Raw genomic sequence first — 69,843 nt, forward strand, 5'->3', positions numbered from 1 at the left:
CGCGCCCAACACCCCCAGTCCCAGAGGTGCCTGGGGCTGCCAGTTCCCAACCCTTTGACGAGTCTCTGCTCTCGATCTGCTGTTGATCACCTTTTCCCACTGCTGGTCTAGGTGGCTAAACCAGTCTGTCCCCTCATTCCACCTTCCACTATCTCTTGTCTTCTCCATACTTTCTGTTCTAGAATTACATGTCTTTTTTATTGAAATTCCTTTTCTGAAATTCTAGTGGAATTTTGGATAGAAGGGATGTTAGATACAGTACTTGCAACTAATCATGTCAACCTGGAAATGAATACTGTCTGTTCATTTGCCTGTTAAGCATCTTCCCCAACAGACTGTAGGTTCCCTGATGGCAGGGATTCATTTTGTTCATTTCACACTTTCAACATCTGGACAGTGACTGGAGCGGAATAAATGACTGACCTTGAATGAAGGACCTAAGTAGGATATATGATTGCATACGTAACAGGTACTTGAGAAACAACTATGTAGCACATTCAGAAACACACATGGTCTGATATTTGCTTATTTAATTTTTTTAAATTGAAGTATAGTTGATTTACAATGTTGTGTTAGTTTCAGGTGTACAGCAAAGTGATTCAGATACACACACACACACACACATTCTTTTTCAGATTCTTTTTATTTAGTTTTAATTTTTAACTTTTTTGGACCATTCGTTGCCATGTGGAACATTGTAAATGGCCACTCAAGGCCAAACTTGGAGAAGTTTTAAATTAAGTTTTAAACTAACTCAGTTTTCATTTAAAGCTGATTTTCATATGTGGTGTGTACATTAACTTTATTATTTTATATATATTATTATTTTATATTCCTGGTCAAACTTCTCATACAATGGAATTACACTTTATCAATCTAGAGAAATAATGATCTCAATGTGGTCAAGTCACATGTTTGCTCAAAAACTCCTGTCTTATCAGAATAAAGTCCACACCCAGTCTGTAACTCAGCCTGCAGTTACCTCCAGGATTCTAGACCTGGAGCAGCCCAAGTGCCTCTGCGTCAGGACTGAAGACGGCCCTGGGCCTCTAAAGTCCTGGACTTTGTTCTTTCCGTGGAAAACTCTTTTCTTCTTCTTTTTTGTTTTTAATTTTTCAAATTTATTTATTTATTTATTTTTGGCTGCTTTGGGTCTTCGTTGCTGCGCGCGGGCTTTCTCTAGTTGCGGCGAGCAGGGGCTCCTCTTCGTTGTGGTGCGCGGGCTTCTCGCTGCGGTGGCTTCTCTTGTTGCAGAGCATGAGCTCGAGGCGCGCAGACTTCAGTAGTTGCAGCACGTGGGCTCACCTGTTGTGGCTCGTGGGCTCTAGAGTGCAGTCTCGGTAGTTGCGGCTCACGGGCTTAGTTGCTCCGCGGCATGTGGGATCTTCCTGCACCAGGGCTAGAATCCATGTCCCCTGCATTGGCAGGCAGATTCTTAACCACTGAGCCACCAGGGAAGTCCAACTCTTTTCTTCTTATTCCATCAAGACCCATTCTACCCAGACCATCTTTCAACTCTCATCTCTTTGAGGAAAGCCTTTTTATTAGCATAACTATAGTTTTTTGCCTCCTGATAAGCACCATATTGTCCCCCACTTCTGTAACCGAGCAGAACCCTATGAGGCTTTCCCATAATAGATCCCCCACGCATGTCCTCCGCCACCTTTTGTCTGTAGAAAAACTTTAGTCAAAGAATAAATTTAATCAGAGAAGCAAGAAAATGCAGAAAGAAAGGAAAACAGTCGAACAATACAAAATAATAATACTTTAGCCATTAAACAAAGTCAAGGACCTTTAGTTCCTCCTCAAGGGCTGTAGATACTGCTCTGAGCCATGTCCTTTGAGCTGTTTTGCACAGACTGAAACTCCCACCAGGTGGAAGAAGTAAGTTAACTGCATGCTGCCCACAAGCACGTAGACCCCTGACCAGCTGGAACCAGAAGGCTGATGATGTTGAGTCCCCATTACCTCACCACCGGCCAATCAGAAGAATGTCCATGAGCTGACCACGCCCTCCTCCTTGAACACTGTAAGACTCCTCACTACTCCCTCCAGGGAAGGACACACAGTCTTGAGGGCATTATCCTGCTGTGGGCCTGGCAAAGCAATAAGAGCTACTCTTTTCCACTTCACCTATGACTGTGTCTCCATGTTTCTATTAGGCTGAGTTTCGGCAACACTTCCAGCACTGAGCTCAGAAGGACTGAAATCCTGGCAACTGTGTCCTTGTCTGGTTCATTTCCTATCAGTCCATTATGCAACAACAGCACTGAAATATTTGTTCAGTTAAATTGTTGACTGGAGGCCCCACCCTTTTACTTGCTCCTGGTCTAAAGATAGGAAGGTAATTACACTTAGTAGTTGAGGTTTTTCATAGATTCGCTGGACATTTCTATCAGCAAAGGGACCACAGTTGCTCTACAGTCCTTGAAATCTCAACTCCTCTTTAAGGAGGATCTTTTCTTCTTGAACAACAGAAATTTATTTTCTCAAAAGTCTAGAGAAACTATGACTAGAAGTCTAGGATCAAGGTGTCCACGAGTTTGGCTTCTGAGGCCTCCCTCCTTGGGTTGCAGATGGCCACCACCTCACTGTGATCTCACGTGGTCTCCCCTCAGTCTATGTGTTGTCTGTGTCCTAATCTCCTCTTCTTAAAAGGACACCAGTCATGTTAGATTAGGGCCCACCCATAGGACCTCATTTTACCTTAATTATATCTTTAAAAATCCTATCTTGAAATACTCACATGCTGAGGCATTGAGGGTTAGAAATTCAACATATGAATCTGGGAGAGACACAGTTCAGCCCGTAACACCCCTCTTCCTTGGACTAGTATTATGTCCTCCTAACCAGCCTCTCCACACCTCCAATACCTTCTAGGGGGATCTTTTTTTTTTTTTTTTTTTGAGCAGAGAAAGGTTTATTGCAGGGTCAAGCAAAGAGAACGGGGGGTGGCTCGTGCTCACAAACCCCGAACTCCCTGATGGTTTTGGGGGAAAAGTTTTTTTTCTTTTTTCTCCTTTTTTGCGGTATGCGAGCCTCTCACTGTTGTGGCCTCTCCCGTTGCGGAGCACAGGCTCCGGACGCGCAGGCTCAGCGGCCATGGCTCACGGGCCCAGCCGCTCTGCGGCATGTGGAATCTTCGCGGACCAGGGTACGAACCCGCGTCCCCTGCATCAATAGGCAGACTCTCAACCACTGCGCCAACAGGGAAGCCCAAGGGGGAGAAGTTTTTATAGGCAAAATTTGGGGTGAGGGCTGCAGGCGGCGTGGCCTTCCTCTGATTGGTTGGCTGTGAGGTAACAGGGCAGTGTTCCGGGAATCTTGGGCTCAGCCTGAAGTTGCCATCCTCCACCTGGCTGGGGGCCTTAGTTCCCAGCCAAGTTGTCAATGACTTGCCGCGCGCAGTCTTAATTTGGATATCCGGTGGTCGTCTGGGTCAATCTTCTCGAGTCCAAAGAGATAGAGCGATAGGATAATGAGAAAGATTGAGAGGAGAAAAGCCTTGGCCTGTGGGCTCCTTCACAGCCAGAGAACTTGTCTCTGCCAGATCTTGCAGGCAGTGTCAGTCACCACCTAAGGGCCTCCTGGAATCTACACAGCTCAGGAGAAGTCCCAGCCACCCTTCAGAGGGGAAGCCGAAGCCCAACAGGCAGATCGAGATTCTGCCCTTTGAGTTCCCACGTTGGGCACCAGAAAAGATGCTGCAGGAAAGAGAGTGCGGGGCGAGAGGATGGTCACGTCCCAGGTCTCAGGTGAGTCCCTGGGGCGGCTGCCAAGGGTGGGTTCTTGGCTTTGTGCAGGAAAGAATTCAAGAGCGAGCCACAGTAAAGTGAAGGAAGGTTTATTCAGGGAGATACACACTCCACACACAGTGTGTGGGCCCTCTCCGAAGGTGAGAGAGGCCTTCAAGGGGGATCTTAATGAACAAAGAAGAGATGCCCTTTGCTCTGGAAACGTTTATTTTGAAATAATTGCAAGACAAAAATGTTAAAAAAAATTGTATAGAAAAGGTCTGATTTCAGAAAAATTGTTATAGTACTGAACAACTGAATGAGTTACAGGAAGAGAAGACCTACAAGATGAAAATATTATTGGAAATAACTCCTCCGGAAGATCAGCTCTTAAACAGGGTAAGGGGAGTGTGAACTGGTTATCACCTTGCAGAAGGGCATTGCAGCAACATGTATCAAAACTTTAAACAACTATTCACCTCTTTTTTTCTTTTTTTTTTTAACATTCACCTCTTTTAACCCAGTAACTCCATTTTGGGGGAATGCAGTCTAAAGAAATAAAGCTACAAAGATTCTTGTACATACATGTTCATCCCATCATTCTTTCTCAAATAGGGAAATATCGGCTGTCTGATAATAGAGAAATTGGTTAAATTAAGGCACATGCGCATAATGGAATGAAAAGTAAGCAGTCATGAAAAATGTTCTAACAATGATTCAGCATGATTTCCCACTTTTGTTTAAAAACATGTTCATTATATATATACAGATGTAACTAGGAGGAGATATACCAAAATATTCTCACGTTAATGGTCTGCTAAGAGGACATTATCTCCAGAACTTGGTGCAAATCAGTAGGACATAGTAAACGCTCAACGCATTAAAAATAATTAAGGGACTTCCCTGGCGGCGCAGTGGTTGAGAATCTGACTGCCAATGCAGGGGACACGGGTTCCAGCCCTGGTCCGGGAAGATCCCACATGCCGCAGAGCAACTAGGCCCGTGCGCCAGAACTACTGAGCCTGTGCTCTACAGCCCACGAGCCACAACTACTGAGCCTGCACTCTAGAGTTGGTAAGCCACAACTGCTGAAGCCTGCGTGCCTAGAGCCCGTGCTCCGCAACAAGAGAAGCCACCGCAATGAGAAGCCAGCGCACCACAACGAAGAGTAGCCCCCGCTCGCCGCAACATGCAGCTCGCTCGCTGCATGCATCAACGAAGACCCAACGCAGCCAAAAATAAATAATTAAAAAAATAAAAATAATTAAGAATAACTAGAAAATGCATATGCAAAGGAGGAAAGTTCAACCTATTTTTGGCTGAATGAACTTTAGTTATCTGATTAATGGTACCATGTATGGTCTTTTCTTTATAGTTCTAGGTTGCGAATTTTCTAGAAGGGCCTTGTCATCACCTAAATTATGGGGATCACAAAGAACAGATGTTCACCCCTTGGGCGGCCTCCGACAGCAGTTGGTCGCGGGCTTGGGGAGCCGGCTCCTGGAAGCCGGGGCCTCCCTCGAGGCCCACCTGGGCGGGCGGGGCGGGGCCAGGACCGCGGCCGAAGCGCACAAAGATGGCTGGCGGCCCGCCCCGCTCCCGGCTCCCGGAGTCCGGAGCCGAGCGTTCCCGAGCGTTCCCGAGCGCTCCCGAGCGCTCCCGAGCGTTCCCGAAGCCTAGAGAAACCCCGGGAGTCGCGCGGGCGGGAGCGGCCCCGCCCCGGAGCCTGGGAGCGGAGGCGCCGGGGCGGGGGAGGGGAGGCCGGATGTGAGTGGAGCGGCCATTTCCTGTTTCTCTGCAGTTTTCCCCAGCTTTGGGTGGTGGCTGCTCCTGGGCTCCGGCTTCCCATCGGCGGAGGGCAAGGCGGCGTGGACAGCGGCCCCGGCACCCCGCGCCCCGCCGCCCGCAGCCGCGCGCCCGCCCGCCCGCCGCGCCCCGAGCTCTCCGCTCTTCGCCTCAGTGCCCGGCCGCCGCCGCCGCGGCCCAGAGAGCGGCCCAGATGCAGGCCATCAAGTGTGTGGTGGTGGGAGACGGGTGAGTGCGCGGGCCGCCCCGGGGGTCGAGGGCCGGGGCTAGGGGCCTGGCGGGCGGGCGGGCGCCGCGGGCTGGCCTGGGGCCTGGCCGGGCCTCTCCCGGGCGGGGGGCGCGGGGCGGGGGGCGTGGGCCGCCACCCTCCCCGGGACCGGACGGCGCGGGCCTGGTTCCGGCTTTTTTATTTTTTGGTGTGTGTGTGGTGGTGGGGGGAGGGAGGGGATCGGCGATCGGCGGCCGGAGGGAAAGTGAACTCCACCCTCCCGCTTTCTCCCCGGCCCGCTGACCGCCCGGCAGAACTCGACCCGGGCCGCCACCCTCCGTCGTTTGCCTGTAGTTTGGGTGGGTTTAGGGAGTTGCCTTTCTTAAAAAAGGACCCCCTCTTGATTTTCCCATTAACCTGGAGTTTCATTGAGACCTTTCGTGGGTCCCAGCGGTCCCAGCTCGGTCGTAGGGGAGGAATATGTGCACGGGCTGGTTGGGGGTGGATCCTAAACTGATTCGCCAGGGGGTGCCTTCCGCTTGTACTTAAGCCACTTTTCGGATTTTTTAAGGGACTCTCTGTTTGCTATTAAGGTGGGGAAACTTTTAGGATTTCTAGCTGCGAGGAGCTGGGTGTGCTTAAGACGGTTCCTTTCTCGGAATGTGGTGTGGTCATACATTTTTAAAAAAGAAGGAAAGAAAGAAAAGAAAATAAGAAAAAGCTGGCCTTCGCCTCATGCGTTAGGTTTGGGATGTAGCAGAACAGCCTCCCTGAGCCGGGCCGCCCTGTGACTCAAAACAGTTCTTTTCACTACTGTCTGTGGTGGTTCCCGGCCCTAAAGGAAGACTTGTCTTAGGCAGTTTTTTCCTCCCCTGGAAACAAGAATCTCAGTGTAATCCGAGCAAAATCGTGCGTCTCAGCATGGTTCGAGTACATGAGCATTAACAAGGAAGCTCCAAGAATTACTACCAGTTGCAGCAAAGTCAGAATGCAACTGGTACCTATTTGGAGTCTTGTAAAGTCGAACGAAGAGTTCTGGCATCCCTGTACCCTAAACTTGTTATAAGGGCTGGTTTGCTTTTATGCCTCGATGAATTTATGAGTTCTCGGTTTCTTTAGATCATTGTAAATTAGACATTTGACTTGTTTCTATAACTAATTCAGATCCATGAAGGACAATCAGACAACTGATTGTTTTAAAAAGATGCCCTCTGTGTGATTTGTCAGGCTCACAAATGTGAAAGATTATTGACACTTCATAGTTCTGTCTATATTATTAAAAATAGTAAGTTTCTATCTAGGAATATGTATAGTAGTTTTGTGTTTTTTAACCCTTTAAAAGAAAGCTTTAATTTGGGGGAAATGTTCAGTTAATTGGTTTAACAGTGAAATCACTAAATTCATTTAAATGAAGTTTTGATCCTTTTGCTACTGAATTAACTGAGCATATGTCACTGTCTTAGGAACATTTTAAATTATCTGAATTTCCTTTAAAAAATAAGAATGCGGAATCAGTAATACATACTAGTTTTTTTAAAGTCATATTGCTGATAATCCATTACCTAATCCTAGAATGTAATATTCTTATTTGAAAAATTTAAAAACATATGCACAGAAGACATATTCAGTTTACTTAATTATACTTACAGACTGTGGACCTCTACTGTTTGCTTGGCTTGTTTATCTAGTTAAATACTTGTTGAATGCCTACTGTGGAATCTGGATCCTTCCTTCATATCCCCACCTCACCACTTACGGGGAAACCCTGAGCATATCACTCATCCCCCAAGAGAGGTGCCTCAAGGGGAAATTGTGAGATTAAACAAGATGCTGGCTATTAAGTGCCTCACAGGTGCCTGGCCCCTACTGAGTGCTTACTGAGTGCCAGCTGCCAGTATTTTTATTACTATTGCTGTTTCTGTTACTCTGAGGCATTGCTAGGCTCTGGGAAGGAGTGTTAGGCATAAAACACGGTGACCTAGAGTTTTCTGTCAGTTTTTTAGTACTGTATTTGACATTGATGTTGACATTAGAAGTGAAATGTACCTTTACAAAAAAAATTGAGCTGTATTACTTTAAATCAGGGCTAACATGTAGCAGACATGGCTTAAGTGAAAAATCTAGATATATACTTTTTCCATCAAAAGTATTTTCCTGCTTTTATCTGAATAAACTATATTCCTGATGGGAATGTTTTATTAAAAAATTGTTACAGCTATAAGTGCGGGTCTAAATTTTGTGGTGTGAAAGTTGCTTAATGTTATGGGATTTCAGGCAGTTAGGGGCAGTTTAAGCAGGGAAGGCAAACTGGTTGAGGTTCCACAAATTGGAGGCTTCCTTATTTTAAAAATATTCTGGTTAAAGGCTCTGTCGTAACTGTATTATAATTAGCAACAATTAGCCTATATTCTTCTTCTTTTTTTAGAACTTAGCTTCTGCCTCTGACATTGTTTTTTTTTTTTAATTAATTAATTTTTGGCTGCACTGGATCTTCATTGCCATGCACGGGCTTTCTCTAGTTGCAGTGCACGGGGGCTACTCTTCGTTGCGGTGCGCGGGCTTCTCATTGCGGTGGCTTCTCTTGTTGCGGAGCACGGGCTCTAGGCGCACGGCCTTCGGTAGTTGCAGCACGTGGGCTCAGTAGTTGTGGCTCGTGGGCTCTAGAGTGTGGGCTCAGTAGTTGTGGCACACGGGCTTAGCTGCTCCGAGGCATGCGGGATCTTCCTGGACCAGGGATGGAACCCATGTTCCCTGCATTGGCAGGTGGATTCTTAACCACTGCGCCACCAGGGAAGTCCCCAAGCCTATATTCTTCTAATGGATTATTTTCTATACACCAATTCAGTTGGCATTGAGTATCAAATGTGAGGTAAATTTTGATACTTTTTAATTGTGTTAATCCTTCTGTTGATCCTGATTCTGTTAGTCCTTCCTGAACATGGGGTTTGTCACTTTAATTTGGGGAACTTCTGCCCCACGATTTTCTCTCAGCTTTACTTAGGTAAGACAGCATCTCACATTTATGATCAGCCACATTTTAAATTTTTGGCTGCACTGTGTGGCACGTGGAACTTCCCCAACCAGGGATCGAACCCGTGCCCTCTGGGTGGAAGCGCAGAGTCCTAACCACTGGACTGCCAGGGAGGTCCTGAACAGCCACTTTTAATTGTGTGTTGTTTCGGCTTTGCTTGACTGGGAGGCTGGGGGTGAGTGACTTGAGCCCCCGTTCCCCATTTCACTCCAGGTGGCGTTAGTGGTCTCTCCAGCCCAGTGTCTGATTTAGACATTGCTGTCCAGGAATTTTTTTAGTTGAGCATGATAAATGCCTTCCATGATGTCATCTTGATAGGAATGTACACCAGTTCCTGCCTACTTCCATTGAACAAGCAGTAATGGTGTGATCCATGAGTTTAAGTTTCTGCATTGCCTTCCAAATTTATGTTTAGTGTTTGAATCTGATTTTGGTTGGTAAAATTCTGTGTAATGTGTTTTTTGCTGTTGTTTTAATTTCAGGTGATAATTCCAATTAAAAGTTTGGGGTTGGGTTCAGTGAAGGAATATCAGGAGTCCATTTTTAGAAACCTTAAAGCCACCCTTTTATAATCTGTCTTTTGCATTAGTCAGTTAATGTCTTTGTACTTCCTACTTTTTCACCTTTGCATCATCAGGTAGCTCTAACTTAGAATTGTAGTCTTCCTAGAAAGGAGATGTTTTACCAGGGATCCTGCTACCAGGGCAGTTACCACATGTCACCAGACGGGATTTTTTCTTCCACCATCTTAATGTGAAAAATGTCAAACATGGGAAAGTTGGAAGAATTGTGCAGTGAACACTCATATGCCCACCACTTAGATTCTGTAATCAAGAGTTTGCTCTATTTGCTTTATCACATGGTAACGTGTTCCCATTTGGGGGCAGTAGTTTAAGAGGATTTGATACAGAAGCTGATTTTGGAAGGAGAATGGGGGTGACACACAGTTAGATATAAATTCTTGGTTTTGAACTCTGCATCTTTAGCTGACCCATATAATCAGCTACCCCAGGGTTAGGCTTGGTGGTTCTAGAATGACAGTCTGGAGTAACGGCTGCTTCAGATTTGAACTCTATCGTAGGTGGCATCTTCAGCCTTGAGTGTTCTAGTAACCTAAGTGTTGAGAATCTGAACTTTTTGAAGCCTCCAATGGTGATAATGACTGGCTTTCTCTAAGTTGGTTGGAATGTCCCCTGTTGGTGGCAGAACATCAGAATTTCAGTTAGGGTTTTGTGTTTTTGTAGCACTAAATTGCTCTATTAATCCATACATTTTCTGAACTTAACTCTCTGCGTAGTTATACATTTACTGAAGGGCTGGTGTCTTCAGTAAACGTATAACTGAAGTCCCCAAAACCCATTTCTTGGCATAAATTGAGGACTTTCATTCAGGGTCTTTCATTGATGCAATAAGTATAAATGTATATTTGATACTTATAATTAACATTCCACTACATTCTATTAATTTGTTCTTAAGATCCTAGGTACTTTTAGGGGTTAGGGGAGGGGGAATTAGAAGGGAGTCAGAAGGAACAAAATTCCAGTTATAAATAAGTACTAGGTATGTAATGTACAACATGATAAAGATAATTAACACTGCTGTATGTTATAGATGAAAGTTGTTAAGAGAATAAATCCTAAGAGTTCTCATCACAAGGAGAAAAATTTTTTTCTATTTCTTTGATGTTGTACCTTTAAGAGCTGATAGATGTTCACTAAACCTATTGTGGTAATCATTTCATGATGTATATAAGTTGAATCATTGTTAAACGCCTTAAACTTATATAGTGCTGTATGTAAAATATACCGCAATAAAACTGGGGAAAAAAAGATCTAGGTACTTTTAGACAGCAATACAGGCTCCTTAGTTTGGTTTACAATAGTCATTGGAGAAATCTGGTTTTTCTGTCCTACTAAGATCAATTTATCTTTTTTATTTTTTTTAAGGCAATGCAGAATCTTCTTCTTTTTGAGTTGCCTGGATCCCTTACTTTTTTCTTTTCTTTCTTTTTTTTTTTTTTTTTTTTTTTTTGTCTGCTCTGGGTGGTGTGTGGCATCTCATTAGTTCCCCCATCAGGGCTCGAACCCATGCTCCCTGCAGTGGAAGCACAGAGTCTTAACCACTGGACCGCCAGGGAAGTCCATCCCTTACTTTTTAAAAAAAATAAATTTATTTATTTTATTTTTGGCTGCATTGGGTCTTCGTTGCTGTGCGCGTGGTCTTTTCTCTGGTTGCAGCGAGCGGGGGCTACTCTTCATTGCCTTGCGAGGGCTTCTCATTGCAGTGGCTTCTCGTTGCAGAGCAAGGTCTCTGGGTGCATGGGCTTCAGTAGTTGTGGCACGTGGGCTCAGTAGTTGTGGCTCACAGGCTTTGTTGCTCTGCGGCATGTGGGATCTTCCTGCACCGGGGCTCGAACCCGTGTCCCCTGCGTTGGCAGGCACATTCTTAACCACTGCACCACCAGGGAAGCCCCATGCCTTACTTTTTTAATGTGAGGAAATTGCCAGTGTTTACAGATTTATCGATTTTTATGTGCTTTTAAGTTTTGGCTTATAGGTTTCAGGAAGTAACACTGAAGTTTACCAAAAATTTTTTAAGGAAACGTTTTCCTTGAGGTTCTCCTAATGGAAAAATAAAGGACATAGTAGGAACATAATTTACTGGCTTTGGTCTTGATTATTTCTACAGGATAGAGCAGAAGCGTAGGTTAAAAAAATGTGCTCAATTGCCGTTAGATTAAAATGTTGTGTGATGACTCACTGTCACTTAAAACTTAAATAAATATTTTCTATCTACACTGTCAACTTTGTAACCCGTAAAAAAACTAGTAACAGTTGCGATTATTTATCACAAATAAGATACTTCTTAAATTAAAAAAAAATGTGTTTATGTGAATGTTCTTCTAGTAGACTCATTCACTTTCTAGAGTTACAGCATCTTTCAAAGATTAAAAAGAGACCGAACCGAATAGTTAAATATATAAAATTGGAAATTCCAAAGCAAATAGTAACTTCCAGAAATTATGCAGCAGCATCAGTCAAGGCTGACCAAATAACTGCTTCTATTCTTTCTGTGGGGAAAAGCTGTGACTTTGTCTAGAGCCGATGTTGACTTTGGCCTCTAGCATTTATTTGTGGAGTGTGTTTAAAAGCGGTGAATAAATACACTAATGGGAGGTAAATAACCTTTTCTTTTTATCTGTTTTTTAAAATTAAGTAAACATTTAAATCAAAGGTTGGACATGTACTTATTTTAAAAAAGTCAGAATTTTATACTTTACTAATTTTCTTATAGAATACAGCTTTTTAGCAAATGATGATTGGTAATAAAATTTCATTTATTATCAGGTGATGCCAGTACCTTGAATTCCTTTACAGTTAAACCTTTCAAAAGATGAAGGCTCAGCTGAAGGTGGAGTTTCAGGAAAAGAAATTTTGGAGCATTTAAAACACAGTTGGTGGTATTTATAGTGATGGCTTTGTTCCTCATGCATAGAGGAGAGACTTAGGACAGGGTCTCTGAAGTGAAACTGTGATATTTTAACATAACAGTTAAAACTTTTAGCGCTTCTTATCTTTGACATTAAGAGGCAATAACTATTAACATTTTTACACAGCAACATTTGTAATTTTGAAAAGAGATTCACTTATCCTGGCCTCAGAGTCCACTCTCTTCCTCAGCTACCACATCCAGCCCCTGGCCAAGCCACGCTTGTTTTGCCCCACATCTCGGTAGCTCTTGAAGTGGCCCACTTCTCTGCACCCTGAAACCCCCTCCACGGTCCAGGCCACCAGGGCTGGTTCCTGGAACACAGTGGCAGCTGCTTCCTTGTTTTCAGCCTCCAGTTGCAACTTCTTTGGTCCTCTTTCCACACTGTCATCAGAGGCTGCTTCTGAAAATGCAAATCTAATGGTTTCTCGGCAACAAAAATCTTCTGTTACTTCCCAAGTAGCATCAAGTTCCAGGCCCTTAACGAGAAGAGAGGACAACTTCTTCAGATTTCCCTCTGCCACTTGCCCATTCTTTCTTCGTCCTTCAGTTTTACTGGGCTTCTTGTAGTCTGGGTCTCGCCACGTGCTGTTGCATTTGCCTAGAATGTTCCTCCTTGCTGTGTCCCCACTCATCAGTCTCAATGACATTGCTGCCGCCTCTGCCCCCAAGACTAGGTTAGATCCCTTTGCTGTCCATCTCCAGAGCATCTTTAGTAACACTTATCACACCTATAATTTTGTGTAATGACTGCATTTTTCATTTTTTAGTTTAGTAACTGCATAAGTTCCATGAGATCTTGTGTGTTGCAGTGTCTTTAGCACCTAGTGTACTTCTGGCATAGCACCCAGTTTGTTGGTATAGATTGAAATTGCATTAATGCTCACAGTAGTTTGGTGATGGAGTTGGTAGTTTTGTATCCATCTTACAATTGAGAAAACTGAGGCATAAGGAAGTTGAAACTTAAACAATTCCAGCCAGTAAGTGGTAGAGTTGGCTATGGGTCGCACATCTGGGACAGTGACTTCAGATATCTCAGACTCCTACTCATTCAGGTTTTTTTTTTTTTTTAACATTCTAAGCTTTTAACAAAATGTATGGCCAATGAGTCATTTCTGTTTAGAAAGCCTTTAGGAGTTGGACGCTAGCTCCTGATGATGTCATGTTTGACTATGAGGTCTTTGGGGTGAGGGAGTTCCAGCTTTTGTTAAGCCTTGATAATGTTATGAGTGCAACAAGTGTTGGCAAGACTCCCTGGGCCTGTATGTAATCTGCTCTTGTTGAGAGGTTTTTGCTAAGAGTGCAAGGAAAATAGAAAATCACTTAACTTCTTTATTGTGAGTCCTAATTTATAGTAGTAGTTGAGATTGAACAACAAAATCTTACGACTCAGAGCTCCAGTGTATCTCGTGACCTTGGTGAGCCAACAGAGGACAGCAGGGAGATGGGCCCGTGTAAGGAGCATTTATTTGGTGAGCCCTTGGGAGGCCAGGGACTCTGAGAAGCCCCTGAAGCCACCCTGTGAATGTTGTAAAATTTAGAGAATGTGTGTTGGCTACTGGTGCAGTGATCGTCTTAATTTTTAGGTGATACCCCCCTGAAAAATTTTCCAAGTGGTTGGGAGACTTTCATCACCGCCCTGGCACCCTGTATCTGCTTCCAGTTGTGCGGGAGGCCCTCCTGTCTCGGGAGTATTTCTACACTCTTCTCTGTTACTTCTCCTCTTTGCAGCTGTTTGGGAAGTTTACTCCAGCGTCCCTGAGCCATTAATTAATATGTCTGGAATGTAATGTGTTAGCTGCTCTAAAAGTTTATGGTGGGGCTTCCCTGGTGGCTTAGTGGTTGCGAGTCCGCCTGCCGATGCAGGGGACACGGGTTCGTGCCCCAGTCTGGGAAGATCCCACATGCTGCGGAGCGGCTAGGCCCGTGAGCCATGGCCGCTGAGCCTGCGCATCCGGAGCCTGTGCTCTGCAACGGGAGAGGCCACAACAGTGAGAGGCCCGCGTACCAGGAAAAAAAAAAAAGTTTATGGTGGATGTGAGGATGTGGCAAGGTGGCACGTGAATGCAGATGAATTAAAGTGAGAGCAGTTGTGTGTGGTAACTAAGCACTCTCTTTAGAGAACAGCTGTCACTGATGGCCAGAGGGAAGGCTTTAGGAAGGTGGTGGGATTTGAGCTGCCACTCGGAGGCAGCAAAATATATTACTTAGCAACAAAATGGAAGCTGGAGAGGAAAGCTATGTTTGCATATTAGTATTCATCAAAATAATTTGAGGATAGATTTGCAGATTCTTGGATGAAAGCCTTCTAGAGATCTTCACAGAAGAGACTTTCAGTTTAAAAATACTTTTCCCGGGGACATCCCTTGTGGTGCAGTGGTTAAGAATCTGCCTGCCAATGCAGGGGACACGGGTTCGATCCCTGATCTAGGAAGATCCCACATGCTGCGGAGCAGCTAAGCCCGTGTGCCACAACTACTGAAGTCCACGCGCCTGGAGCCCGTGCTCCGCCAAAATGAGAAGTCACCAAAATGCCCATGCACTGCAACGAAGAGTAGCCCCCGCTCGCCGCAACTAGAGAAAGCCCGTGCGCAGCAACGAAGACCCAACACAGCCATCAATCAGTCAATTTAAAATACTGTTCCTGTTCAACCTTGTGTTTATTAACAAGTATTTCCTGACTACTAGTGCTAATACCTAAAGCAAAAGCAGAGTGTGAAGCCTCTGGACTCTGCCTTTCTGAGTAGTTCTAGTTTGTTTACTTTAAATTTCAGGATAAAACTATGTGTAGTGTTAAATAAAAGGTTATAGAAACTCTTTAGGGCTAAGTACTTGATGTATATACTTCTTGATTTTTCTATAAGTTATTTTCACCGAATAATGAAATCTAAGACTGCATTCATGTTGACTAAGTAACTTACACCATTTTTTTCTCTCTTTAGAGCTGTAGGTAAAACTTGCCTCCTGATCAGTTATACGACCAATGCCTTTCCTGGAGAGTATATCCCCACTGTGTAAGTATCCTGAGTTAAACTGGAAATTAACTTGTCTGTCATAGGTTGCTTTGGATTCTATTGACCTTTGTTCTGCTCTTTCTTAATCCTTATGCAAACAGATGTGATTAATTTTCCTTTCAGTCACTGAGGTCTCATTATAAGGTATTTGGACTTTTAAAAAATACTTAATGCAGGGGCTTCCCTGGTGGCGCAGTGGTTGAGAATCTGCCTGCTAATGCAGGGGACACTTGTTCGAGCCCTGATCCAGGAAGATCCCACATGCCGTGGAGCAACTAGGCCCGTGAGCCACAACTACTAAGCCTGCGCATCTGGAGCCTGTGCTCTGCAACAAGAGAGGCCGCGATAGTGAGAGGCCTGCGCACCGAGATGAAGAGTGGCCCCCGCTTGCCACAACTAGAGAAAGCCCTCGCACAGAAACGAAGACCCAACACAGCCAAAAATAAATTTAAAAAAAAAAGTAACAAATGTTCAAGTACAATTGGTGTCTTTAAAAAAAAAAATAATAATCTAACGTAAAGTTTCTGCACAGTGATGAAGCACACAGCTTTCCTAATTGGTTTTTAGATATTCGGGACGTGAAAGTTAAACCAACTGTGAAGTACAGAGACTGGATAATATAAGAGTTTCGGATAAGTTTGGCTTTCTGGGCTCTGTGTGAAGGGTCAAGGAACTGGAACAAAATACTCCATTATGTTTTAATTGGCCTTTTCTGGCGAGTAATTCAACGGTTACATGTCACTGTTGAGTTATTGGGCTTTGGAATTGAAATCAGGGTGTGTGTGCGTGGTGGGGTGTAGAGTGGGGGGACGGATGGGAGGACGGAATCAGCTACTGAGCTGCTTATTCCCTGTTGGCAGCAGAACTGGGCGGGGGTGGAAAAGTGCTTTTCTGATGGTGGAGTTACCAGGGAGCCTGCCCTGCTGCTGGGAGCTCTGTCCTCATGGCTGCGGTGCTGGTGGAGAGGAAACGCCTCACTTCCCACTGTGCTCACCCCCTCAGTCACAACAGGCACATCTCGGTGTCCTGTGTGTGTTTTAACGTAAGTGGGATCACACTGTCCTGAATTTATGGTGGGGACTTTCTTAATCTCCACATGTAGCTAGAGCTAAATCATTAACAGCTGTTACTGACTAAAGTGCTGTAGCGGACTTAACCACTGGTCACTTGGCATTGCAAACAGGGCTGGCTAAATATCATTGCACGTGTCTTTGTGCACATGTGATAGATAATTAGAGGAACTGTGGCAAAGCAAAGGAACGGACACTTTATGCTTTGATAGATGCTACACAGTTGCTGTCCCACAGGCTGTCACTTTGAGCAGCTGTGACTGAAACACCCCCTTCATACATACTGTGGTTAACATGAGTTAAAAAAAGTGACCTCATCATTTGCATTTCTGGTCACCGGTGAGGTTAAAATCGTTTGAATGTTTACTGTCCATATATAATATTCTGTGAATTGCCTTTTGAAATCCCTTGCTTGTTTTTCCACTGAAAATTCTTCTTACTGTTGGAACTGTGTGAATGAGAAATATTTATCCCTCTGTCTCTCATTTGTCTTTGAACTTTGTTATGGTGTCTTCTGCTTTTTTATGTAAACATGCCATCCTACCTTTTCCCTGAGTTTAATGTCTTATTAAAAATGTTCTGTAGGATTTTTGTAGCTGAAGTTTTTATTTTTCATTCATTTAGAGTTTATTTTTTGGTATGGTATGAGGCAGGAACCTGATTCTTCTTCACAGGTTGAAAAGAAAAAAAGTCCCAGTACCGTTTATTGAATAATCTATCATCTTCCCAATGAAGCGGAAATACAGCATATGAGACCTTTTCTTTATGAAAGCTGGTTTGGTCATTAACTTTTATAAATCACAATGGAACTTACTCAGACCATGACTTTGCTGTCACAGTGTAGTAAGATCCTAAGTTTTAGTCTTAAGTATGCAAAAATTAATTCTGGAATTCTATTTTAAAGGCTGATGTGTTGTATTCTGCTTGGCACTTGCCCTGGTTTACCTTGTGAAGCCAGATTTTAATGAGCTACTTCATGGTACTCGCCGTAATTTTTTAATGTCAACCTTATTTTCCCCCTGTCAGCCTGTAGACCTTCTAGGCTTCCTCTTACAGATAAACTAATTTGTGTGTAGCAGCCTCAAATTAATTTAAATACCTGTGTGAACTCACTTTGAAAGCGTTACACCATAGCTTCTCAGATCCAGTTTGCTTTGCGTTACCCTGCACTTTGGTCGCAAGGTGGATGACCAAGGCTCATCTTGGGGGGGTGGTGTTGTTCTGGAAACACTGCCAGCGCAGCTGTCCTGGTGTGCCTCCTAACTGAGAATGACTCACACGTGTACATGGAAAAGTCAACACGTGGGGTTTGAAAGAGGGATTAATTTTATACTTTATTTCTTCCTGGGGAGAAAAACTTTAATGCTCTCTTCATTAAAGGCAAGCAGGTTTTTATTGCTGACAGCGACTTGTTTTGGTTAAATTTAGTAGCTTGTTCCTGTTTCTCGGGTGTTTTTCTCAAGTGCTGCCTTTGTTTCCCTTACACTCCAGTTCCCGTTTTCCCTCTGCTTCTCAGCCCTTGGGAGCCTCGCCTCGCACCTGCAGGCTGGGCTGGGCACCTGCTGGCCTGGCCGCCTCTGGGCCTGCCTCGGCCTCCCCAGCTTTCTGCCCCCGCGACCCCAGCCTGGGCACCACTCAGCTCCCAGGTCTGTGCCTTGTGCTCCACGGCTAGAGACTAACCATTTTCACTCTGTTCCACAGCTTCGACAACTATTCTGCCAATGTTATGGTGGATGGAAAACCGGTGAATCTGGGCTTGTGGGATACAGCTGGACAAGAAGATTATGACCGATTACGTCCCCTATCCTATCCGCAAACGGTAAGGAGCATGACTGATTTTTAGTTTGTCCTTTACAATTCCTGATTATTTAATTAATTCATATCACCTCTGGATTTGCTTATATTGCCATCTTTTGGGTATATCGAGTAATAACAAATAACGTTAAATTAGTTCAATAGTGAATATCCGCCTGGATGCAAACCACGGTTTTGCTTGTTTTTATTTTTTGAGCATTACCAGTTATTAACTACGGCGCTGTGCGTTTTACATTCTTCCGTGTAGTTTTAGGACAGCCGTCTGAAATAGGTATTGATTGTTTTGTTTTGGCTAAATAGTTTTAAGAGCAGTTAGTTTCTAGATGAGTTTGCTTTGTGACAGTTTTGTACCACAGAATCAAATTAAGCAGTGAAGGTTAAGGTTTCTTTAGATCAAGTTAGTAACTAATCTAACAGGTTTAATGCTGTTTTTCTATAAAATACATGTTCATTTTTTGCAGCTTTAGTACCTAAATCTTCTCAATGTAGATTGAGGTTTTAGCTTTATAAAAATGTGTCCACCGTGTCCAGTCAGAAAATTGTTAGATTGGGTTTGCTTGCCTACCAGCTGCCAGCTCGTCTCTACCAGAGCTAATTATATGGAGCCGTAGCTGGTGGACACATGGTCAGAAGCCACTTTTCTCTCAATAAGCAGTTGTCTTACTTGTATCATTTGCTTCTCGTTACATGTCTGTTCTTTGTTTTAAAAGTGCTTTTTAAAACAGCTTTGGAGGGTTAGTGACTAACTGGCCAGGGCAGTTTGCACAGAGGCAGTTGAGCGAATTCCTCGGGTTCAAATTCCGCTCTCCCCTTCCTCGCCCTGTGACTGGGCAGGTTTCTTCACCTCTAGGCCTGCCCCGTTCCTCGCAGGGCTGGATGAGTATAGATGTAGCGCGTAGAGCACAGCACGTAGAACAGCCCCAGGCGTGTCGCTGCTGTTGGGACTCCTCCTTGTGTTTGTGTAGCTGTGCTGGTAGATGTGGGGAGGCCCTCGGTTCCGAGCTGCATCCAGAGGAGAGGAAGATGCAGGACTCGCTCTCAGCGAGCCGGGCAGCCAGAGGGGTTGGGGTCAGGGAAACATCCCGGAGAAGACAGGCCTCCGCCCTTGCACTGATTTAATTATCACTTTGTTCTGGGGGGGAGTGTGAGTGAAAAGAAGTAATTGGTTCTAGTCTACCCAAATCTTGTTTTTTTTGCTTTTGAAATATGGCTTTTTCCAAGCAAAACTTATTGTCTTTTCCAGTTGCTTTCTGCTAGAGGAATTGCCAGGTTTCTTTCTTTCTTTCTTTTTTTGGTCCGTGGCATGTGGGATCTTAGTTCCCGACCAGGGGTTGAACTTGCACCCCCTGCATTGCAAGTGTGGAGTCTTAACCACTGGACTGCCAGGGAAGTCCAGGCACAGTTTCTTTGAGCTGTAGATTTTTGCTGATTGTCCTTTAGCTGAATTCTGGGAAGAGTGCTAAACAAAGACCAAAACCATAAAATGGGAGGTTTGAATTGGCTGGCTTCTCAGTTAATCTCTAGGTAAAAGTTAACTGTGATTATGTATTAAAAATCAGCCCATAGGGCTTCCCTGGTGGCGCAGTGGCTGAGAGTCCGCCTGCCAATGCTGGGGACACGGGTTCGTGCCCTGGTCCGGGAGGATCCCACATGCCGCGGAGCGGCTGCGCCCGTGAACCATGGCCGCTGAGCCTGCGCGTTCGGAGCCTGTGCTCCACACCGGGAGGGGCCACAACAGTGAGAGGCCCGCGTACCACACACACACACACAAAATCAGCCCATAGTCACCAAATGGTTTGAATTCTTCAGTATTTTTCAGTAGAATAGTTTAGGAAACTGTTCCATCCCCAGTGGGTGCTTGCTGAGTCCAGGTTTCAAAGGCATCTGCGTTGAGTGGTAGAGTAGGAGTCCCCAGTCAACTGGATACATCTGGGAGGGTGGCGTGTCACCACTGAGAAATGAGAACCATCTGCTGTGACTCGGGGGGTCCAGGGCAGGGTGCGGCTTCTTCCTTTGAGGCGGTCACTCGCAGTAAGTGCAAGGTGACTTGGCAAGATCCCCACTTTGCATGCTGAAGAACACCTAGATAAGCGACACATTGAATCAGGCTGTAGTGTGTGAGGCCTGAAATCCAAGTGGGTGTTGTCCTTTCGGGGCCAGGACTTGAACTTTTCACATCCCATCTGGGGAAGGCAGTGGACCTGCACCGCAGTGTGTAACCCACCCCTTGCCAGCTTAGGAGCAAAGAGGGGCGGGCACCCCACTAGCAGTTAAAGCTGGGCCTGCCTGGGCTCCTTTGGAGACGAGAGGGTTCTCTTGGCTACTGAGGGCCGCCCCGAGCGCTGAGACGCTGGGGCCTGGAGGGTCTCCTTCCTTGGGCCATGCTGTCCTGCCAGGAGGAGCAGACCCTGGAAGTGGCAGGCTGGCACCTGGATTTCTTCTTGGCAAAGAGAAACCTCTGAACTTTGTATTAAATGAAGCCCGGTCTCTGGTTTGCAGGCTGTTTCTGTGGCTCATCCATGACACTGCCCTGACCCATGCCTGAAGGGCCAGCTGGATGATTTCATACAAAGGTCTCCCCACTCTCTAGGTCTTCGTGACCTACAAAGAGACGTGTATTTCCTGTGGTCATTTAATCCTGGCATCCTCTGTGTGGCTGAGTTAAAACTGTTTAAACCATTAACTTCCACTTGGTTCTCCAAAAGGTGGTGGGCACGGGGTCATCATTCGGAGCGGTGAGGTCCAGCCCCCTCATTCTCCTGGGAGAGGCTGGTCCATTTGCGGACGGCTCTGCCGGCAGGCGGGCGGACGGGCAGGAGCGCCGAGGGCTGCTGTCATTTTGGGGCCTGTGAGGGAGATGGGGCTGCGGCACAGGAGTCAAGGTCGGTGGAGGCCCAGGGGCGTCTGGTGTGGGGAGGACAGGCCGCCACGGAGGGAGAGTAGCCTTCAGACCAAAGGGGAGATGGGCCTGAGACCCAAGACAGCAGCTCAGGAGGAATGACGCCGCTCCAGGACACGAGAGTGACCCTGTGAGGAGGGCTGAGGACAGAAGGACAGCGCGTCAGGTCGGAGAGCAGAGGTGGGAGGGACTGGACGCCTGAAGGTTAGTCGTCAGAAGCGCTAGAGGCGTTTTCTTCAAGCCGAGTTTGGGCTGGGGGCAGAAGGAAGAGGAAGGAACAGGCAGACGGTGTCACGTTAATGTGGGACGGAAAGCATGTTCTTCTCCATCAGAAAGATGTTCTGAAAGATGCAAAAGGGTAGAACAGATGTGGTTAAAGGGTATTTTGAAGCTGAGTTTTTGTGGCCAATCCCCATGAGTCCCTGTATCACAATGAAGCTTTGGCATCACTTCAAGGTCTCTGGAGGACCAGGCTTCAAAAATAGCCCATAGATCAAATCAGGATAGTTAGAGAGACTTTAACATTCGCTTTAAATTGTAAATCGGAGAAGCTTGAGTGAGATGAAATTAAAATAGTTGTCTCGGCTGTCTTTCTCTCGATTCTAGAATTCCAGGTTCTCTGTTGCTGAAGAGCAGGCCTTCAGTTCTTACTGGAACAGAGGAGTGAATTGAAAGCACAGTGGTACACGCTGGAAGTGCGGTCCCTTCTGGGCGGCCCCTCCATGCACACGGGGGGCGGGAGCAGCGCTGTCCTTTCAGTAGAGCGGGTCCCTGCATTTGAGCCGCACTCCCGTGAGGTCACAGCCCTCACACCCGGCCGCCTTGCTGGACGGCGTCTCGGCCGAGAGGCCTGCCGTGCAGACGGCCACGCCTCCTGTTGGCTCCAGCTGGGCTCCTGTCTGAGGACTTGGCCGGAGAGCTTTAAGAGGTGTGTCGTTGCTGATGGACGCCCTCGCTGAGGGTAGGGCACCCCTCTGGCATGTCCTTGCTGAGCAGAAGCCATGGGCTTCATGCTGGGGAGGGAACCTCCCTGTGCCACCACAGGTTGAAGCGCGCCTCGGTCTCCACCGTCTCTGACCTTCACAGAGTGATGGAGCGATTCAGCAGCGCCTGGCGTTATAGACCCGCTAGATCATCATCTGCTTTTAGATCCCTTGGGAGGGTTGAGACAAAATTCAGATGAAGAATAGGTAACTGGTTATATTGATTTTTCTTCTCGCTTTTTACTAAACTCAAACAAAGTTCTCATGCATTACTAGGTTGGAGAAACGTATGGTAAGGATATACCCTCCAGGGGCAAAGACAAGCCGATTGCCGTATGTAAAACTTTCAATCGACTTCAGTTTCAAGCTTTATCTGTTCTCTCGTTTCACTTAGTTTTCCTAGGATTTCCTATTGAGCCTCACGTTCCTTGAGTGTTTTATATTTAACGCACTCAAGGTTGGGGTTTTGCCTGATAGTTTACCTACTGGCTTGAATCAGAGCAGTGTGTGAACTGCTTTCCTCCCCCTCCCAGGGGACAGGAGGGACTGTCGTGCAAGGGCCCCTGTCCAGGCTGGTTGGGGAAGGAGTGCGGAGGCTCTACCTTGCAGCTCACGTGGCCCGAGTGCTTGGCGGGAGCGGGACTAACCACACTGCGGGCCCTCCTTCCTCCCGCTTTGGTGTCCGGTGCAGGGCCTGTCGGGCGAGGCTGCGCGACGCTGGTGAGCTAACCCACCCCTGCTTTGAGATGTTGTGATCAGCCCAGGTGCCGAGATGCTGTGGTGATTCTTGGACGAGCTTGTGCATGTGCTAGCATTTTCAGTGTCGTTTACGAAAAGCTGTTGTGTGGGATGTTTCTTCCCTTTCAGGTACAAGATAGCAGCTGGATGATCGCAAGGAACTTGGGAATTGTGTGCATTTCACAGAGTAGCCTAATTGCCTTTTTCCAGGAAAGTGTTTCATAAATCTAGCATTTTAGAAACTCGTAGGCATTTTTTAACATGGGTAAATATTTAAATTTCACTTTTTCTTTTTTGGCCACGCCTCGTGGCACGCGGGATCTTCGTTCCCTGGACCAGGGATCCGACCTTTCCCCCCCTGCAGTGGAAGCGCAGAGTCGTAACCACTGGACTGCCAGGGAAGTCCCAAATTTCACTTTTTACACAACACGGTGCAAGCTTTCCGGAGGCCCTCCTTGGGTCTGAGAAGCTCTGACAGCTGGCAAGACGCCCCTTACATACCAGATCATCCTCCCTCCCAGAGGGACGTGCCTGTTTAGCGAATTCTTGAGACCCGGCTTTATGCCTGGGACTCTGACGGCAGTTCTTTAAGAAGCAGTTTAATTGGAACCCAGTGACCATCTAAAAATGTTTGTACTTAAGATTCTGATGGGAGCGTAATGAAAAGCATACCATTTGAGGATAACAGTTTTTAATTTGAATCTGCTTTTGACGGACTGAAACCAAGTTTTATAGAAATATTGCCATAGTACCTGCCACTCGTTCTTGTCCCCGTGTAGTAACAGAGCATCAAGTTAGTTCCCAGTGGGAGCTGGGAAGGATGGAAAAGAGGCCTCCCAGGGGTCTGAATTTGATGTCTCTCTGTAGCCTCGAGTAACTTACAGCATATTTCGTACTCCACTCCCCTTCTCACTGGTAACTGGTGCTTCACATGCTGGTTCTGGTCTGGGAGCGTCTGACTACACTGCAGGCGTGTCGGGGAGAAGGCGTATGCCCTGGCCCCATGCTTCCCTCCCAGCAGCACTCAGGAAGCAAAGTGCATTCCTCACTGTAAGACCATTTTCTAAACACCTCCCTGTTTTCTTTTTATAGGATGTATTCTTGATTTGCTTTTCTCTTGTGAGTCCTGCATCATTTGAAAATGTTCGTGCAAAGGTAAGTGGGATTTTTTAGGAAAATATTTTGTTACATAATGTCACTCTCAGGAAGAAACATTAAAAAATAAAATACCATTTACTGATAGAAACTTTCAGTTATTTAAGTTGATTTTAGTAATTCTACTACTTAGGTAATTTTTTACATAAGTCATCAGTTTTTTAGGTACATGACTTGAGTATGCAGAGTTCTAAAGTCTCAAGGTCTGATTCAGAAGTGCCGTGTTCCTGGTTAAAATAATGAAGCACTTCGGAGTCGGTCTAATAAAAATAATGACCATACTTTCTACTCTGGCATCTTTCATGAACGTAGTGAAAATGACGGGTGAGAGGCCCTTCAGTTGGGATCGGGGACGTGTCTGGTGGGGGTAATGGCGGCAGAGCTGAGACCTGGGTCCAGATAGTTTTATTCTCATCCTTGAATGCGTAAGGGATTTTGAGATGACCTAAGAACCTGGCCTGTTTTACCAAAAACAAAGTAGTTGGGTGGGGGGGTGGGGGGGTTGTCCTTCCTCTCTCCTCTCTCACGGACAAGTATAGCTGTCAGCAGGGGCGTGAGTCCTGGGCTCCAGGCTGGCTAGGCACACACCGCAGCCAGTCGGTGGTTCTGGAGGGTGTGAGCTAGGCAAGGGGACGCGGTGACCAAGTGGGTGGTTGATGCAGTTGGGCACCTGTGTGGATACAGTTCAGGCAGGGCGGTTCCGAAGGAGAGGCTGACTGCCTCCTCTGCTGGTGCCTAGTGGTACCCTGAAGTGCGACACCACTGTCCCAACACTCCTATCATCCTGGTGGGGACGAAACTTGATCTGAGGGATGATAAAGACACGATTGAGAAACTGAAGGAGAAGAAGCTGACACCCATCACCTACCCGCAGGGCTTGGCCATGGCCAAGGAGATCGGTATGGAACCCCCCATTGTCATGTCTGCTTTGCCCACGTTTTTATTTTCGTGATGGAGGCTGCAGTCCCGCCTGGGGGAGTGGACTCGGGGTCTGGCTTGCCTTTCGGGACCCCGCAGAGCAGGGCCCTCGGTGCTGTGTCAGGGTGGGGGGCGCCCCCGTTCTGATCTGAGGGTGAGGCTGTGTTTCCCACAGGTGCCGTCAAATACCTGGAGTGCTCGGCGCTCACGCAGCGAGGTCTTAAGACGGTGTTTGATGAAGCTATCCGGGCGGTTCTCTGCCCGCCCCCCGTCAAGAAGAGGAAGAGAAAATGCCTGCTGTTGTGAATGTCCGGGCCCCTCCCGCCTGTCCCCGTCCCCCAGGACCCTTTGTACGCTTTGCTCAAACGGTGGAGCCTTCGCACTCAATGCCAAGTTTTTGTTACAGATTAGTTTTTCCATAAAACCGTTTTGAACCAATCAGTAATTTCTAGGTTTTGTTTGTTTAAGGTGTAAGAGTTCAAACTTTCACATCCTATTAAAGTTTAGCCCTAAGATGACAAGCTTCCTTAAAGCCTTATTTCTCAAAGCCCCTATTCTTGCTCAGATTAAGAGTTGCCAAAATACCTTGTGAACTAAGTTGCATTGTTGGGCTAAGAACACTAAGCACTAAACTGTTCAAAGACCTTTGTCTGGAAGAGACTAGCTTCTGAGGCAGGAGATGCAGACGCTCGCTAATGAGTTTCAGACGCGAAGAGCAGTACAGCCTCCTTCCTGAAACGTTGCCATTTAATGCATCCTGATTTACCAGCCCATGTTCACTACCTAACACTGTACTGTACATCATAATGAACGAGTGTAACAGCTCAGCTCTTTAGATCAATCGTTTTGATTTCGTAGTGAGATTTTTAAAACAAATTAGTGTATTAGCTTTGGTGAGATTTTGAACAGAGCTTCTACTGCCGTGTTCCCTCCGATGAGGCATTCTGCTCTGGCCGTGGGTGCACTGGGTGGAGTGTGTGGAACACTTGTGATCAGAGGATGAAAACAGTATTTTAACAAAATATGGAGATTAATTTACACTACATTGTATACGTAATAAACTATTAAAAGTGTCACGGGTAAACGTTTTAAAAGGTTAATTTCTGTCAAATGCAGTAGATGATGAAGAAAGGCCGGTATTATCAGTAAGTGTTTTCTTAAGCTTTTCCTTAAACGTGCCCATCCCTCCTGAAATTGGGCATTTAATCCATCTTTGACCTCATCATTCTCATAGTTGCTAACTTAGTAAGTGCTTTTCTTATAGAACCCCTTCTTAATGAGCAATATGCCTCCTTGTATTATAAAATCGTTCTGAATATGCATTAGAAAATTTTTTTTGTAGATTAGTAAAAGTGCATTCCTGTTTTCATGTTACCTTATCCAAAGCTAGTAAGTGCTTTCCTTGGTTTTCTAGTAACTAGGTGTAAAAATCCTATGTTGCAGCTTTACAGTTTTTAAAATACTTAGATATTCTTAAACTGTAAACCCTGCCAGATCTCCGACACTGCACCTGGACTAATAACACTGACCGCCTCTTGCCTCACAGCGTGCACACGCTTCCTGTCCTTGCCCTAACGATGTTCCTTGGGGTCTGTGAGGTTCTGTCAACCCCGTGCTCGTGCTAACGAAGTTCTGTACAACTTACCCACTGGCAAGAATACGAGCTTGGACCTTTCAACCACTAGAACAAAATTTTTTAAATTGACAGTTGCAGAATTGTGGAGTGTTTTTACATTGATCTTTTGCTAATGCGATTAGCAGTATGTTTTGCATGTATGACTTAATAAATCCTTGAATCATGATTGGTAATACTGGAGTTCTTGAGAGTTTGGGGAACCACCTGCTGGGGTATGTGTTTGTTTGCCTCCCTGTAAAACCCTGGGTCGTTGGATGTTCATTTCCAATGCATGTTTTCGTGGTGGGGGGACAGGGAGCAGTCTCTCTACGGGGAGAAGACGGAGGAGCCAGCAAACAAAGAGGGGGCGTTGAGTGACGTTCGGTTTGAGACCTGGCGAATGTTGGTGAGACTCATGTGATGTCCACGCGGGGACGTGTGTCAGCATGTCGGACCAGAGCTCTGGGCTGAAGATGCACATGTTGGAACCCGAACTGGCAGCCTGGTAAGGTGGAGACTGACGATATGACTTTAAGATCCTTTCTGGAGCCTAAACTTATACTATCAACAGTTCATGTTAGAAGCAGTTTTTTAAATCCTCTTTTTTATTGCTTGGAAGAGTTTTTTTTTTTTTAAACCAAAGATAAACAATGCAGTTTTAAGACCAAATCTAAAGATTTGCTACAAAAACAGCAGTCTTCCCCCTTCGCACCCTCCCCAGAGGCACCCATTTGAGTTCTCTTAGGTAATTCTTCGTACTTGTCTTCACATGTCTAAAGCATGTGCTTGCTTTTTTCTCTTTTACTTACCAGATGACTGGTTTATCATAAAAGGATATAACTCGGGAACAGCCAGACGGAAGAGATGTAGAGGGCAAGGTATGGAGGAAGGGCTGGGCGCTTCCCTGGGTGCACGGCTCTCCCCACATCTCCATGTGTTCCCCAACCCGGAAGCTGTCCAAACCAGGTCCCTTCGAATTTTCTGGAGGCTTCAGTTCAGTCACTGGCCATTGGTGACCGATTGAGCTGTCAGCCCCTCCCCTCCCCGGGGCTCAGGCTGAGCTGGGTGCTCCGCTGGAGTTTCAGTTCCAGCCACCACTGACGACGTCCCCTCCCCGGTGGGAATGCAGTAGCTCTTAACCAGCCGTGACCCCAGCCTCAACACACCTTTCCCACCCCTTCAGTACAGTCGTTTGGGTTGGCGCTGATATTCAGTGTCTGCATTACCACTGCCACGTAAACGCTCAGGGCTGAGCCATGTAGGAATCTGCCTTTCCTGCACAACTTTGGTTTCTTCTGGAGTACTAGTTTATTTGCTTTGTTTTCTGTGTATTTGATTAACTTAACTGACTTTTCCATCTGTTGTCTGAATCTCTCAGGACATTCGGATGTAGCATGTGTTTCACCAGTTTTCATTTCCCTAAAGGCACAGAGCCCTCTGACCACCACTTCTCTTACGTGTTGATCTTTTATTTTCTACATCTTAACTCCTTGTTTTCTAATTTACTTTCTCACCTTGATGGACAGATTCTCCAAGAGTTTCCTGAGAAGTATGTGGGTCACCTATGTTTTTGAGCACTTGTATCTTTGAAAATAACTTCATTCGAACCTGATACTTTTTGGCTGGGTCTGAAATTCCAGGCTGGAAATAACTTCTCTTCGGCTTCTTGAAGGCAGATCTCCCCGTCGTCTTGGCTGTTTGCACTGCAGGGGGCGGTACGTTTATCTGCACGTCTCACGGGGTCTGCCCTGCGTCTTCGTGTCCTGGGTGGATCTTTGTCTCCCGTACCCTGTGCTTGGTGGGCTTGTTCGTCTGGAAGCTTGTCTCCCATTATTCAGGTATCCCTTTCCCAGCTGCTTTTGATTTCATTTTTTATACTTTTCATGTCCAGGAGTTCTTTTTTCCCTAAATACTATTTTTCAGCCTTGTGGATCAGTTTTGTGGTTGCAGCACTCTTTCTGTTCCTAAGCTGTATGTAGCTTCTCCCGTGTCTGTTTCTTTTGGTCCTTTGTTCCCCAAGTGTCTGGCAATCCCTGGCTCGTGCTTGAACACTGAAAACTAAAAAGCAGACCGGACACTGAGCACGTAGGTGGGTCACGCCAGGGCGGTGTGGTTCAAGGTGCTGGGATCGCTTTGCTTCCTGCCGCTAGGAACGTACAGGAATTATGTTTAGAAACGAAACTTGTAGCAGTTGGATGTTACCGCAGCATTTCAGTCAGACACCTTTGTGGGTTTTCAAAAACTAAGGTGGTATGGCTGTGACAGCTACTAGGCCCTGAGGGGGCGGGTATCCCTAGAGGTCTGATTTCCTTGGAGCACCTTCTTAAAGGTTATGGGGGCCAAGTGGGAGGAGTTGTTCTACTGCGCTGGTGTCCAGCGCCCCCTCTACCCTGAAGCAAGCGAGGAGCCAGATTTCTTCCAGCCGTCACTCCGGCTGGTCCCCCGCTGTCTGCTTCATGCCCGGGTCCGAGGTACCTGGGGCATCTGGTTTGTAGACCGGATTTATTCTTGTCATTCCTTCCCCACTTCACCCAGGAGTCCGCTTACCTCTGGCCATCTCATTGTTCCTGTCTCTTCTTCCCCCCGTCCTTGTGGGTCTATGCTTTCTAAAGGAATCCCATTACTCTCATCTTACAGGGTTTGGATCGGGGGTGGAGTGCAGTCAGACGCCTGGGCAACCTTCAGTCTTTAGCCAGAGCTCCAGGAAAACCTAAGACTCCATTTTGTTGTTTACAGTGGACAGAAAAAAGATGTTTAAAACAGGACTGTTGTAAAACTACCCAGTAAAATAGACCTTCCCAGAGACACCCACTGGAAGAGTTCATGGCTGTGCCGGCACTCATGATACGTAAGTGCTTTTTTTTTTAACTCACTCTGAATCCACTGGCCGACCTCTGCGAATACCCCACGAGAACTGGGCCATCACCCTGAGGCTGGTGAAGCAAGCAGTGTGAGCAGGGCACAGGGCACCCGGAGGCCAGGAGCTGCAATCTCTGCTCGCCTCCCCGACCTGCTTTCGTCCGATTCCCAGTCGGAGCTCAGGGCTGACCCTCACTTAGTGCCACCCATGACAGACCCCAGTCTGCACCCTCGCAACTGATACTGAGTTTGTGCAGGCGGGAAAGTCCGGTTTGCAGAATACACTGCACACCTGTGTGCCAACTCGTAAGGCAGGACCTTGTCACTGAAAAGGTGGCCTGAGGGGCGGGCGCCTACAGATCGTTAGGGCCTTAAACCTGGCTGTGGGACTCCCGGGAATCAGCAGGCCTACAGAAAAGGGCGTGACACCCACTCAGTCTCGGGGGGGGCCGTCACCTCAGTGCTCTCCTGGCTCCTGATAGTGTGAATATTGTAGTCAGAAGTATTTCTCAAAATACTCAGTCATTTAGGAGACCACTGAAATCCGATCATTGGCATCGTAGGAATCACTCAGATGTCCACGGCCCGAGCAGCTCCCAGTTGCCCTGGTTACGCGACCTCCACACTGGAGCCTCCCTGGGTCGGACAGGAAACACAAGCGGCCCTGTCGGACACCACGCTGTCCAGGGCTCTCATCAGGATGTCGGGCATGTGGTCTGTTAGCATCTTTGGGCCGATGAGTATTTTGCTGAATTCCGATTCGTGTGACCATTTCACACTATACCGAGCAGCAGGATAGCAGGAAAACCTGAAAGAGGAAAAGCCGAGCATCTCTTCAAGTCTCACCCCCGTGAGTCTCCCTTCACCGCTGGTGGGTGACTGACCGCGTCAGGCCCGCCGCACTCACCTCCCTGAAGTGCCCACTTCCTCCAGGTGGATGATCCTGCCGGGAGGGTAGAGAGGGGGGTACTTGGTGGGGGACTCGAGCGGGGAGTCGCTGGAGAAGCTGTAGGCCGGGGACCCGTGCGCCAGCAGGCTCCGCTCCCCGAGGAGAGGCTGCGTCAGGTCGCCCCCATCCAGCTCCGTCGGCAGGTCCTCGGGGTGCCCTCCAAACAGCTCGTACCAGCACGCGCGCAGCAGGATCTTGTACTGAGGGCGAGACCGAGAAGACGGCATGCGTGTGACTCCGTGAGGCTTTCACGGTCCCCGGAGACCTCCTGCGACCCGTGAGCTGGTGGCGGCAACCCCACAGCACTTAGAAGCCTGGCTGCTTTGTTTTTCAACATGGGCCTTAGGAGTGTGGAGGTCAGGGGCCCAAACTCAGGTTTCTCTGGGGCAGTGACGCCATCACACTTGAAGCAATATTTAAAAACCAAATTCAGGCAGATTTTGAGGAAAAATTACCCTTAATTCTTTTTAGGCAATTCTGTAAACCAGTTTTACCCTTTACCCTTAAAGACATTAGATACAAATTTTTTTTTTTTTAATTTGGGGGAGTGTAGCTGATAAGGAGGAAGTTTATCTTTAAATTAAAAAATTTTTTCTAATTAGCAACAAAAAACGTCACAAAACAAAGATGTTAAGTGAAAAATCATCTCTAGTCCCGTTATCTAAATAAAACCACATTTTGGTGTATTTTTTTGGTGAAAGCTATATATACCTCGTCACCTACCCCTGCCTTGGATTACATTCTAAGAAGCATTTTTAATCCTTCCGTTTTTAAAAAAACTCTTCAAAACATCATGGATATTTTTCTCTACTGGTAAATAAAAATGCATTTATATTTGTAACAACTATAATATCCCACAGCCCAGCAATACCAGCGCCTTCTAAACTCTGTATCTGGCAGCCTTATTTTCTAAGCTTTGGGACCAAAACCATCAGAACGCTGTTAGTCATGACAGGACTAAGTATGACCAAAAAAACAAATCACTTAACCAAACAGGGATGGTTCTAGTATAGTATGTTCTAGTTGCAGCTTCCCTGCGCATGGTTTAGCCATTTGCTTCTCAGGCGGCCTCTGCAGAACAGCAGCCAACAGTCTGTGCCGGGGGTAGAAGAGCTTCTAGCAGCATCAGCGCCCTGCACCGTGAGGCCACAAACAGCCTGGCGGGGAGGCCCTAACCCCTGCAGCTCCTCTTCCGCGCCCCCCACCCCCGCGTTACCTTGGGCTTGTTGCAGTGAGCAATCACTCGCAAGATTCTCCTCTTCAGATCTTCCAAGTTGGTCACACTTAACCTGTTGAGCAAAAGACCAGACTGAGGCTTAGAACTGCCTTTCCCGCCAGCCCAAGCCCAGACAGGACAGCCAGCAGACTCACCTGGGAATCACGTCCTTGCCCAGAACAAGTGACACGATGAAGGTCTTAGAGTATTCATAAAGGGATTTGCTGAAATAAAAAAATAAAGTGATTATATTGCCCACAGAAGGCTTCCAAGAGAAAGCAAGTAACTGTACCAAGTTAGGAAGAGGTCAGTGTTCACAGAACTCCACTCTATTCTCCACCCTCTAAAGGGGAAGAGAAATAAGAGATTCCAGGTAGAGCAACTCACTGGCCAGATTCTCTTGAAAAAGTAAAAGGCATGGGGGTTTGCGTTACTAGATGTCAGCACTGGGTAGGCAACTAAGGTACTTAACCCAGTGTGGCGTCAGCAGAGTCAGACGAAGCCAGGGGAAAAGTGAGCATAGACGCCTCCCACAGTAGGGGAAGGATGGGCTTTTAGTAAACAGTGCTGAGATAAAGCACTCAAGATGTGAGCGGGAAGATGAAACGGAATCTCTACCTCATGCTGTACACAAAAAAAACCCCGAATTAAACATAGATTAAAGACCTAGGTAAAGGTGAAAGGTCAGACTAAAAGGCTTTTAAAAGATACGATAGGAGACTAGCTCCATGTCCTTGGGACAGAAAGATTTCTTAAAACGAAAACCTGGGACTTCCCTGGTAGTGCAGTGGTTAAGAATCCACCGGCCAATGCAGGGGACACAGGTTCGATCCTGGTCTGGGAAGATCCCACGTGCCGCAGAACAACTAAGCCCGTGTGCCACAACTACTGAGCCTGCGCTCTAGAGCCCGTGAGCCACAACTACTGAGCCCATGTGCCACAACTACTGAAGCCTGTGCTCCACAACAAGAAGCCACTGCAGTGAGAAGCCCACGCACCGCAATGAAGAGTAGCCCCCGCTCGCTGCAACTAGAGATAGCCTGCACGCAGCAATGAAGACCCAACACAGCCAAAAATAATGACAAATTAGTCAATGTTAAAATTAAGAACTGATAAAGACTTGACCCAGACACATCAAGGACTGAGTATATTTACAACACATACTTAGAACCAACAAAGAAGTGATATACTGAATATATATACAAACCAGTGAGAAAAAAAAGACAATACAATAGAAACGTGGGCAAAAGGAACTTCATGAGAGTGGAAATTCAATAAAAATATGAAGAGACTCAACTTCATCATGGAAATGCAAATTAAACAGTGAAACATCACTGCGTGCCCATCAGATTGACAAAAATGTTCAAATTGGACTCTATGTGTTAGAATGTGGAGGGGTATGCACGCTGCCGGTAAGGTGTGAATGGGTGCAGCCACAACACGCAAAGCGCGAGCATGTGCACACTCCATGACCCAGCACGTCTGTGACAGCCCGATGTCCGTCACCAGCAGAACAGATAATTTGTGATATGTGATGAAACGAGAATTTACACAATAACATTTCAGACATCAAACAATGTGCGGAAAAAAAAAAACAAAAAAAGTATAATTCCCTTTCTCTGAATTTCAAAATCATGCAAATCCAGACTATGCAGAGACATGTCTACAGGTGGTAAAACTGATTTTTTAAAGCAAGGGAAGGGACTTCCTGGCGGTCCAGTGGTTAGGACTCTGCGCTTCACTGCAGGGGGCATGGGCTCAATCCCTGGCTGGGGAGCTAAGATCCTGCAAGGCCACATGGTGCAGCCAAAAATTAAAAAACAATTTTTTTTAGTTAAAAAAAAAAGCAAGGGAAGAATTTTCACAAAGATCAGGACAGTGATTCCCTGTGAACAGGAAAGGAGAGGACACACAGGGACTCTTCTAAGGCACTGGCAACGTTTATTTCTCCACTTGGGTGGGTGCAGAGGTATGTGACTATTTTTAAATCAGCTTTATTGAGGTGTAATTTACAACAGTAAAATCACACCCATTGTAAGTGTACAATTTGATGACTCTTGACAAATGTCTATAATTGTTTAGCAACCACCTCAATCAAGACGTGGAGCATTTCCATCACCCCCCACCCCCGCCCGGCTCCCTGTGTCCTTCTGCAATACCCCATCCCCAACCCCAGGCAACCACTATCTGCTTTTTGTTGTTATAGTTTTGTCTTTTCCAAAATGTCATATAGGGACTTCCCTGGTGGTGCAGTGGTTAAGAATCCACCTGCCAGTGCAGAGGACACAGGTTCAAGCCCTGCTCCGGGAAGATCCCACATGCCACAGAGCAACTAAGCCCATGAGCCACAACTACTGAGCCCGCGTGCCACAACAACTGAAGCCCGTGCACCTAGAGGCCACACTCTGCAACGAGAAGCCACCACAACTAGAGAAAGCCCGCACACAGCAATGAAGACCCAACACAGCCAAAAATAAATAAATAAACTTATTAAAAAAAATTTTTTTTTAAATGTTATAAGTGAAATCACACAGTAAGGTCTCTTGTGTCACGTTTCTTTCACACAGCAAAATGCATCCAAGTTGTATGGATTTTTGCTTATTACTCTAAAAAACATGTTTTATCTTTGTTTCACTGAATAAAAAGTTATTTTAAAAAGTCACTTTCGTGTCTTATATGTATAAATATGTGTTTTAATATTAAAAGAGCTTTTAAAAATTTTAAAGCTACACATTTATGTATAAAGATATTGATAGATTTATAATAATGAAAAAATGAAAAGAATGTAAATATCAGTATGGGAATAAATAAAAGTGGTGTAACCAGATGATAGAAAACTAAGTTAATTTAAAAACATGTTCTCAAAGAACAGTTAAGGATATAATGTATACAGAGTATTAGAAAAACACATATCCACACACAAAGAGCTGGAAGAAAGCAAACATGAATAGTTACAGTGATGACTTCTGGGTAGATCCTGATCTCTCCACTTATTTATATTTTTCAAAAATTCTACGATGGATACAAATTTAATTTTTACCCCTTTCATTTTTTATTTTTTTTAATGGTCATACAGATTTCTTCTATCATCAGGCCAAAGATTATACAGGATTAAGTATGTTGAATCAGAAAAGGAAAATAATTTTCAAACTCAAAAAATGAATTAGTAACCAAATTCAGTGAAGTTGCAGGATACAAAATTAATATACAGAAACTGTTGCGTTTCTATATACTAATAATAAACTATCAGAAAGAGAAGTTAAGAAAACAATCCCATTTATAATTACATCAAAAAGAATAGGACTTCGCTGGTGGTCCTGTGGTTAAGAATCTGCTTTCCAATGCAGGGGACGCGAGTTGATCCCTGGTCAGGGAACTAAGATCCCACATGCCGCAGGGCAACTAAGCCCGCACCGCAACTACTGAGCCCGTGTGCTCTAGAGCCCATGCACCACAACTAGAGAGAAGCCCAAGCATCACAACGAAGATGCAGTGTGCCACAACTCAGACCCAATGCAAACAAATATTGAAAAAAAAAAAGAATAAAGTACCTAGGAATAAATTTAACCAAGGAGGTGAAAGACCTACACAGTGAAAACTAGAAGCCACTGATGAAAGAAACTGAAGAAGACACAAATAAATGAAAAGGTATTCTGTGCTTATGAATTAAAAGAATTACTACTAAAATGTCCATATTACCCAAAGAAATCTACAGATTCAATGTAATCCTAATCAAAATTCCAATGGCATTTCTCAAGAAATAGAACAAACAACACTAAAATTCATTTGGAAGCACAAGAGACCCCAAACAGCCCTAAGCAATCTTGAGAAAGAAAAACAAAGCTGGAGATATCGTGATCCTTGATTTCATAATATAATACAAAGCTAAAGTAATCAGAACAGTATGATGATTAGTATAAATACAGACACACAGATCAATGGAACAGAACAGGGAGCCCAGAAATAAGCCCATGCACTTACGGTGAATTAATTAAGAAGGGAGCTGAGAATACACAGTGGGGAGAAGACAGTCTCTTCGATAAATGATGTTGGGAAAACTGGACCACTATCTCACCATACACAAAAGTTAATTCAAAATGGGTTAAAGACATTTAAATGTAAGACCTGAAATCAGAATACACCTAGAAGAAGACATAGGCAGTAAGCTCCTTGACATTGGTCTTGGTGATGATTTTTTGGATTTGACACCAAAAACAAAGGCAACAAAAGCCTAATCAAATGGGACTACATCCAACTAAAAAGCTTTTGCACAGCAAAGGAAACCATTGACAAAACGAAAAGGCGACTTACTGAATGGAAGAAAGTATTTGCAAATCATATACCTGGTAGAGGTTAAAACCAAAATACATAAAGAATTCATATAACTCAATAGCAATAAGACAATCTGACGGGGACTTCCCTGGCGGTCCAGTGGTTGAAACGCCGAGCTTCCACTGCAGGGGGCGTGACCCCTGCAGGGTTCAAGCCCTGGTCCGGGAACTAGGATCCCACATGTTGCGTGTCCAAAAGAAAAGGGCAGACGATCTAAGTAGACATTTTTCCAAAGAAGACACACAGATGGCCAACAGGTAACGTGAAAAGATGCTCAACATTACTAATCATCAGGGAAATGCAAATCAAATGAAAATGCAAAGCTTGAGATGGTACCTCGCACCTGTCAGAATGGCTATTATCCTAAAAAGATAAACGAAATAACAAGCACTGGCCAGATGTGGAGGAAAGGGAATGCTTGTGCATTGCTGGTGGGGATGTAAACTGGTGCAGCCACTACAAAAGAACAGTATGAAAAAAAAAAACAGTATGGAGGTTCCTCAAAAAACTAAAAATAGAACTACCATATGATGATCCAGCAATTCCACTTGTAGGTATTTATCCAAAGAAGAGGAAGACGCTGACTTGAAAGATACCTGCACCCCCATGTTCACTGCAGCATTATTTACAATAGCCAAGACATGGAAAAAACCTAAGTGTCCGCTAACGGATGAATGGACAAAGACGTGTGTGTGTGTGTGTGTGTGTGTGTGTGTGTGTGTGTGTGTGTGTGTGTGTGTGTGTGTGTGTGTGTGTGTGTGTGTGTGTGATGGAATATTATTCAGCCATAAAAAGTAACGGGGCTTCCCGGGTGGCGCAGTGGTTGAGAGTCCGCCTGCCGATGCAGGGGACACGGGTTCGTGCCCCGGTCTGGGAGGATCCCACATGCCGCGGAGCGGCTAGGCCCGTGAGCCATGGCCACTGAGCCTGCGCGTCCGGAGCCTGTGCTCTGCAACGGGAGAGGCCACAACAGTGAGAGGCCCGCACACGGCAAAAAAAAAAAAAAAAAAAAAAGTAACGAAATCTTGCCATTTGTGGATGGACAACAACCTGGATGGACCTTAAGAGCATTACGCTAAGTGAAATAAGAGACAGAAAGGCAAATACCATGTGATCTCTCTTATATGTGAAAACTGAAAAAACAAACCAAGCTCACAGATACAGAGAACAGACGGGGCTGCCAGAGGCGGGGGGTGGGAGGGGAGGCAGTGAAATGGGAGAAAGGAGTCCAAAGGTACAAGCTTCCAGTTATAAAATCAATAAGTTATTGGGATGTAACGTACAGCATGGCGACTGCAGTTAACCATGCTTTGCTGCGTATGTGAAAGCTGCTAGGAAAGTAAATCTTAAAAGTTCTCACAAGGAAAAATGATTCTGTAACTATCTGTTAACTAGACTTATTGCGATCATTTCACAGCATATACAAATATCGAATCGTTACATTGTACATCTGAAACTAATATAATTATACCTCAGTTTAAAAAAAGTCAAATCAAAGCTATGGTTAGAGAGACCTATGAAAAGCTATCCAGTCTTTTTTCAACCAAACAGGGCTTTGAAACAAACTTCTCCTGAGGATGAGAAATTGTTAACTAACTTGCAGATAAGAGACCAGTTCTGACCATATGACTTGTGAGTAGCACCTCCTTACAGGAAAGGAAACAAAGAAGTACCTCAGCAGCCCCCTGGGCGGGGAAAAGGCGTAACACCTGACTCGTGGGTATGGGCTTCTGAGCATGATGGTCAACAGGGCTGCGGCGCCTGCCCCCAGGCTGTGCCCCACGATGACCAGCCGGTATTCCTAGGGGGCAAATGCAGAATGAGTAAAGGTTAAGAAAACAAATAGCTAATGGCAGAGAAAACGAAAGAAAAGAAGAATTAAAATCTCACAGGTGCAATGCTGAACGCCTGGCTCAAAATCCCGTCGTTGATGAGTCGTCGGTAAACGTATCTGGCAGCTTGAGAAATCCCCTGAAAGTGCAGACACAGAGGTGGCTGGTGACTGTCAGGGCAGGCCTACACAGGGTCTCCTATCGGTGACTCTGTCCCCCCAGACAGGAAAGGCATCCTGGGATCAGCGGGCACATCTACCGCTCACTGCTGTGTTCCTGGCACCTGGCACAGAGCTTGGCAAGAAGCAGGGGCTCAAAATATATTTCCATGAGCGAATAGGTGACGTCAGGAACATCTTTCCACGTCAATGGACATTTCTAAGGCTTCTTCAGCTGCAAAGCATTGTGCTGCGTGGACGTCCCACAATTTACTTTAGCCAAGTCCCCATGGTCCGTCACATTTAGATTATAAATGGCTGGGCTTTTACAAGTATGTTAAAATGTAGAGTTCTGAATCAGTGACAGTGACTAAGCAGCCACTGTTCCTGCAAAAGCAGAACTAAAACCATCGGAAATGAGTTCTAGGAAGGTCAGGCTTTGGTTTCATTTCCAAAAATAGAATGTAAAACTTCCTAACAAATACAGCTATCTCACGAAACAGACTTTTTGAAAATTAAGTAGTTCCCATCGAGGAGAGAAAACCCTGTCAACCAAAAGCATTTTCGGAGTGCTTCCTGCATGACAACACAGGATGGGCCTGGCCACCGGCCCCGGCAGCCTAACCTCCAACAGGATGAAGTGGGAGAAATTCCACATAAGATGGGAGGCTGTTTTGCTCCTCTCTGAAGCTGCTGCAAATTCCTGATTCAGTAGCTCTATAAGCCTGTGAGCAGAACGCAGAACCTGGCCTCGTATGTGAGAAACCAGGAGGTCTGAAGGGTTAACACGCTGTGCACAGTCTGACGGCACTTCTGAACAAACCACCAGATCTCCCTTTCCTCCCCCTCCTACCACACGATGCTGTCGACTTCCGCCAACATTTATTAGGCACCTACCGCGTGTCTGGTTCTGGGCAGCCAGAGCCACTCGGCATCTGGACCACAACTCGGCCGGCTATGAGTCTCCCTGGCACAAGTGTTACAGGTGAAACGCCAAGACCATTTTCAGCTGCACAGCTTTGAACTCCAACCATCGTGGACAGCATCAGAGCCAAAACTCGGTACCGAGGCCAAGAGCAGAGAACAGTCCGTGCCCTTAGGCCCTGAGCAGCAGTCTTCCCGGGGGGGAGGGCAAGAGCTGTGTCACTGAACGAAATGGTGCTGGAGGAGGCCTCCGCTGAGAGCCGGCCAGGCCTGCGGGTCGCAGCTTGGAGGCACAAAGCCTTGGTCTGCGGCCCAAATTCTTCTAAGACCAGAGCCACAGCTGAGCCCACAGGGCTCTGAGGGTATTCCGTGCTTGGCTAGTTGATGCGTCTCTATAAGAAGTTTTAAGTTTCTTATTTGTTTTTCTTTATGCACACCCAGTAATAGTTAAACTGGACTTGTCGGTGAGTTGAGGTGTGAAAAGACAGCTAAGGGATAAAGGAAAAAAGTTCACATTCCTAGGACTGTCAAGCTCCTAAGTGGCGGCAGAACAAAAGCCAAATGCCTCCACGCTGGCTTTTCCCTGAAGTGTCCAGGCACAGAAGAAAACAAAACCCCCCAAAACAACGATAACAAAAAAACCTGGAAGGAAGAAAAGTTGTCCAGACAGGACACTGGGGTTCAATTAGCAGCACCGCAGTCTGGCAATAACACGTGCTTTTATAAAAAGTAAGCATTCCAGCCTAGGTAGCTCAGCTGGGAGAGCATCAGACTTTTAATCTGAGGGCCCAGGGTTCATGTCCGTGTCCAGGCACCAAGAATAAATAAACAGAATTAAAAAAAAAATTAAGCATTCTATTTAAAAAACTATTACTACAGAAGTAATGCATGTTTTGGTTAAAAACCACAAGAAGTGTATAAAAATAGTGGAAGGCCACTGCCCTCCGCCCCCGACATCCTTCTCCCCAGAAGCAGCCGCTGTAACCTTTAGGGAAGGAATCATCCCAGACTTTCCCTCAAATGTTAAAACGCTCAGCTCTACAACCTCGTTAGTCATCAGGAAAATGCGAATCAAAACCACAGTGAGATACCCACTTCACAGCCACTAGAACAGCTACGTTCAAAAAAAAAAAAAAGAGGTCTTCCCTGGTGGTGCAGTGGTTGAGAGTCCACCTGCCGATGCAGGGGACACGGGTGTGTGTCCCGGTCTGGGAAGATCCCACATGCCGCGGCTGGGCCCGTGAGCCATGGCCGCTGAGCCTGCGCGTCTGGAGCCTGTGCTCCGCAACGGGAGAGGCCACAACAGTGAGAGGCCCGCATACCGCCGAAAAAAACAAACAACAAAACACAAAAGTAACCTCTCAGGGCTGTGGTGAGAAGTTGTGCTGGACAGCACCTGGCGCAGAGCAGCGTTAACGCGGGAGACCCCGAACTGAAAATACTCCAGCACCTTCGAGGTTCCCCTTGGCAGAACATTCCAGACCACACGGCCTCGGCTCCTACCTTGTGTGCCCAGCAGTCCTGCACCTCACACTCGAGGTCGACCGGCTCGCTCTCCGCTGACAGGTCCGTAAGGATGTCCTGGAAACAGTGCGTGGGAAGAGGCCGTCAGCTGGGCTGGGCTAGATGAGGGTGGCTGCGTGGGACAGTCCCCTGGGTCAGGCTGTTGAGAATTGGACCCCAGGTGCCTGAACTCGGGAGAGATGCCAGGTGGCCAGGAAGCTCCTGAGGAACCCACGGCGCAATCAGACATGAAGACTGGGGAGGGGACACGTCTAAGACGCACCCTCTGCCCCCACTCCCTGCACACAGCATCTAAGCACCCACGAAGCACAGAGCCCTGGGCCAGGGTGTTGAGCAAAGCATGGTTCCCGTCCTCCATGGGCCCAGTCAACGGCTGGTTGAAACCTAAGGGAGGGTAAGAGACACGTCACACAGAGCAGAGGAGGGGTGAGCGCTGCAGGGCACGGGGGGCTTCCTGGAGGAGGTGGCCTGAGCCAGAGCCTGATGGAAAAGCTGGTTTTCAGGAAGCAGAGGAGAGAACAGAGGCCGGCATCCTCACCCAGGGGAGCAGCAGGACCCAGGGCAGAGGCATCTGAGCACGGGAAGAGGGCAGTGGGCTGGGCTCACGGGCACTTGACTCTGGAGGCATCGAGGGGCCGCGGGCAGAGCCTGGGAGGCTGGTGTGTCCCTGGGACCCGGGGAGGCCCACCTGCGGGGGAAGGGGCCCCAAAGGTGGCTCTGGCGCTGCCAGGGCTGGGAACTGTGCGCCACAGTGCCGACAGCCTCAACAAGAACCAGGAACCGTGTATAAAACGCAGCGGGAACTGCCTGAGGTTTGCGAGCAGTGGCAGGTCTGACTATGTTCTAGAAAGAGTCCTCTGGACAGTACAAAGGACAGACTGGGAAAACGCGAGACGACAGACAGGGACCGAGGTAGAGGACCTGTCGCTGGCCCAGGAAAGAGAGGCCTGGGACCAGAACCAGGGCTGCGGTGCTGGGACTGGAGGAGACGGGCCAGAGAGGGGCCGGGCAGGACCACACACGACAGACTGGGCAGGAAGCGAGGAGAGAGCCAGAGACGACTTCAGCTCTGCGGCTTCTTGGTGGGCAAGGGGGCGCCGCATGGTTACTGGGGTGGGCGGTGCCGACGGGAGAGGAGACCCAGGAGCGGGGGCCCGGGCAGACCCAGATAGCTCCTGGCGAGGCAGGGGCAAGGTTGGCGGGGGGCGGGGGGAAGCAGAAGAGGGTGGAGTCTCGTTTCATTTCCTGGGTCAGGAGAAAAGAGAGAACTAGGAAATGAGACTGAGGAACAGCCAAGAAGAGACCAAAAAGCACAACACAGGAGAGAAGAATGTCGCCAGGTGTCTTCGTGGGGCAGAGACCAAGCAGGACGGGAGGGGGCCGCTGGGTGGGGCTGGGCAGTGCTCGTTCCCACGGCACCGGGGGAGCAGCGGCCAGGGGAGCAGCGGCCAGGGGAGCCAGGGGCAGGCACGTCGGGCCGGCTGAGGCCCCCAACAGGAACTGGGGAGGTGGGGTGGGGGGTACCTAAGAGTGGGCTGACTTTGGACTGCATGACTTAACCTACTGTTATTTCTGGCTTTGGGTGCAGAAAATTCAAGGGGAGGGTCACCCGGTTTGGGGGCCCAGGGAATCCAGTGGGCACCCGCCCGGGAATAGGGGAGCCCAGCCCAGCCAGCGTCTAAGTTTCCAGTATTTCTTGGTTAAAAGGAAATGGCTTTCTCTGCTTTTTCAAAGGGAACATTTGACAGCCCTGGACTCGCCTCCCTGTTTTCCACACCCGGTGTTTCCCTGTGTCTGATGCTGTCGCTTACGAAGGTTTCCCCTCAGTTCCAGGAAAGCTGCGTCTTAGCTGCTGACTCCCCGCCCCCAGCCCCCTGGGCCAGCGCGCCAGGCTCCGTACCTGGAGAGACATGGTTCCCCTCACAGCCACCACCACCGACTCCTTCCTGTGGTCCAGGGCCACTAAGAAGGGGAGCTCGTACACCTGGGAGAGAGGAATGAGCATTAGCACAGGTGTCTGCGGACACGGCCGGGCCAGCCCACAGCGTGTAACACACGCACTTCCGAGCACAGCGCGGAGGGGTGCACTGATCCCCACCTCTGCTCGTTCTCAGTAGACAGTGTGACTTCTGATTCTCAGTGATGAAAGGCTCTCTAAAGCCAAGCCCCTTTTACCCTCGGGGGCAGGGGATAGAGCCATCTCAGCGGGCAAGACCAGAGCCTCCACTCTGGGTCAGTGCAAGCAGCGGGTGACAGGCTCTGGGCGCCGTAAGCACCCACTTGCATCAGCACCGACCGCGGGTCCAGCAGTAACCCTGGGCTCCTGCCTTCGCATCTGCAGAGGCTCCTGGAGGAGCAGCGAGAGGGTCTGGGTTAGGCAGACCTGCCTCAGGAACTCTGCTCCACCCCATTCCTGCCGTGGGACCCCAAGCAAATGTCTGAAGTTCTCTTCGACCCCATTTCCTCATCTTTAAGGAGGACAGCATGGTGTGCTGTCCTCCAGCTGGTGTGACACCACGGGGACGGCCACCTGTGCGTGGTGAACGGTCGTGCATGTGGAGCCAGCAGGAGAGGACAGACTGCCGACTTCACTGCCCTGGTTTCCGCAGGAGAGGGACTTCTACTGATGACCTTGTGGGGCGCTCCTTGAAAGAGCCCACAGAGCAGTCACGAGCCTTCTGTGGAAAATCACCTCCTTTAAACCCCATCCGCTTTCTGTCATCACCACGCGGTGACAGGGCAGCACAGGGCTCACGGGCTCCTGCGCTTTGCTGGGTACCAGATTCACTGCGGACATGAAAACAAGATCCTGGACGTTCTGATCTCAGTGGGGTGGGGTGTGACTTTTACACCTCCCAGGTGAGTCTAAAATGCAGCAGTTTGGGAGCCAGGGGGGTCAAGAACAGGACACCAGTGGTTGCCTGGATCGTCTGTGCGCTGGAACCATGGGGGGCTCCTGAGCTGGGGTCCCATCGCCACAGATTCTGACTTTATTCATGTGGAGTCTGGCCGGGGCTTCTGAGTTTTAAAAGCTCTCCAGGAGATCCCAGTAGACAGCAGACGTGAGAGCCGCTGCGCTTGGCTGCAGGTTCTGGGCTTCCGGTGCCTGTGAGGACCGTGTGGGGAGCCACGAAGCAATGCAGGACGGGTCCCTGAAGCCAGACTGGCTTCCGCAGGTTCACTAGCCAGCCCTGCGATTCCGGGACCCTCCCAAGTGTGAGACCCACTGCACTGCACTGCACTGCACTGCACTCATAGGATGGAGCTCAGACCCAGAGACTAGGATTGATCAACCCCGGTGACCTGTGTGGGATTAACGCCAAGTGCAACTCATTGTTCTCCACTAAAAATGGGCTCAGGTGAAACACAGCATAGTCTCTCTGATGAAGACTTTCTGCCCCATCTTATGTTAAACCTGTGGGGGCTTCAAGAGCGTTTGTGAACCTCGAAGATAGTGCGCTAAACTCGGGGTACGTGTCTGTGTATGTGTCTCCACACATTTTTCCGGGGGAATAGTTTATAACGCCCACCAGAATCTCGAAGGACTCCAAGACCCAGAAGAAGTTAGGAGGCACTGCTCACCCTACCTTGTCGTGAAAGCTGACGTGAATGAAATCCCGGTACTGCAGCCCCGTCGTCTGCAGGATGGAGCCAAAGTGACAGTTGAGCTGATCACCTCCAACCAAGTCATAATCGGTTGTCCGGCTTCTGCAACTAAAACGGGGGCAGAGGCGTTACTGCGCCAACCAGAGCCACGTACCGAGGAAGACCCCACCCTGCCGTCCCGTTTCCTAGCAAACCTGAGGGCACCCGCTGCAAGTCTGCACAGCTCAGTCTGGCGAACCTATAGTGGCCTTGAAATGACACTTCTGTGTACACGACTTACTACAGTCTGACTTATTTATTAATGCTTTACATACTCAAAACTTAAACCAACAAGGATGGGAGAGACCCTAAAATCAAGAGGAATGGGACAAGCCAGCATCAGGTATCTCCTGATACGATGTACTAAGAAGGACGCGCGCTCCGCATGGAAGCATTCCTGCCAAAGATGTGTAACTTGAACCTAATTGTGAAGAAGTCACCAGACGAATGCAAAGTGAGGGCAGCCTACAAAGTACCCAGACTGTCCTTTTCAAAAGGTCGATATTGTGAAAGACTTAAAAAAAAAAAAAAAAGACTGAGGAACTGTTCCAAACTGGAGGAGACTCAGGAGACATGACAGCTAAATGCAATCCACGCTCCTGGACTGGAAGAAAATGTGCTACAAGGGGTATTACTGGAACAACTGGAAAAATTGGAATAGCTAATGATTAATGATAAACTTCCTGAATTTTATAACTGTACTGTAATTTATGGCAAAGAAAGACCTCGTGCTTAAGAAATACAAGCTGAAGTAATTCGAGGGAAAGGGGCATGATGCCCGCAACTGAATCTCCAGTGGTACTGCGGGGAGAAACGTATTTATGGAGAGAGTGATACAGCACATGTGACAAAACTGAGTCACCACTGGTCATTTTAGATAAAGGACGTGGGCGTTCTTAGCACTGCTCTTGTGGTTTTGGAAATATTTCAAAATAGGAAGTTTTTTTAAACAAGGAAATGGGATTATTTTTAGAAAATAAAGTACGGACACCATAGCAAGCAACATCCGGGGCGGAATGAGGATGGAGGCCTCAGACGGTGCCGACCTACCAGTCACCACCAATCCTGCACAGCCCTGTAAAAGGGTTTCTGTAAATATAGAGGGGCCACCCATAGGCAGCTGCGGCGAACTGCATGTAGTGATGACAGTTTTCTAATTCTGCGTCCAAATCAGCTTCCTGGAAGAGAAGAAGAAAAGCTTTTTGTTTAGGGGAGCCCATCAAGGAGAGGATCAACACACTATGATCTTTCTTTTTTTTAACCTGATTTTCATTTTATATTGGAGTATAGTTGGTTTACCATGTTGTGTTAGTTTCAGGTGTACAGCAAAGTGATTCAGTTATACATATATGTATCAGTTATACATATATGTACATATACATACATATTCAGTTATACATATACCTTTTCAGATTCTCTTCCCATATAGGTTATTACAAGACGTTGAGTCCCTTTGCTACAAAGTAGGTCCTTGTGGACTATCTATTTGATAAACAGTAGAACACACTATGATCTTAAACCTGAACTCAAATTCCCGATTCTTCCCTTTCTTTCTTCAGGGAATAGACCTCTCGGAGGACTTCCACTGGGAAAACTGGTCCTTAAATACAGACAGATGAACCCCTCATTTTCAGAGAATGCAGAAGTTAGCAGCAAAAATCCCTAATGACTTTTCTGACTCCTGGTGAAATAAGCCCAGGACTTCCTGCTGGATGCAGATGCAGACGCCCCTGCAACAAATGGGCTTCTGGGAACTAGGTGCAGAGATAGACACACAACCCGTATGCAATTTTCTCTTTCAAAAGCACAGAAGAAGTCTGTGGCGGGAAAGCAATCATCAAGCAAAGCTGAACTGGCTCTGTTCCCCAGACCCAGAGAAGAGAGCAAACACACTCTGGGAGAACCAGGTCCCACCCCAGAGGGAATTTTCGATATGCAGACAACAGCCAATTTCCTAAAAGAGAATCTCAGGGGAAAAAGAAAAAAAATACAATGGGTGGTGAACGGGCCAGGTGGGCTCCCTCTGCGTGAACTCCAGGTGGTGAGGAGATGCCTCACCGGACAGGTGACAGACCACAACTAGCAAAAGCCACAAGTCAGATTCCAATCAACTGCTCCTGAAACGGTTGCTTTTTTTTTTTTAATTTACAAGTAGGTGTAAATGTCAAAACGGTACAGCTCAACGGAGACGTGGGCTTACCTGGGAGGGCCCTGGGGAATGGCTGACCACCTCGTCAGGCTCCTGGTTGTTCCTGATGCTGTCCTGTTGCTGGTGGAGGAGAGCGAGCCCTGCTGCAATGTCGCTGGGCACCAGGTCCGTGTCCTGGGTGGGAAACCACAGGGCTTATCATAAACCCAGCGGGAACGGCCCACGAGCTCCCGAGGGCCCAGTTTTACGCAGTTCACATGCACACACATGCACATACACATACGGCTACGTGTGAAAAGGTGTTTTGAAAACTATTTCCCTTTCAGGACTCCTGCATGTGGGCTTCGTGTCTCTCGCCATCCTGCCCTCACACAAACCTGCTCGAGAACATAAATATTGTACTGATCTCTGCTCTCAGGCTTCACGTCAAGGGAGTCGGCTATTTTTAATCTACTTCATATCGCCCGTGAAGTGGGTGAGTAAATGGGTAAATGTGCCCTCTTTGGAGTAACGTCTGATTTTGGCCCAGGTTTACACTCTTCCTGCTCAAGATGCTGAGAAGGTTTTGTTGAAAGAGTCCACGGCAGAGATGCATGAGACTGGACTTATACTCACTGGGCAGAACGAGCCTCAGAAAGACCCGCAAACTAGGAAAGTAACCGAGTAAGTGTCCAGAGCCTGACCCGACCCTCTCCTTCCCGAGGGACACGGAGCAGATGGGAGTCCACGAGAAACCAGGTACTGGCTACTCGGCCACTTGAGCCATCAGTTCTGCCCACGATGCAGGTTAAGACGTCCTCTAAGAATAGCCAGGTTCTCTTCCTCCTTCTTTCAACAATCTTAAGACCGGGTTGAAGTGCTCCTTTGAAATTATTTAGGGGGACACACTTCTCTCATCCCTATGTGGATGCTGCTGGTTACGGAGCCAGCCTTGAACAGGGCAGGCCTGGACACCACAGAGAGGTGAGATAAAGACTGGCGGGCGGGCACGACGTCAAGAGAACTCCTCTCTCTCACTTGGCTGCAGTACTGAACATAAGAGGAGTTTATCAGAGATCATTATAAGAGAAATTGGATGTGAAAGAAAAACAAATGTTTCCAAATCACTGAAGAAACTGCTCTAGAACCATGACACCCTTCTGCATTGCAACTGTCTTTAAAAAGAGAATCATCTGTCATTTCCATCATGCCATAAAGTTGTAAGAAACCAGGGCCCGATACTACCTCGGAGGCACGACACTGCCGGGATCTGGCATCTGCTGAGAACCAGCTGGACAAAGAACGTAGGAAACGACTGGCAAAAGATTCTCAAAATGTACAGGTTCCACTACTTAGTTCCTTAAGAACTAATTCAAAATCTTAACTGTGTAACAGATGGGCGTCAACACAAGGATGCGCCGACCAGGGCGTGGGGTCCGTGAGCACGGGGCCCTGGGTCCCTGCTCCCTGGAGCTCTCGGGCGCTCACCCCAGGGCACACCTCCACCCGCCGCACCCACAGGGGACTCACTCTCAGGAGGTGTTTTATGTCAACAGGGAGACAACAGGGTTCAAAATGCAGAGAACTCATCTTCTCAAAAGAAGTGTTTACTTAAACAGAAGAAAGAGACCAGAGCAGACCCCGTCGGCTTACTGAAAAGTAGGTTGAGAAAAGCTCTGCCGTACTCGAAAAAGCAACTCGAGTACGGTCGTCTTTGCCGACGCAGCAGCACAGGAACTTGATTCTCGTTTCCCACACGCTTGTAGCTGCCGTCTTGAGGCCATTAAGTAACTGGCTGGACTCACGACTATCCAGGTGATGGGGGCCCGCAGGGGGATACGGAGCCATCTTCCCCCCCAGCGGGTCAAAGACGATGACGATGGTGACCACGGTGGAGGCGATGATGATCCAGCTGCGACACAGAGAGAGGAAAAGGCTTGGGGGCTGCAGTCCTGAAGTGACCCAGGGGGTCACTCTCTGCATCTGTACAACTTGTGGCTCTTGTTACTAAGGAAGATGGGGGTCTCCCAGAACCTGGCGGAGGCGGGCAACTTGTTTCTTCTAGAAAGTTCCTTACGAGCCCATGGCCAACCCAGGCACGACAAAGATCAGAGCCCCAAAAGCCACAAAAGGAAAAGGGGAAGTGTCTGGTGGGCAGAGCCTCGGCCTGGGCATGGAAGTCCCTGACCTTGACCCAGGCCTACTCCCCAGGATCTCGGGGTTCCCCTCAGTAAAACCAAAGGAGGCTTCCCGTGCCACGGGATACCCTCACAGGTCTTTCATTCATACGTTTCAATATTTCTAGGTTGTCCACCATGCGCAAGGCGCCCTGGGTCCATGAGCACGTGTGCTCCTGGAAGGTGGCCCAGGAAGGGCCGCCACGGCCTCTCCCGAGAGGCTCAGCAGGGCAGCGGGAGCCTCCATCCCCTTATGTACAGCATGAGGGGGTGTGACTAGATCATCTGTAAGATTTTTAGTCTGGAAAGGGCATAAACCTTATTCCAGCGGATTATTTCCTGCAGCAATTCCAGAGACTATATTTCTTCACGTCCTACTTTTAGTTTTGGCCCTATTTTGGTCTTCAGGTCTCTTCCTTCTTGTAAGGGAAGGGAGGGAATGCAGAAAAATGAGAACGGGTAAGAAAGGAAACTACATCAATAAATGCATAACGGGAGATGAACTATTCCTCGTGTATGAACAAGTGCCTCTGCATTTTTATGATTTACTCAGAAAGATTCCTTTCTGGGCTTCCCTGGTGGCACAGTGGTTGAGAGTCCGCCTGCCGATGCAGGGGACGCGGGTTCGTGCCCCGGTCTGGGAGGATCCCACGTGCCGCGGAGTGGCTGGGCCCGTGAGCCATGGCCGCTGAGCCTGCCCATCCGGAGCCTGTGCTCCGCAACGGGAGAGGCCGCAACAGTGAGAGGCCCACGTACCGCAAAAAAAAAAAAAAAAAAAAAAAAGATCCCTTTCTAACTATATTAGGAAGCCTGCACGACACTGGGCCACCTCAGTTATTCAGAAGGTATTTGTTTACCTGCATCTTGAGTACATTTTGGACAAGAAATTGCAGAAGACTGGAGACCTCACCTGACGGCGACAGTCGCAATGATGCCATTCCCCACCGTCCTGTCACACTGAACACCGTCCTCTATCCAGGCGGCCCCCAGGGACGCCCAGACCATCTCTGGCAGAAAGAGTGCCAGGCGCACGTAGAGCAGCTTAGACATGGATTTCCGTGGTCCAGGATTACAAATGGTCCCTGAAACACAGAAAATGTTCAAACTGGTCACTTGCCCCTTCAGAGAGGAGTAGTCGCCTGTCACAGCACATGTGTGTCCCATAGGCTCACCCGCCACCTGACTTTTCTGCCTGTACTTGGGCAACAATGCCTAAGTTTGAGAGCAAGAGACAAAGCGAGGGATGGGAAACATGACAAAAAGCCTCAGATTCATTTCTTAGACTTACCAGCGTTTAAAAACACTTCTGGGTTCTAACTAGAGTGACAATAAAATCACTGTCCAAATTGGGATACTTCTGAGAGCAAAGGGAGGCTCTATTAATAATGCTGGGACAATCAACATAAAACAGAACTGTCACCAGCAAACAGAGGTATACAGTCACCCGGGTTCCCACAGCCAGGAAAATCCAGGCACCACCTGAAACGGCATGGGCCCGTTATTCTTTAATCCTCCCAATGGCTGTGACATCGTCATCATCCCATTTTACAAATGAGGACGCTGAGGCTCAGAGGGCTTAGCAACCACTTTCTAAAACATAATCCAGATTCGCACGCTGCAGGCTCTCTGCCTCACCAATGCTCCGTGGTCCTCACTTTTGGGAAGCGAACAATTCTGATGTGTGAGACCACTTGTAGAAGCTCACCACTTAGACACAACATTTAAAACTGAGTTTGGGGCTTCCCTGGTGGTGCAGTGGTTGAGAGTCCGCCTGCCAATACAGGGCACACGGGTTTGAGCCCTGGCCCGGGAAGATCCCACATGCCGCGGAGCAACTAAGCCCGTGCGCCACAACTACTGAGCCCACGTGCCACAACTACTGAAGCCCGAGCACCTAGAGCCCGTGCTCTGCAACAAGAGAAGCCACGACAATGAGAAGCCTGAGCACTGCAATGAAGAGTAGCCCCCACTTGCCGCAACTAGAGAAAGTCCGCGCGCAGCAACGAAGACACAACGCAGTCAAAAACAAACAAATAAACTTATAAAAATAAATAAATAAATAAAACTGTTTGTAAAACAAATCCAAGTATCATTAGAGGCCTGTGTACTTTAATTCTTGGTGTAAATCAACTCTCTCCCTTTGGGAAAAAGTTGTGATAAACACCAATTTCAGCAACATAAAAATGCCACATGATTAAAACAAAAACAGTGACTGAAAAAAAATCTAAGATCTAAAAAATAATTGGATAAGGAAATAGCTTTTAAATTCCAAAAGCTACCTTCCATTAGAATGAATTACTCAAGAGTCATATTTTAAAATATTAGACACTATCCGGCCTTCTTTTTGGCACAAAGACACAATGTTCTAAGATAACTGAAACAGCACGCCCTCTCTCTCCCTGAGGGACAAATAGTGCAGGTATGTAAAAGCCAGTCCTGCATCTGGAGTGTATTATTATATAGCAATAGTCAACCAGCAGAGAGAAACAGGAAACAGCACCTGCTCACATCCTACCTCCTGGAGGGCTAGGATTCCAAAGAAGAGGCTGCTGGAGCAGGGAGGCTCCAGCCCGGGACCCTGCCCGGATGAAGCAAGCTCAGAGGTAAGGAAGCAGGAGACGGAGTTCTGGTGAAGGGTCCAGAGAAGACGTGAGAGACTAAAAAAGCCTTTTTATGTTTACGCTTTGCCTAGAAAAGCATTTTTATTTTACGCAGACCTTTATTTTCTCCTCGACGTAAAGAGCTGCCGGTGTGGATCTGGTGCTGCAGCGAGCATCACAAGGCTGACGCCCCAGAATGAATGAGCGTGGCTACGTTCCCGATCGTAATGTCCCTGACGCCGTCTCAGGAAGGAACCCTGTTGCCCTTCACATGGCTGAGCCGATGACATGAGAGCCACACAAGGAAGGCCCGTGTCACAGAATCTCGGGACTTGACACCTCTAGCCACTGCAGTGATTTTCTCCGGCATAAGAGGAGCTCTTAAGACAAACGCCGAGGCCATGCAAGATGTCCCAGAATACGAACCAAACACAGCGAAGGGCAGACCTTGGAAGTGGAGGGCGCTCTCTCAGAACACCATAGGCACGAGGGTGGATCTTCCCTAATTAAACCTCCCACATGGCCAAAACAGTAGGATTTCATCAGGGAGGTTCTCAAATCAAAACTAGAAACTACCACGATATCAAGATTCTACAGTGAAGACCAAGAAAGAGGTAACTACACAAGCGTCGGTTTTCTGGATAAAGATGACTGAATTCTCTTTGTTCCAAATGCACCCTTACAATGTGTGCTGTTTCGTTTAGAGGTGTATCAGCCAAAAGCTTCAGAAACAAGGCCTTTCCGTTCAAATGACAGATTAACTATTGAGATGACTTACGAAACAGAAGGGGTGATGGGAGTTACCCATGTATCAGTAATAAGGTTTACCAAGGGGTTCACGGTTATTAAAAGATACACCTAAAGTTTATAACTTGTAAAAAACTCTGGTTCTGTGCAGGCAATGCAGGTAAAGGGTGAAAAGTTCAAAGCGCTCAAGTGGGTATAAAGTAAATGTTAAGCCTCCCTCCCACCACTGAATCCCAGCCCTCGGTCACCTTCCCTCAAGGTAAACTAGTCACTCATGTACCCACCCCAGAGAGTCCACACATAAACCAAACAGATAAGTTTATCCCTTTACAAAAAAGTAACAAACTACATACAGTGTCCTGTAGCTTAGCATATTGGAAATCACTCCTTGTCCATTCACAAAGCATTTCACATTCTTTTTAACAGGTGCACAGGAGACCATCATGTGAACGAGCGACACTTAAACCGGCGGCCTATTGACAGGCACCTAGTTTCTTCCAATCTTTCATGCCTACAAGCAACACTGTGGCAAACTTCAAGTATTTTGCACACATGCTAATATATAGGGAATAAACCGGCTGATACCCACACGTACACAACACACACAGCCAAATTAGGCTTCCAAGAGATTCAACAAATCTACATGCCCACCAACAAAATGAGCGGCCTGAGCAGAAGGGAGGTTCTGGGGAAGGCGTTCCCTGCTCCAGGAAAGACCCAGAAGCAACAGTCTCACAACTGCACAGATTCACCAACCCAGTGTATGATGATGAATTTTCCTTACTGTGATTGAGGCTGAATGTTTTTTTATATATGTAAAAATCTTTTACTTATTTTATTGTTCACCATATTTGCCCATTTTTGCGCTATTGGTCTTTTTCTTATTTATCGTAGAGCCCTTCTATATTAAGGAGATTGGCTCTAAGTCTCATCTATTACAATATTTTTTCCCATTTGTCTTTTTTTTTCTTTGAAAAAGTAAGAGAAAAACTTTATTTCAAACAGGTTCAGTGGTATGCATGCTACAGCAAAGGCTGGTTGTAACAGCAGTTTCATTTCAAACCTGAATTGGTGCACAAATGTGACACTGTTAAGCAATGATCAATTACTGCTAAAATGTGGATTAAATCCACCAATATGCCAATTCTGACATTTATTATAGATTCTATTATTTATTTTAGTAGTAGAGGTTAATTTTCATCAGAAGAAAATGAAAACAACCTTATGGCTTCTACTAAGGTAATGAGCTGTATCCCCAGTACTGCTTTGAAATTATACCCCTAGGTTGTTAAGAGAAATTCTGACTTCATCCAAATGTATTACTTCACTGATAATCTTCAGTCATCATCTACTGTCGGCTTGATGGTTATTCCTCTTCTTATCTGACCCTAACCATCATCTGTCTTTTTTTTTAACTTTATGGTGTTCTTCACTGAAATTTACATAATATTTAAAATAAAGCATATGATGTTATTGATTTGTAACAAATTGGCAATTAAACTAACATGTTTTTATAAAATACTGTCTTCAGTTCAGTTGTGGTATCTTTACCTACAAGTATCAGAAACTCAAACTGGTTTAAAAACAAAACAGGGTGCTTCCCTGGTGGTGCAGTGGTTAAGAATCCGCCTGCCAATGCAGGGGACACGGGTTCGAGCTCTGGTCCAGGAAGATCCCACATGCTGCGGAGCAACTAAGCCCGTGCGCCACAGCTACTGAGCCTGCGCTCCAGAGCCCGCAAGCCACAACTACTGAGCCCATGTGTCATAACTACTGAAGCCCATGTGTCTAGAGCCCGTGCTCCGCAACAAGAGAAGCCACCTCAATGAGAAGCCAAGAGTAGCCCCCGTTCGCCGCAACTAGAGAAAGCCCGCACACAGCGATGAAGACCCAACACAGCCAAAAATAAGTAAATAAAATAAATAAATTAAAAAACATAAAAACAAGCAGGACCTGTCTTGACTCAAGGGGCTGGAAATGCAGGGCCAGGACTGGCACCAGGGTGTCCTCTGCTTCTCAGCCCTGCCCTCCTCTGTATTCAGCTCCTCCTGGGCTGTGAGTGGAGGAGACTCAGCGGGAATTCAGCAGCTCACTCATGCACAGTGCCATCCCGAAGGAAAACCATATGCTGCTTCTGGATCTTTCCCAGAGGAGCAGGGAAGGACTTCCCTGGAACTTCCCAGGAAACTCCCTGAATTTCACTGGCCCGAATCAGGGCACATGTCCAGTCCTGAACCAACCACCCATCCTGCACCGGGCACAGGGCCGGTTTCTGTGAGGGGTGGGGGGAAGTCCTGTCTGGAGGAGGCTGCTGCAGAAGCAACCCACCCAGAACACCCCACACAACCGACAGATGCCTGCCGAACTGTGACGTGTGACGGTGTCTGCGAGGAGAAGCCTGAGGCACGCGGCCATCCATCCACCGCAGGGGTGTGACTGTGCCCTGACACCACCCAAAATATCCGAAGAAAAACATTTAAGGAGAAAAAGGCTTGTACTTAACCCACTATTACAGTTGTAAACCTGGTGTGCTAAACAGAATGTGCTGTGAACAGAGAGGGAAACTAAATTAGATACCCTGTACCTGAAATGACACCATCTTTCAGAAAATCTGAGCTCAATAAGAACCTCATAGTGCTAAATCCTCATCGTACACATTTCAGCTCCTTCCTTTCCTTCAGCATCAGTACCAACGACGATCCAGACTTGGGGTCCGACAGAGACCAAAGAACTGGGACCGTCTTTGATCCAGACCCCATGCATTCACGTTTTCAGAGGTAAACTAAAATAGCCAGGGCTCTCTTTTCTACGTTGCTGCAGTACGTGGGCGTGCGCCATGCTTCTTGGTCATCCAAACCCTAAGGGCTTTTTCTCATGAAACACTCTGCCACTAACATTTCTCTCTGTATTTCTCCCCACGAACTACCATCTATTAAGTTTCAGTCTATCGTTCCACCCTATCGAGATCTTGATTCCATCACCCAGGGTATCAGCTACTTACTCCCTCCCAGTTTTATCATCATCATCTACAATCTGTAAGCCTCCCTCCTACATCCCGATTCAAGCAGTGATAAAACACGTTGGATGGTAGCATGCCATGCAGCCCTGCCTTTGACGGATGAGTTTTCATTTACTGATGCATTTCTTTATCAGCCACAAGAGTGCTCAGCTCATCCTACAAACCACAGTAATCGACAGGGAAGGTTTCCAACGTTTTCAGACATTCTCAGCTAAACGACTGTCTGCAGAAAATGGTAACATATAGAAAAAAACTATCAAGAAGAGATATAACTTTTACAACTCATTAATAAAGGACAAAGAACCCAATTTAAAATTGGGCAAAGAATCTGAACAGACATTTCTTTAAAAATAATATAAAAATGGCCACTGAGCATATGAAAAGATGCTCAATATCATTTGTCATCAAGAAAATGCAAATCAAAACCACAATGAGGGCTTCCCTGGTGGCGCAGCGGTTGAGAGTCCGCCTGCCGATGCAGGGGACACGGGTTCGTGCCCCGGTCCGGGAAGATCCCACGTGCCGTGGAGCGGCTGGGCCCGTGAGCCATGGCCACTGAGCCTGCGCGTCCGCAGCCTGTGCTCCGCAACGGGAGAGGCCACAACAGTGAAAGGCCCGCGTACCGCAAAAAAAAAAAACGAAAAAAAACAACACAATGAGATAGCATTTCATATCTACCAGGATGGCTATGATCAAAAAGTCAGATAGTAAGTGTTGGTGAGGATGTGGAGAAACTGGAACCCTTATAAAGTGCTGGTGGGAAAGAAAAATGGTCCAACTGCTTGGAAAACAGTCTGGCTGTTCCTCAGGAAGTTAAACAGATTTACCATGTGATCTAGCACTACCACCCCTACGTACATATCCAAGAGAAATAAAAACATAAGGGTATGTAAAACATGTATGCGAACGCTGAAAGCAGCATTATCTGTAACAGCCAGAAAGTGGAAACAACCCAAATGTCCACCAACTGACAAATGGATAAATAAACTGTGGTATACACGTTCAGTGCAATACTAATCAGTCATAAAAAGGAATGAAGTGCTGATACATGCTCTAACACGGACGAACCTTGAAAACGTTATCCCAAGTTTAAGAAGCCAGACCGAAAGGCCACATCGTGGATGAGTCCACCTATATGATGTCCAGAACAGGCAAATCTACAGACAGGAAGTAGAGTAGTGGATGCCTAGGGCTGAGGGAGTTGGGGAGAAATGAGGAGTAATTGCTAGCGGGCACAGGAAATTCTTTTTGGGGTGATGAAATGTTCTGAAATTGGTAGCGGGGAGGGTTGCACGACTCTCTGAATATACGATAAATCACTGAATTGTACACTTAAATGGATGAATTGTATGGTATGTGAATTGTATCTCAAAAAAGCGATTAAAAATGAAGAGGTGTTGGGAATTCCCTGGTGGTCCAGTGGTTAGGACTCCCCCACTGCAGGGGGCCCGGGTTCCATCCCTGGTCTGGGAACTAAGATCCCGCAGGCTGCGCAGCCAAAAAAAGAAGAAGAGGAAGAAGCGGTGTCAAACAGAAGAGACTAGCGTTTACCTTTCATGCTGACACACACGATGGCTGACACGGTGCATATGATAACTGCCAGCAGAATGATGAGCACGATCAGGTAACTGCTGAGCAGGACGCCACCAGGACAGTCCAGCTTCCCTCTGTGCATGAGGTACAGCGTCAGGATGCCGATCCACCTGCCGAGACACAGGTAGCGTCAGAAATGGAATCCAAGGAGCCGCTTTGAAAAACACAATGGAAGGAAGTAAATGGAGTTAATACTTTCCAAAACAAGGCGAGGTTCACTTTGGAACTGAATCTTCCTCAATAACATATTTACTAAGTCAATTAAAGAGTATGGCTTTTTTTTTATTTTTAATGAGCTTTATACTTTCTATGCTTACATCATTGTTTTTATTCTGTGCCTGTTGTAATACATTTAAAGCCATAAGTAAGCAAATATAATGTGAACTGCTGGAAAGTTGCCCCATCATGACTCCAAAGTATATACTTGATCAGTCATCAGCAAGAGAATTTTTACTTCTGTGGATTAACAAGAAACTGACAAACGCACGTCGTAATCTGCTGGGTGTAGTACAAAAACAAGGGGATGGGAAGCAAGCTATGGAAAGATGTTCTGTGGTGAACACTGATCAACTTGAAAGGACAAGGACTGCAGACTCATAAGTATATTTTGTAATTCAGGACAGAACAATGAAAGGCAGCACCCAACAATGCAACGTCATAGTGGTTCTTCACTAGAGTTATTTCAGAATCCGGCAGGGAACCATTTCGCGAGAACGCGGTATTAGAGATTCAAGGCCAAAAGAGGAACTGGACTAGATAACTTTTTATGCTTTTGTCAGTTTTGTGATATTACATCCTTGTCTAGAAATAATAACGGGAAATGATCTCAGAAAGACTGGCCCTGAAAACTATGAAACAACTAAGAAGCAGCTCATACTTTCATGTTTTTAAATTCCTCTCCCCTTAAGAATCTACTTTTTAATAACGATGATATTACTCTTCGCTCAGACCCTCTGGGACTGACTTTCAGGCACCCAATTCCACTCCCCACGGATTCCACATTTTGAAAGACTAGAGAGAAAATGCCAGTCCTGTGTGCTCGTCGAGGGATTCAGCCACAACCGGCTCAGGAACGGCACGAACGGTATTGTTGCCATTCCTGCGTTTGGCAGACAAGATGCAGTGCGTTTCCATGCAGAACGCTGGAGCGATGCTGATGGCTGTTCCCGGCTCGAGGCAGGAGGTCCCGAGGCCACGGCTTTGGGCGGCAGCGCAGTCCCGGCGGCTCCCAGGCCCGGGTCTCGACGCCCCGGAGGGGTGCCCGTGCCCTGCAGCGCCGACGTCCCGCCGGCGGGCCCACCCCATGACGCCGGGGACGGCGTCCCCGCTCTGGGCCGCCGTATGCTGTCTGGAAATGGGGAGAGCAGCGGCACCCACCTCCTCGGGCGGTGGAGAGGACCAGGTACAAGAACGCAGGGCAGGCGACACGGTCCCTGCCCTCGACCGCCTCGGCCCCGCTCCCTCCTCCGTCCCGGCCGCCCGCTGCCCGCAGAGCCCGCCCTCACCACAGCACTCGCACGAACAGCTCGAAGACCCCCGGGAAGACCAAGTCGTCGCTGGCGATGGCCCAGCGCCGGCCGAACAGCACCATCCCCGGCATGGCGAAGTACCCGCCGCCCGGGCTCGGGCCGGCTCGCCGCGAGCGCGCTGCCACTCGGAGCCCCGAGCCCTCCGGTCTCCACCGCCGAACCGCGACTCCGCGCAGGCGCACGCTGGGGCGGGTGAGGGGGGGAAGGGGGGAGAGAGAGTGAGAGGCCGAGACCGGCGCACGCGCACTGAGCTCCACGCAGCGGCCGCTGGGCCTCTGCGCCTGCGCAGGTGAGCTGACCCGGAAGACGCAGGTGGGCCTCGTAGGGACTTCGCAGGTATGAATTTTGTAGATAAGGAGTCTTCCTGACCCGAAGGGTTAGCTAGCCCAGAGACCCCCAGCAGTCAGTGGCGGATCTGGAGTTCATACCCAGGTCTGTGGGGCTGCAAGCCTATGACGAAGTTGCCCCCAGCCCCGACCGATCCTGGGATCAGGAGTGCCTCTTTGGGACCATTCCCTGGTTCAGGGCCTGAAGCCACACGGCAGCTTTGTGCTGGGGAGTGGGGAATAACCTGATCTGCCCTCCTTCCTCCCGAGCAGGTTCTGACCACTTCTCAGCCCCTCCACGCCCCTCCACCCTGGCCCAAGCCCCCTTCATCGTGTACCTAACCCGGTCTCCCTACTGCTCTCCCCCACTCTGCTACCCCACCTACGGTGCATTCTCCCTACAGCAGCTGGCGTGACCTTGTTGAACCGTCAAACGAGGGCCATCAGCTTAGGATCTTGCAAGGCTGCACTCCAAACCCCTAGAGAAGCTTTTCCTTGGTAGTTATACAGCATAAGTCTGTAAATGCGTGATTATCTGCCTTCCCGGGTTAGGGTTACTACTTTCTCCCTCCTTCACTCCACTGCCTGCCACCTTTTTTCCCCTGAAATACATCAAGCTTATTCTCGCCCCAAGGTTTTCAAAGTCCCCGTGTCCTTTGCCAGGGACGTTCCTCCTGCAGGTATTTCCCTGTCACTCTCTCACTTCATTCAGCCCTCAGCTCAAGTGTCACTGCCTCAAGAGCCTTCCCTGGCCACTTTATCTAAAACAGCCCACCCATCGGTTCCCGTTCCTTTGCCCAGCTTTAGTTTCCTTCACAGCTCTTAATCACTCCTGGACATTGTATCACATGTGTTACCGCTCTCCTTCCACCTTGAGTGTGTTAAGTTGCCTGAGCCTGGAAACCTTGTCCATCTTGTTCACTGCAATGCACATAATAGAGCACATTAAATGCACTTATTAAATACTTGATTAATGAACAAACATTAAATGTCAAAATTTTCCAAGTCCGAAGAACCTTCAGTGGTCTTCTAAAGGGCAGAATTTCAGAGTTAAATAATGTTAAAAAAAAGTAATAATAATAAACTGTATTGACGGTTGTGAAAATGATACAGGGAATTGTAAACAAGGAAGTTATTAGATTTTTATAGAAAAAGAGGATCATTCAATCATTCATAAAATAAATATTTATTGGGCACTTGGTGTGGCCAGAAGTGACTTAATCAGAGAGGTCAGGGAAGACTTTCCCTGAAGAAGATATTAAAATGAGATCTGGAGGAAGAGTAGCAATTAAGGTGAAAAAGGGTGATTCAGAAGTTAGAATGTTGTGCCTGTGATCACATACCTTCTTTTTTTTTTTTCCAGTTTAAATAAAAGAGGGAATTTATTAGAAGAATACAGTTTCTTATGGGGACTCCAACAGCAGAAGTGGGTTAAGAGCTAGAAAGAAGCCTTTCTGGAGGACAGGTCATGTTGTAACCACAAACGTTTACTTCTGGGTTTTGCAAGAACATGAATAGGATATCCTAGAGGTCAGTCCTCCCTGCATAGTGCATAAGGGACTAGAATGTGGCTTCATTTCTGCTGGCTTTTTGATCCTTACATTCCTTTATGCTGGCTTCAAACGTATCAAGCACATGTTGGCAGATGTCTATTCATGAGCTCAGTCAGGCCTCTCTGAAAGGGCTCAACAGCTGGAAGGGCACTTCGAGTCTGTATGTGCAAATTAATTTTGCTCTCTGAAGGATGGGTTGTAGTGTAACCACGAAATTCCACTTCCGGGTTCTTCATGATCATGTAACGAAGAGAATTTCCCAGGATATCGTCCTCCTCGTGCAATACAAATGTCACACAGTGTCTATCTGTCCCAGCTGCCTGGACCATTTCCAGGGCTGTCTTTCTCTCGTCTTCAGCCATTGGGGTCTTCAATCCAGCCAAAAATAAATGAATTAATTTAAAAAAAGAGTAAACAAATTTTTTTAAGGTAAATGTATTTTTTTAAATTAATTTATTTTTGGCTGTGTTGGGTCCTCGTTGCTGTGCGCGAGCTTTCTCTAGTTGCGGCGAGCAGGGGTTACTCTTCGTTGTGCTGCATGGGCTTCTCATTGCAGTGGCTTCTCTTGTGGCAGAGCACTGGCTCTACGCGCACCACCTTCAGTAGTTGCGGCACACGGGCTCATTAGTTGTGGCTCGTGGGCTCTAGAGCACGGGCTCAGTAGTTGTGGCACAGGGGCTTAGTTGCTCCATGGCACGTGGGATCTTCCTGGACCAAGGTTTAAACCCGTGTCCCCTGCATTGGCAGGCGGATTCTTAACCACTGCGCCACCAGGGAATTCCCTGTATTTTGTATAGTTCTAATCACTGCAGGTATATTCTGCCATTTCCACATTAACAGTATTCCATTGATTGAATTAGAGCTATTGTATTTATTTATTTTTTAATATTTGTTTTATTTGGTTGCACCAGGTCTTAGTTGTGGAAGGCAGGCTCCTTAGTTGCGGCACGTGGGCTCCTTAGTTGTGGCATGTAAACTCTTAGTTGTGGCATGCACGTGGGATTTAGTTCCCTGACCAGGGATCGAACCCAGGCCCCCTGCATCAGGAGCGTGGAGTCTTATCCACTGTGCCACCAGGGGAGTCCTGAATTGGAGTTATTTTAAAACAATATATTGTGCCATTGTGTGGGTATGTCATACAAAGCATAGACGGCCCCTTATTTTACAGTTTTTTTTCAATTTTCTATTAAAAATAGCTATTTTAAAAGTTTTTAAAAATCAACGTTAAAAAATAACTATTTTTTGTTACTTCCAAATGAGATATCCAAGTCAAAGCATAGCTCTTGAAAAGGTGAATGACCCATCATGACTTCTAAATGATGAAAATTTTCAAATACAGAGAAGATGTCTGATACCTAAGGACCCACCATCCGATTTAACAAGGGATAACATCCTGCCATATTTGCTTCATCTTGAATTTGGTGGTGGTGGTGGGGGAGATCTTTGATATCCTTCCCTGCTTGTTCTTTCAGGTTAATTTCACTATGTATCTGCAAATAACAGCAGGTATTCTTCAGCGATTTCTTGGCATTTCAGTTTACCTTCATACTAACTTGAAGAAACTGATCTTTATTCTGTGTTTCAAACTGATTCACATCTTCCTCTATTTCTCCCTTTAGGACTGGATTTTCTTTGAGTAAACCCCTATGTTCTGAACAGGATTAATATGCTTGGATTTAATGTTTGCTCTATTGTCTGTGTCAGATGGGGGTTGGGATGGGGGCTTTTAGCCAGGTGATCTTTCCATCAGTTAGACAGTTGTTTCTCTGAGCATTCTTTAAAGCCCTGAGATCTTCAGTTCTCAGAACTTGGAGTAAACACATCACTTAGTTTTAGGGCACACCAGTTTTCCTATTACAGAACTATTTATTGTCTTAGAAAACTTATGAGTAAATAGGTGCTGTATTTCCATTCCATTTTGGTAATGGAGACTCACTTTTTAAGTACCCAAGGTCACACTAGGTCAGAAATCTGGAATATTACGTTCTGGTGGTATAAAAGTATCCTTGTCATTGTTTAAAAGGACCTAGTGCTATATCATGCTGCAACTTGCTTTTAAATTGCAGGGACAAATTGTTCCAGAATGGGAAGAGAATGCCCTGCCCAGCACCTGCACAAGACTCTACGCTGCAAAGGCTAACCCAGATCAGTTGGCAGGCGAGGGAGCGGTGGTTACTGGGCAGAGTGCAGGTTCCTTGGAGTTTCTACATTCAGCCACTACATGGTGAAGCACACAGGAGAAGACCCCACATGGAGCCCCAACCCAATCAGCCCTCATCAGACCTCACTGACAGCAGGTTTTACAAGGTACGGGAGTCACTTTCTGAAGATGCAAGCTCTCTAACAAGGGCAAAACTACTGAAGTCGTCAAATGGGTCAAAGGAACTCTGGCCGAACTGGTTCCAGCCGGCTTTCAAGGCAGCTGTCCCAAGTTAAGCACAAAGTAGGGGAGGGGAAAGAGGGCCCCTGAGGTCCTGAGCACTTGATGTACCCCAAGCTCTGTGTTGTGAGCTTCAGGACATGGGCTCATCTACACCTCGCAGAAATCCTGTGGCAGGAGTCTCTGCTGGTAACTGAGCGGGAACAAGGCTCATGTTAAATCCAAGGTCAGAGCTAGAGTGTGGGGGAGCCAGGACTCAACACAAGTCTGACCCCAAAGCTTGTGCCTTACCTAGCATTCCCACAAACCACTTACGATTTCTACTGAAATGGAATCTTTGCTTGATCTTTCCAGGAAACTGTCCAACCAATTGGTATCTTTGGAAAGGCTGGGCTGGATCTTCCCCAGCAAGCCTTCCACCTGCAACTTCTTTTTCTCCAGCCATTTCTCTCTTTGACCCGACTATAAAAAGCGGGAAACCTTCCTCTTCTTCTTTTCTTTGGCCATGCTGAGCAGCTTTCAGGATCTTGGTTCCCCAACCAGGGACTGAACCTACCACAAGTGAGGCGCCGAGTCCTAACCACTGGACCACCAGGGAACTCCCTGGGAAACTAGGATGCCTGTGATTGAACTGGACAGGGAAGGGATTGGTGTCTGTAAGCAGCCAACAGCCAGCAGCTTTTCAGAGTTACTTAGTGGGCAAATTTGTTAACTTTTTAAAATTTCCCTGTATGTTTACATTAAAAAAAATTCACACAAATAAAACAGCTCTATCAAAAGTATGAATTACCTGATAACCTTTATTCAGGAAGTGAGAGTAATTCTGAAACAGTGCTTCGTGAGGTGCATCAGACAATGCCTTTGTTTCCAGCGTGTGCAAGGATGCTGCCCAGTCCTGCGCTCCCCTAAGGCACCTGTTAAGATGTCATCCTGGTGGGCCACAAGATGGTGGCAGCATCTTAGCCAGCTTTACAGTTACTTGGGCAGAATGACTGAAGGAGGCACTGACACTTCATGAATCAGGTGGCGTGCGGAAGTCCCAGATCCTCGCTCTACGCATTGTGCTCTCCAACGAATGATCCCAGCCTGTGTTTGATTTACATGCACAAAAACAAGTGTGAGACCCCCACCCATCCCCAGCTTGAGCCGCAAGGAGTCTGCTCCACTTAGGACACGATTTCCTACCCTTCCTCCACACTATCAGAATCTTCCAAGGAGGATGAAAACAGAAACAAAACTAGGATGCCAGAAAGAAAGATACTCTGATACAGAAAAGCAAAGACATGCGGGGGGTCGGGGGGTGGGAATGAGAGAGAGAAAGACAGGAGGTTAAACTATGCAGTTATACTGCTTATTTGGAAAGATGTTATGAGACACACTAGATAAAAGTAAAACCCATCCAGCTCCCTTCCTCCACAAGGTATTTTAATGCAGCAAGCAAGAAGACTACATCCTTCTTGTAGTAAGCACTGTTAGTATTCAACACGTTAACATTTATGGTGCATCACATAAAAACAAAGTCAAATGCTTTTGCATAAATCAAAAAAACACAGCAAACCAATACAATGGCAAAATCAGGAGGAAAATTCCAAATTTTCTAAAAAATACAGAGGGTTTTAGATTATTAAGTGGAGAACAAATGTTTGCAGCCCTATGTAGAGCTTTTGTTGCCAATCGAAAAACATAAAAACCCATCCTGACACAGGATGTTCCAAAAGCCTAATTCAGAAAAAAGACAGTTTCTTCTATGTTTAGTAAAATGTTTATTTAGGATGGTAACACAAGATAAGTCACGCAAGAGCTCAGTAAAAACAAAACAAAAAACAAAAAAAAGTAAAAGGAATGGCAATTGGTGCTGCCAGTTAAAAAAAAGGAAATCACTTTGCTATCCAAAAGTGGTATGAAGAATCTGAGCATAGACATGGTTGTAGTAATCTTCTGTAATTATAAATTAAAGTGATAGGTAACTACTCGTGTTCCACTTCTCAGAGGAGTCCTAGATCCAAAATAATCACAAATGCTTCCTGCACCTCACGCTCAGACAGCAGGCAGCCCACAGCCCCTGCCCACCGAGCTCTTTAACAGCCTTGGGACAGTCTCAAACTGACCCTTCTTAGTAGGGGAGGAGGGCAGGCACCTTTGCTGACTCCTAAATGAGACTCCATCGACATTCAGAATCTTAAAATTTTGGTAATGAAAACCGTAAGACTTGCAAGTCACCCTTACCAGCTTTAAATGTAGTGTTGTGACGTCCAAGGAAGGATTTCCACATCAGGTGGGAAGTGATTTGAACAGATGTACCAAACTGGACACCGTGTCTCAGATTTCAAACAAAGATAACTCATCTCTTGGCAAAAAAATAAATATAGTGGAATGCAAGTTTGATAGATGGAGGAATATATAATCTACCAATTGTCAAGGAGTATGATTTCATTGCAGACACAAAGAATCAACAATTTCAAAGAATTTTAAAAAAAGTTTGCACTTATTCCTCACAAAATCTTCACTTTTGCAACTATCCCAATTGAAGCTACACACTGACTTTATTAATACAGCATTAAGTTTCTTTGTGTAAAAAAATCTTTGTACATAGTAATAAAAAAAGATAAGGCAAGATGCACTGAACAGAAACCTTCTGGTTCTTTCCCTCTGGGTTCTTACAGAGCCATAGATGACTATCTGCAACAAAAGAGTTAAGTTTCTGATTTTCCATATGAAGCATCTTGTGCCTTTGCTGTGGTAAGAATTCTGTCCGAGCACCCTGAAGGACAGATGCTGGTCATGGTCTTTGGCACTTACGCTGGCAGACTGAGCTTCTTTCCCTTGAGTACTAGAATTTTCAAGAGAGGGAGAAAAAAACAAAAGGTTACTGATCCTGACAAGCTTACAGTTTCCTCCTTCCCATTCCCAGAAGTCTGTCATACAAGATACTACATAGTAAGGTCCAAGGAAATAAGCTTCTGGCAACCAACAGGCGTCTGATTTTGGTGTCAATAAACAAAGCCCTCTGAACTATGGAAGTGTCACGCACACACAGACCGGAATTTTCTTCATGTATCTGGATGCCACAGCAATTGAATTTAAAAATAGTAATTCAATTGAAATTGTCACTAAATTCACAGCAGCTTTTTTTTATCATGACTTTCTTCCCTAATTAACATGTACTGAAATATAACTGTTAAGATATTTTGGATGTTAAAAAAGGAGATAAGATACATATGCCCTTATAACTAGCAATTCCACCATTAGGAATTTTATTGCATAGCCAGGATTCTTAGCCTGGGATCTGTGGTTGGGTTTCAGAAGCTCCTGAATTCCCTAAAACTCTACGCATATATTTGTGTGAATATGTCTAACTGTGCATTTTTTTCTCAGCAAGGACCATGGCTTTCATCAGATTTTTGTGACGTTCACACATCCTCTATTCATACAAATGCAAAAATATACACATACAAGGATGCTGATATAAGCACTGGATTTTTAAGCCCAAACACCCATGAACAGGGGGCTGAGTAAGTAAATTATGGTAATCCACATAATACTCTATCGCTATTAAAAATTATGTAGATGTCTGGGAAAAAGAGCAGATTATAGAATAACATGTTTAGTTGAAATCATGTGTCATTAAATGATTACATTTACTGAAGCATTAACAATGATTATCTCTGAGTGGTAGGATTCTGGGTGATTGTTTTCAGAATTATTAGTTCTGACTGATTTTACAATGAAAACGTGTCATTGTAGAAAACAATAAAGTTACAGAAAAAGAAAAAAAAAAAAAAGCCTGACAACCCTGACCGAGAATTTAACTGGACAGTCATTAAAAGGTTCCTCTGAAGCCAGTTCTGCTTTCTGAGCAAGTGTCAGATTAGGAGCATGCGAGGCAAGGAGAGCCCCTAGAAGAACACACGGCTGTACAACAAAGCTGGCAGGACGCAGCCCAATGTACCTTTTGTAATGTACAAGTAGAAGAAGTCGCAGTACAGGATGGTCTGGACAACGCCGGCCACCACAGCGATGAGGTCAAAGAAGCCCTCAAAGTAGAAGCGCCAGATCCAGTTGACAAGATACAAAGCACGGTAGAGGCCCAGGAAGAACAGGTAGTGGGTGGTGATGGTCTCAGCCTCCCCGGTCTTGCTGATCATGAAGAGCTGTGGTAGGATAGCCACTGACTCAAGGTAAATGGAGAAGGTCCACAAAATCTGTAAGAGAAACAGCATGCTTTGGTCAGCATCCAGTGCCCGCCATGAGTTCACAGGAAACACTCTTGCTTTACTGTGAAGTAGCACAGAGTGGGGAATCTGGCATCAGAGCCCAGGCCAGAGTAGCTTTGCAATTTAATAAATCACAGAAACTTCAGCCACAGATAAAAGGCACGGACGCTCCCAGTGACAGGCTGGACAACCTGCACAGCTCCACCTCTTGGACTTTCATCACCTTGCCTCTCCAGCGTTGCATTCTTCAATTTTCTGGGACTCTACGTATGTGCTGCTTCCCCTGCGTCAGCTTATCCCACTCCGAATCTAGGGTCCCTAATTTCTGCTTTCTGCCAGGGTTGACAAGACTGATGACTGGGTCCTTCCACTCCCTCACTGCTGTTTTTCCTCACCAACTGGGTCTCCTTTCCAGGCTATTTAAATCGTCTCACTATTTTTCTTATCCTTCAGGCTCTTTTAGCATGGTTAAATCAAAGGGGTAGGAAGTCAGAGCTGTAATCACGCAAACTCTCTGCCCAACACAGCACTTCATTCACGATGACGAAAGGAGGACTTGTGAGTAGTCCCTGAAGTGTTTCAAAACCCAGGCGCTCCCTGCACCATCAGATGACCACCGTCAGCGCGGTAACTGAATCAAGCCCAGGACGCTCAGGGGTGGGCGGAGCGCATAGGAGCGCTGGGGCACCACGCTAACTGCGCTTCCTGAAGACGAGGACTGAAGCAACGCTGCTTAGGTGATTCGCAGACGGCACCAATGAGCGAAGCCCGCGCACGAAGAGTGGGAGCGGGGAGAAGACCATGTGCTTCAGACACTCGGACAGGCAGCGCACTGTGCTTGGAATCACAGAAGCCAAGTTTATATTCTAAAGGAGAGTCAGAGACACCCAAAGAGGTGTCTAACCTGGGTGCTTAATTCCTGCCCACGATTTATTTACACCAAACCATGTATGTCTGCCAACCCACAGCCCCGCCCCCCCAAAACCAAACCAAAACAGAACCCCATTACCTGCAAACGGGTCTATTTCCCTAGGGAACCAGACAGGATTACTAAATAGCCTCTTAACTAACCTCAAGAGGAGAGAAGTCATGATTGACTAGAAACGAGAGGCCTCCCACAGGGACCACCAGAAACTCCACTCGGAAAGTATCATGATTTCCATCGTAGGTTGCCTTAAATTTCATGTAGATCAGGTACACTGTGGCATAGGAGCAGGCAATGTAGATAAGCTATAAAGAAAAAAAAATACTGGGTCATCAATATCTTAAAATTGCTCACACTCTCTTGGCTGTCTACATCATCCATATGTATACACATACACACACACACACATATGTGTGTATATATATATATATTTTTTTAATTTAAAATATATACTTTTTTGGAATATACGGTTCTATAAGTCATATAACCACCACCAAAATCAAGACACAGACCAGTCCTAACACCTCCGCCACCCCAAATTCCCTCATGCTGCCCCTGCAGAGTCAAGCCTTTCTCCCAGCCTAACCTCTGGCAATCACTGATGAGTTCTTGGTCCTTGCAGTTTTTGCCTCTTCTAGAATTCCATTCCATAAATAGAATCATAACCATATGTCAACTTTAAGATCAGCTTCTTTCAGTTAGCATAACGATTTGAGATCCAACTGTGCTGTCATGTGTATTAAGAACTGGTCCCCCCATATTTCAAAGCAACAGCCCATGTCTGGGTGCCACAGCTGTTCATCCACCCAGCAGTTAAAGGACAGGTGGGTTGTTCCCAGCTTGGGAGATGGTGGGTAGAGCTGCTGTGAACATTTGTGTACAGGCTTTTGTGTGAACGTAAGCTTTCATTTCTCTTGGGTAAATACCTACAAGTGGGATTGCTGGATCATATGTTAAGTGTTAAGTTTAACTTTACATAAGAGACTGCAAAGAATGTATTTTTAATCTCATTTTAAACTATTAGATGGTAGCTTTAGAAAAAAAGTGAACGGGAAGTTCAATGCAGTTCAAAACCAACGCACTTCCTTACAGCATGAAGATATTTCTGAGCTAGTGCTTTATCTAAAGATAAGATAAACAATGTAACTCATGTTAAACTTTGCAATGATGGTTTTAACTTATATATTGCTGCTATGAAATTTTGCCTGGTAACATAACAAAAGCAAAACCAAACTAAGTGGTAATTTGTAAAACACTGCTGCCTACATGTTCGTCTTTCACATTCAAAAGGTAAAACACTATATATTCATCTGAACCCAAGGAAAAGTCTGATATTCTGAAATTACACCAATTTTCAGACTGCAGAATTTTAGGCTCAAGAAGCAAACGGCAATTCCAGCCTATAAACATAGACAACCAGGATGTCAGCCGCGTGGCCTGGTGCCACTTCTCTCCAGGAAAACTTGTGAAACCTGATTAGGAAAACATTTGGGCAAAACAACTTCAGAGAAAAATGAGAGCAAGCATCCAGTCCACATACACTTAAAAACAAAACAAAACAAAGACCTAAACTGTCCCTGGCATCTTATCATGAAGTTACATTTGCAAATAAATAGTCAACACAACGTCAATATTAAAATTGTTGACAATACCCATACACCAAGAAGTAACACACACACTCCCCTCCCCAATGCAAAATCAAGGAGGGTCAATATCTTATACTGTGAGTTCTCTCCACGTGAAAATATATGCACGTATGTATATGAATAAAATAACATATAATCCACATGTATAAACAAAATACACACACATCTATGTACAGAGCCCCCCCCCCGAACATCCTGTGAAGGCACACGGTGGCCGGGGGTCCCTCCCCAGCCCCACTCCTGCAGCCCCCCAGACTGCGCCCATAAAGGCTTAGCAGCCACTGGGAAAAGCAGCTGCTTTTCTCCTCTCACCAGTGCTTGGCATTTAAAGTAAAAAGCTATGAGCACATAAAACTTGGCTCTCACTGCCCTGATTTTCAAGACATTATGTTTGGAAGCAACAATTAAGCAAGTAAGGATTCCTCTGAAAGCTAGGCGTCCTGGGGGTAAGGGGACTCTCACTCATACACTTCCAGTATCTACAGTTGTAACTTGCCTGCACAGCAAGCAAAGACCTAGGCTTTCTGTTTTGGGCAGCGCCATGCAGCTTGTGGGACCTTAGTCCCCTAGCAGGGATCGAACCCGGGCCCCTGGCAGTTTGGTGGTGAAAGCGCAGAGTCCTAGCCACTGGACTGCCGGCAATTCCCGGACGTAGCCATTTTTAAGGGAGCTAATTATTTCCTGATAATGACGCTCCCATCACTTAGTAATAAAGAATGGAATGATTACAGGTAACTCAAATTTGCTTCTTAGTAAAGACCACAGGCTCAAATATTGCTTTGTCTACTTTGACCTGTGCTTATAAAAATGCTTTTGAACACAAAGTGTTGGGGGGAGTTGCTTTAAATACCATACCCATGGCTTTAAACATTGCTTCCCTGGGTACCAATAACCAAGTGCCTACCATAGTGCCCAGCACGCAGGTGCGGTTAAGCATTTGAAGAATGAATGAATGAAATCAGACATCCTTTACACATGCTGAGAGCCCCATACTTTCCTTCATGGCACCAATCACACACCGCAGTCATCCATTTAGTGCTGCTATGATAGTCTGCTCTCCGCTGCCAGACGGAGTGCTGCTTGCTGTCTGCC

General features: G+C 46.6%; 3 protein-coding genes, 1 long non-coding RNA gene, 1 other non-coding gene and 1 pseudogene across 9 annotated transcripts in view; 3 read left to right on the top strand and 3 right to left on the bottom strand.

The window, feature by feature from the left end:
* Positions 1-5,454: 5,454 nt before the first annotated feature.
* RAC1 (Rac family small GTPase 1) lies at positions 5,455-26,662 on the top strand. 2 transcript variants are annotated; one of them, XM_060122453.1, is made up of 7 exons: positions 5,455-5,768; positions 15,211-15,282; positions 18,054-18,171; positions 22,326-22,382; positions 23,880-23,942; positions 24,682-24,841; positions 25,036-26,662. In XM_060122453.1, exons 1-7 carry the CDS (start codon positions 5,734-5,736, stop codon positions 25,164-25,166), a joined length of 636 nt encoding a protein of 211 aa, XP_059978436.1. In that variant the 5' UTR covers positions 5,455-5,733; the 3' UTR covers positions 25,167-26,662. The 2 variants fall into 2 exon arrangements, with proteins under 2 accessions (XP_059978436.1, XP_059978437.1); XM_060122454.1 differs by lacking the exon at positions 22,326-22,382 and having other exon boundaries at positions 5,459-5,768.
* DAGLB (diacylglycerol lipase beta) lies at positions 26,296-57,868 on the bottom strand. Of its 3 annotated transcripts, XR_009535092.1 has the most exons (16): positions 57,684-57,868; positions 56,137-56,288; positions 49,130-49,301; positions 47,696-47,954; positions 46,115-46,237; positions 44,965-45,092; positions 43,857-43,983; positions 42,170-42,253; positions 40,249-40,326; positions 37,722-37,802; positions 37,505-37,632; positions 31,655-31,723; positions 31,500-31,572; positions 30,242-30,483; positions 29,023-30,142; positions 26,296-28,621 (listed from the first exon to the last, which is right to left on the bottom strand). XR_009535092.1 is itself a non-coding variant. In XM_060122432.1 (15 exons), the coding sequence occupies exons 1-15, from the start codon at positions 57,776-57,778 to the stop codon at positions 29,944-29,946; spliced, it is 2,010 nt and encodes a 669-aa protein (XP_059978415.1). In that variant the 5' UTR covers positions 57,779-57,868; the 3' UTR covers positions 26,296-29,943. The 3 variants fall into 3 exon arrangements, 2 of the variants coding, with proteins under 2 accessions (XP_059978415.1, XP_059978416.1); XM_060122432.1 differs by having other exon boundaries at positions 26,296-30,142; XM_060122433.1 differs by lacking the exons at positions 44,965-45,092; positions 47,696-47,954 and having other exon boundaries at positions 26,296-30,142.
* On the top strand, positions 27,269-34,161 carry LOC132504807 (uncharacterized). The gene is made up of 4 exons (XR_009535097.1): positions 27,269-27,353; positions 28,002-28,190; positions 29,212-29,323; positions 33,733-34,161. It is a non-coding gene; the product is annotated as an uncharacterized LOC132504807 (long non-coding RNA).
* Positions 39,487-39,559, top strand: TRNAK-UUU (transfer RNA lysine (anticodon UUU)). The gene has a single exon. It is a non-coding gene; the product is annotated as a tRNA-Lys (tRNA).
* A 1,601-nt stretch (positions 57,869-59,469) lies between the features above and the next one.
* LOC132506303 (DNA-directed RNA polymerases I and III subunit RPAC2-like) lies at positions 59,470-59,969 on the bottom strand (annotated as a pseudogene).
* A 2,777-nt stretch (positions 59,970-62,746) lies between these two features.
* Positions 62,747-69,843, bottom strand: part of KDELR2 (KDEL endoplasmic reticulum protein retention receptor 2) — a 16,817-nt gene continuing 9,720 nt past the window's right edge. Inside the window, exons 3-6 of one of the 2 annotated variants that reach the window (XR_009535095.1) lie at positions 67,252-67,410; positions 65,916-66,168; positions 64,193-64,796; positions 62,747-63,052 (exon numbers count right to left, since the gene is read on the bottom strand). Coding sequence is in view for 1 of the 2 variants with exons in the window: in XM_060122452.1 (XP_059978435.1) it covers positions 64,762-64,796; positions 65,916-66,168; positions 67,252-67,410 (447 nt within the window). In the remaining variant the exon portion in view is untranslated. Of the gene's footprint in view, positions 64,797-65,915; positions 66,169-67,251; positions 67,411-69,843 lie in introns of both variants that reach the window. The other variant, XM_060122452.1, reaches the window with a different exon arrangement.

This window comes from Lagenorhynchus albirostris, chromosome 15 (genome assembly GCF_949774975.1).
Source record: "Lagenorhynchus albirostris chromosome 15, mLagAlb1.1, whole genome shotgun sequence".
Lineage (NCBI taxonomy): Eukaryota > Metazoa > Chordata > Mammalia > Artiodactyla > Delphinidae > Lagenorhynchus > Lagenorhynchus albirostris.

Bases quoted from the DNA above. Each gene is read 5' to 3' on its own strand.
- RAC1 (XM_060122453.1), top strand. From the start codon at position 5,734: ATGCAGGCCATCAAGTGTGTGGTGGTGGGAGACGG. The intron at 22,383-23,879 runs GTATGTAAAACT...TTCTTTTTATAG, and splicing joins GCAAAGACAAGCCGATTGCC to GATGTATTCTTGATTTGCTT. The intron at 24,842-25,035 runs GTATGGAACCCC...TGTTTCCCACAG, and splicing joins GGCCATGGCCAAGGAGATCG to GTGCCGTCAAATACCTGGAG.
- DAGLB (XM_060122432.1), bottom strand. From the start codon at position 57,778: ATGCCGGGGATGGTGCTGTTCGGCCGGCGCTGGGCCATCGCCAGCGAC. The intron at 47,955-49,129 runs GTGAGGTCTCCA...TCTGTGTCGCAG, and splicing joins ATTGCGACTGTCGCCGTCAG to CTGGATCATCATCGCCTCCA. The intron at 40,327-42,169 runs GTACGGAGCCTG...CACTGTTTCCAG, and splicing joins GGGGAACCATGTCTCTCCAG to GACATCCTTACGGACCTGTC.